Raw genomic sequence first — 72,089 nt, 5'->3', positions numbered from 1 at the left:
TCATTAGCAGAAGTTTCAGGCATCATTGTGTCATGGTCTTTCAACATCAGATGCAGCTATGTATCCACAGGTTGCTCTATCAATGACCTTAGCAATCAACTTGCAGCAAGGTGAGGCTAAGGATGTCTCTCAGAAGTGTGTCTCTTACATAATGAGCCCCTTTGACAGCTTTTCAGTAAGGCCCTATCCAAAGCATGGAGCCTTAAACTCCCTCATAATCAGTCTCTAGGAAATCTGATTTCAAGAAGAGGATGTTTCTGAACAGTAGCATCCAATCACAGGAGATAATTATACATCCAACCAGGAACTATTTTTTGTGAAGTTTTTTCCAACATTATGCTTCAAAATGGATGATTTACAATTTTTGGAGGGCAGGACTGAAATTTGAGACGACCTGGGAGAGGAAGACCCACAAGACTGTGAAAGCTCCCTAAGGTGTAGTGTTAATAGTGCAAACTTCCCTGCTTTTACAAGATATGTCTATATTTCTGTACAAAAAGTTTTGATGCCAAAGAGATGACAGCATAGTTAATGGCTATTTTCATGAAGGTTACTGCTTGCCAAATGGAACACTTAATTTAACTATGAGGAAAAGACAGCTAAGTACTTTCCCATGCGGCTTTTCCTCGCCTAACCCTGCTGATGCCTCTCTAATATACATACTTTCCTACCAGAAAGGGAAAAAATATTCAGCAACCAAGCCCTTCCTGCATTTTGGTACCTCTGCATTATAATACCACTGTTGCAATTTTACATTAATAAGCCTTGTGTAGATGAATGCAATAATTTTCTAAAACTGGTGGGAGACAGTGGATGCAGAAAACCTCAGACCATGATAAGTCTGTTTAATATTTCAGTTTTCATTTCTACAGTTATCAGGGATCACAGTCTTGTGTTGCATGGATAATGTCTGGGAAGATAGGATAAATAGAAGCAAGACAGAGTTGATAAGTGGCTTGAAATTCATAAATCACCATGGCTGAAATGCTCCCTGTGACACACGCTTATGAAATTCAGGTACTACAGTTTGCAGGTTTCACTCCTTGGGGGTTTTTTTCTCCCACAATTTTTTCTCCTTTTTTTTTTTTTTTCAGGTTAAAGTCCAATGACTTTTCAGCCCTAAACCCACTGCAGGCCATACAGACATTATTGCATAGTGCAAAGTGCAGGATTTAGACGCCCCTGGGGTTGCTGGGGAACCAGAAATTCCAGGCATTTGGGAAAGGGAGATATAAACAGAAAACAATAAGCTCATGTGCTCAAGCCCCTGCAGCACGGTACAAGGTGTGCTACACATTTTATCAGGGAGGAGAAGGGGGGTAAGAAAGGCTCTGCAGAAAAGCAACAAATTATTGCTATTATATAACTGCTATTAGGCAGGCTGCCTGCAAGCCTTTGTTGAACCTCAGTTTCATGAAATTAGGGTTAATTATTTCACTATGTCCTGCTGTACTTGTTTTATTTTGCTGGCTGCTTTTCCTCTATTTATTTAATATATTTTGTTTTCTTGCACATTTTAAAGCTTACAAGGAACTAAATATCAATACTTGAGCATAAAAGTTTTGTGGAAATTCAAGGAAACATCAGTGCCTTGGAATATAAACTTAAAATCTGTACAAAATCTGTAAGAGACTTCAATACAAGTTGATATTAGCAGAAGAAAACCCACAACAATATGCAGATACAAAAAGAAAGTATTTTCTCCATAAAATGCCAACAGCAGTGCAAAGAATGGAAAGACATACCTAGTCACAACAACAGCAGCTTCACTTTCTAGGCCTCCTACATAACTTGGAAACTAAGTAGCACATAGATAAAATAATGCATCAGATGACCTCTGTCAATACAAACATATATGTGTTCACATTCAGTCACTCACAGACCTCACCTTGACTTCAACAAGTATTAATTATCTTGGGTGCACTTTCAAAAACTGTTGGCGTACAGAGCAGATGAGGCCAGATAATCCAAGCATAACATAGCATACTTTCTATTTTGATAAGCAAAGAAAGGAGAAACAGTAACAATAAACTCACTGAGGCACAAAATCACGGATTTAAGGGAGGCAGGGAAGACTTTGTACGGGGTAAAAATCATGCAAGAAATCATGCTAAATAATTGTCATTAAATGCAACAATTCTAGAAAAAAGCTCCAACTCCGAGTTCTATGGGCCATGCCACAGTTTCGGAGGCATACCAGAGACAAGGCACACTGAGTTCACTCAGCAGCGTTCACTTTATTCACACCTTGTTCCCTTATACACCTCAGGAGCCCATGAGGTCAATGCTCATTGGCTGAGCCAGTTACTTCCTGCTCAGCCAGCCAATAGGAGCCTGAGTCTCCAAGGGCCTGGGCCTGCTCTTACTGGTCGAATTGATCACATATTTCCATTATAATTTTATATTTATTTATGCTTTCAGGCCTACAGGCCAGCTGTAGGCCACCACAGTTCCCCCTTTTTGTTTTTAAATTCAAAAGCAGTGTCTGTCATCCTCTGCAGGCGCCGTGCAGACAAGATGATGGACGCGGCTTTGTGTAAAACTTCGACCTAGGCCTTGAATGAGCCTTCAACTCAACTCAACAGGCTCGGGCCTCTTTTCAGTTGGTGATGTATCCTATATATTCTTGAATTTGTAACATTCACTCTAGAGAGCTGTCAGGTGGGACCACCTGTGATACAAATTATCAATAAGGCATGCTGCAGGCTTATCGCTTAACAGTTATGAACTTACAACTTAACTCTAACAACAGGAAACAGCCCAAGAGTTACAAGTTTACAACTTAGCTCTAAGAATAACAAACAACTCAATGGTTACAAATTTACAACTTAGCTCTAAAAATAAGAAACAACAGTTACAAGTTTGGAACTTAACTTTAAAATAAGAAACAGCTTAATCTGAAACCAGGAAACATTTAAATTCTCAGAACTGTGGGGAAAACAATCAACTAGAAAAAAAATCTTTGTTCAGGCCTGTTATACATAGTCTTAAATAAATAAAAACCTTAGTCTTTGTTTCTTTAAATATATAAAATCCTTTTAATACTGTCACCTGTTTTAGGGTATACACAGCACTAAGCGTTCCCCCTTTTCTGTTTAAAAAGTAAATTTTAAAGTGCTATGTAGGGGATACTAGTGTTGTAACATACCCTATAGCTGTAAGAATTGTATTTAGTGAGGTATAGTATACAACTGCTTCTGAAAGTACTATTTCCAAGACTAATTCAAAGGAAACATTTCATATCTTAGGTTTCACAGGCCACATCTTGGCACATGAGCAAAAATGACACATCTTTGTGTTTGTAATGTCTTTAAAATATTTGATTCTTGAAGTATTTGAGTAAAGTTACAGGTGAGTTGTCATTCTAAGGGTCTCATTGATGTCCCAAGATGTATTTTTCTTCAAAGGATAATGAATAATCATTAAACTGCAAATGACAAAGTTAAGTGTTATGTTGCCATTATTTAGAGCTATCATAAGGTATGTCCAGTTAGATATAAGGTGATAAAGTCTAGGTAAATATTATTATGAATGTTGTTTGAGAATAATGTATGTAAGGCTTTCTTTTACAAGCATATTGAGTAGGCTAACTTTTGGTGTTTTCTTAATAACCCTACAAGCTTTGGCTGGTTAGTTATAAATTTGTCTAACAGCTTTTATCCCTAAATAATATGTCTGCACAATTCTGGATAACTGAGAACACAACTTAATTTTAGGCTTGGCATGGGGAGACCCACCAGGGTCAAAAGGGAAAGTTCTGTGCTGTCATGGCTCAGCAGTGGCAGAGGTGTCTTCTCTGGTGCATATTGTATTCTTAGCTGGTGCATAATCTAGGGAAAACTCTCGGTCTGGCAGCATCAGAGTGATTGGGACAGTGGCACAGCTTCCATGTATGAACTATCTGGGAGCTCCTGGTGACACGTTTTTCAGGCCCACCCCCATGTTGTGGGAATGGGGAGGCTGGGCAGAAAACCCTTGGAGGCTGGGCAGAAAACACAGGCACACCCTGCAGAATGGGGCTTGAGGCTGTGGTCCTGGAGCTGGTCCAGTTGGTCTCAGGAGGAAGCAGTTCTGGTGCACTCAGGGTTTCTCTGCCCTCTGCATCAGCAGCAGTGCATCCTGTTGGCAATGCGCGCCGGTCTTGGGTTGTTACGGAGGTTTCTGCCAGCAGGGCAGAACAAGGGGCAGCAGAGCACAGACAGGCAAAGTGGCCAGTTGTTTCAGAGGCCTCGGCAGCCATGGCAGGGCATGGAGGGGCTGTAGAGTGCCCATGTAACACAGCACGGCTGCTTGGAGTGGTTTAGCTGATGGCCCCAGACACGGGGCAATCTGTCAACAGATCCTGGTCCTGGAGAGTGTCAGGGCACTCCCTGCGTAGGTCACCGTCCCCTGGGAAGGCCCCATGTCTCCACCCATAAGCCTCCTGACGTATTGTACTTTCTGTACCATCCTTTTCCTTCTCACACCTGGCACAGCATCTGCCTACCCTACCAACTCCCTCCGTGCCCTGCTTTTGCCATTTGCCTTGGCAGATGGTGCCAGTTGTGATCTCTTTGCTGTTCTTACCACTTGCTTGCTCTGCAACATTTTTATCATGTTCATTATGAGTCTCCATGGTTTGATAACATAAATGGCAGAGTCATCTCCTGTGGAGGCAGCTATTAGGATATGTTGGCTGGCCTGCTCCCAAGTTTTTAAATCTAGGGCGGCCCCTTCTGATATATCCAGTCCGTGGCTCTCATACCACATTATGAGGGCTAATAAAGCCTGTTCCTCATATTTTTCAAATATTTTCCTTAAAATGGGAGTCCATACCTTCAGGAGGGGGTCCTCTAGTGTTGAAGCCCACGCTCCCATGCTAGCAGTGTCTTCCACTTAGAAAAAGAAAAATTAAAAGGGAGGTCCGGACCAATCACTGCTCTATATACCATTCTTTGCAGCTTGAAGACTGCAGGCAACTCCTTCTGGTTGCCCCAACTGTCTCCCTGCACTGTTGGCAGCAGCTGTTGCAATCACATCAGGGTAAGCCAGTTGGAATGTTTTTTCTATGACTGTGCTGAGGTCCCATGAAGAAAATTTCTGTAATCACCTGCCACTGCTGCTGGGTCTTCCAGGGACCAATGGGACAGAAGCACTTTCTAGGCCCTAAGTATTACTAGGGCTCCTCCTCAGGTCAGATAAGTTTTAAACCAATCTTGTATTGTGGCAAAGGGATGTTGACTCTAAATTATTCCCAAAGTTAGAGAAAATATGACTTATTTAATAGAAATCGTTCTACTATTGTTTGAGGGTTCATCTTTATTCTCTTTTTGTTTCCTCAGATAAAAGGATTTAAATATGTGTGACAGATAAAACTGTCTCTCATTTACTCACTGATACATAGCAAAGAACATGCCATACCAGATCTGCTAGCCTGACCCTGCTGGACCTTAAGCAGGAGTTTCAGAACCACAAGTCCATGACTTTTTGGTTCTTCAACCCGTAGGAGAAAAACCTTTCAAGCTCTCCTGCTGATTCAGGCTTTGCATTTTAAACCCTGCCATCTAACACCAGCGAGTCTTTCTTCTGCCTCTGACAAGGCTTATAAGGTTTGTTTCTGTCTGCATCATGGAAATTTAACTACTTTAATACAGTGTGCCTAGCACAGGGCATACCAAGGAGGAGAGGGCATCTGAAGGGCTACAGGAAAATGATATAATAGGGCTGACCCAAGAAGACCTCAAAAACAATGGAGCTGAAAACCACAGCATATCCAGAAGGCACAATCTCAGCTGGATTTGCCTGTGTCTGCCTGCATTATTACTGCCGTTCACATATGCATATAAATGTGGTTTATATTCTGTCTCTATTGCGCTGGGTCTTGTGACTGCATGGAGCTGTATCAGTGATGACACCTCCGTAGTGATGAGAAGTTCCTCTGAAAGGCGAAGGCAAAGGTCTACCTTTGTGCTATTAAATCCACTGCGTATATGCGGGGGAGGAAAGCTTATACCACACACAAACACATTGCAAACGCCTGAACACGTCCCCTCCAATTCCTTCCGCAGGGAGTTCAAATCCGCATTAATCTGCTCCCTGCTTGCAGCTCCCAACCCGATTATATCTCCCCGTGCCCCACATCTCAGCCCACACGCTTGACGGTTCCATGGGGTATGCTCAGCCCAGTACAACTGGCTGCTTCCCAAATTCCAGGCTGCTCTCGAAATCCCAGATTTCTCCCCAAATCCCAAGCTGGGTCGGTGGGAGAGGGCAGAGCCTCGGCAGAGGCCCTAAGGGCTTACCCCTGCTTCAGTGCCACAGTTCGCACCGGGTAACCCGGGACACGTAGCGAGGACCGACAGAGCGGGACACGAGGTGACAGTGCCTCACCCTGCCCGTCCCCGCATTCGCTTCTCCTGTGATGAGCTACACTGTCACAGCCTGCGGCAGGTGCTGTTCACACAGCGCCGGGAGCGCTGCCCGGCGGGCTGGCACTGGAGCTCCCGGCAGCTCCTGCCTTCAGACTGCCCGTGAGCAGACAGGAATGTGGCGCCAGGAGAGGGGACAGCCGCAGCGGGCAGCCGGCCCGGCCCGGCCCATCCCAGCCCAGCCGGCCCCGGCCCGGCGCGAAGCTGCCGCAGCCCCGGGCCGCTGCTGCCGCTCGGCGGGCGAGCGCGGCGCTGCCCGGAGGGCCGCGGGCTCGTCCCGCCCGGGGTTCTGCCGGGGCGCTGGCACTGAGCATGGCAACATCGGCAGAAACAGGACTCCTTCCCCTTTTTTTATCTCTTTCTGTGGAATATTCGGGCTGCCCAGAGCCCATTCTTGCGTGACTGCGCTGTGAGTTCAGTCTATAGCAAGTTCTGCCTCTCACTGGTGCCCACATTAGGAGCTGCAAGGCCTGATCAGAAGCTGAAATTGTCAGCACATCAAACAAGTAGAAATTAACTGTCACAAACTACTTCACAAATCAAAGGACTTGCTCGAAGCTGTCCTGTCCATCCGTGTAAAGCAATAATTATCACGAAGAAAATTATTTTTCTGCAGGCAGTGCTGGTTTAAAACACAGCTGGATTTTCAAGTCCCACTCAAGTTGCTCTCTTCCCCCATTCTCTCCTGGTGAGAGGGACACTAAAAGCAGAGGTTCTGAGTTGAGATAAGAATGGTTGCATTGAAAGAGTTGCAGTCAATAACAAGTGATGGGGAGGAAAACTAACCCAGCAACTCAATTGCTGGCAAATGAAGTTAACTCTCCTTACTACCAAAAGCTCAGTATTTCACACACAGCAATTTAGGGAAATTTAGAAAAGCATTCCCTCTCTCCATAGATAGTGTTGTGATACTAAAACTTCTGACATTTTGATAAGTTCAACTTCTAGCAATTGTTTTTCTAGTCAGATATTTTTTGTGTATTAGTGCTACATAAACGCTCAAAATTTAAGTACTCTGTGTAGTATAGTCAGAAAGTAAACTTCCATTTCTTTAAGTTAGAAGTTATATGTGGTTTTGAATGATCACTTACAAAACTCCTTACGTTTCATGATAATTAATGGGTACTGTACAACTAAGTTAAGGTCAGTATTTTTGCTCACGTTAGTATGCCATACAAATACGCCTTTTTTTAAAATGGATTACCATTATTTCACTTGAGTGCAAATATGATGTGAACCAAAGTCTTAAGCTAAAGTTAACACAAGCTTCTGCACAGCTGTGTTTAAAAACTAGTATTGACCAGGTCATTTGAATGTAGAGCTGCCTGGAAGGCATTTCTCAATTTTTTCTTTGTGATACTAAAGTTATTTGATATCTTGAAACTTGTCCTTGCATGCTGGTGTGATCTCATCAGCTTCTGGCTGCAAAATACAGATCCTTATTTCTGACTCAGCTATCTATGTTGCATAGCATCAGCTACAGATTTATCTGTGCCTCAGATGAAAGCAGGATCATTACTGAGTCACTGTTCCCTCAGGGACAAAAATGCCAAGATCCAGTTATTTTGCCCACCTGGGTATATTCATTTTAGTATGAAATTAATTTAGAATATAAAAGATAAGTGCTGTCTCACTGGTCCCTTTTTTTTGCTGCATGTGTTTGATCTCAGCTGGGATTCAGGTTCTTTTTTCAGAATTATCATCACTAGCTTTGAAAGAGGAATGGATCATTCATCTGATAGCTGGACAGATCTGTGCATACTGTTCCGAAAAACACTTGGCCTGGTATACAGAGGAAAATTACAGATTTCATGGACATTTAATGAATCTGGAAGTGTCACATTGATTTGGGATTTCATTATTCCAGAGGTAATTATTTGCCACTCATAAACTCACCTAGCATATATGGTGGCTACATGTTCAATCATGAGATATTACCCAGCAATAGCAGGTACATGGGTACTGCAGACACTTGAAATAAATACATGGCCTTTGTCCTCAGAGGATCTACAACTTAATCACAGGGTCTGACTGATTTTTAGTAGCAGACATTCTAGTAAAATTTTAAGTACCCAGGACTTTGCCTTAGACAGTAAAACAATGCCCTCCCTTTTTTGTAGGGCAGGGACCCTTGGGCAGATTTTCAGGACCGTGCAACGGGTGCCCTGGGAATCTTGTCTTCACATCAACTGGTGAGTCAGTGCCACACAGTAACACAACCTTCAGGCTGGCTTTGCAATTCCACCTCTGAGTGTGGCATTTATGGCAACAGCAGCTGCACACACTCATGGATACAGACGTGTGGCTGCAAGTAGGTAAAACAGGCATGAACCACACTGAAAATCAGACTTGATACAAACACTGCAAGAATCTTAAAAGACAGATGCAAAATGATACCTGTGGCTTCCATTATACCAGGTAGAGAACTTTAAGCTGTCTCATAATAATGAAATAAACTGGTATCTCTCTTTATAACTGCTCAAAGGGTGGATCAAATAATCATTTTTTCTGTAATGTTGTAGTCAGCAATCATGGATATATGTGTTACCTTGTAGTATAAAAATTTTCTGTCTTTGCTCACCACTGAAGTTAAGGACTTGCTGGGTAACGACCTTCTCTCTTCTTTTGTGGGATCACTGGTTTTTCTCTTCTCCTATTTCCTTATATCTTGGGTTTGGGTAGGGAAACCATGTAGCTAAGACAGTTCTGTCAATTCTATCTTTGGTTTCAGAGATGTGAGTCCTAACTGAATCATTAGGGGATGTGTATTCCAAGGACGTTCTCTAACAGATTTGTGTTTTCTAGGACATCAGCAAGGCTGATCACACATTGTATTTTTATCCCAATTTCTGGGACCAATCATTATTCTATCATAAACCATGAATTTTCAGGCAGACGTGACTAGAGTCTCTGGGCCACTTTTAATCACAAAATTTCATCTTTTTGAAATGGGATTAATAAAGGGAATAAAGGACTTGAAGACTGTTGCTCCTGCTTTTTAATTATATGTTGGTTGAACTTAGGTAGACTATGCAAAGTAGTTTTGTAAATTGGCATCTGTTGTACAACAAATAGTACAACATGGGAGATCTTGAAACATTCTGTCCTGCATGTATTTTTAGGTATTCTCAGATTAATGGCTGCAATTCTATGTTGAAGTCCTCTGTCCAAATTAAAGTACAAGTGAGACCAAATGGTGGTTTAACAATACCAGCTTTATTTTGTAAAAATGTTTGTATAGGGAAACAAGAGAAATAGACAGAAAGGGAGTAGGAGACAGATACTGTAAGCAGAAGATAATCACCACTGTAGATCCAGTACCATCCCACTGGTCCTTCAATCTCCTGCTCTTCTTGCTGGTGGGGTCTTACCCAGTTCATTCCCTGAGTTTCTTTATACCGTCCCTCATTAGCATGAGAGGTGAGAGAATGTGTGTGTTTTACCTCTCTGCCTGCTCAGGTCTCAGTTTGGTGGTTGTGAGGGATCTACACTGAGGGTTTTGATGGAAGTTGTGATGAAAAACGCCAGTTTTGGTCCTGCCTTGGCAAGGCTAGATCTAAGACTTTGTTCCACTTGCAGCTTGTGCATAGGCACTCATGATATTTTCTGCAACAGATTTCCCCACCCAGTGCTTGTTTAAGGCATAAAATGCAAATGTCATTAACCCTTTACTTACAGTGATCCCCATCATACACTGCTGCAGAGGGTTGTTCCTCGCCAGGTGCACCACTTCATACTTCTCCTTGGTGAACTTCATGACATTCCTATTGGCCCATTTCTCCAACTTGCCAATGTCCCTCTGGATGGCAGCAGGACCCTTGGGTGTTTCAATCACTCCTCTCAGTCTTGAGTCATCAGCACAATTGCTGTTGGTACACTGCCCATCATCCAGATCATTAAAGATGTTAAATAGGACTGAACGCAGTTTCAACTCACAGCATGCACCAGCAGTTACTGGCTTCCAGCTAGGTGCCATGCTTCTCAAGACCACCCTCTGGACCCGGTCATTCACCCAGTTTTTGGTCCACCTCAATGTCTGCTCATCCAGCCTATATATCAACAGCTTTTATATGAGGATCTTATGGGAGACATTGTCAAAGGCCTCACTGAAGTCCAGGTAGACAATATCTGCTGCACTTTCCTCATCTGTCAGGTCACTCAAGTCATTGTAGAACTTTAGCAAGTTGGTCAAGCCCTTCCTTGGTCAAGCCTTCCCCTTGGTGAAGCCAAGCTGATTACTCCTGATTATTTTCTTGTCCCTAATGTGCCTAGAAATGGCTTTCAGAATTTATTGCTTCAGAAGTAGTCAGAAGCTGATGAGATCACACCAGCCATGCAAGGACAGTGCAAGTTGTTTTCTGAGAATCTGGAGGAAGCATTTGAGGTAGCAGAAAACAATGTTCCCAAAAGAAGGATTTATTAAGGTGAAACAACAAAGACAGGATTCCTTAGTGGCCTTCTATATTTAGTGTTCAGCAGCAGTAGAAGGATGTCAAGCAGACTTGAAAACCAGTGTCTGTCCTTATGAGATAGCATTAAAATTCCCAGCAGACACCAGTTCTGCAGGCTGGAGTTTTCAAACTCACAGTTTGAAATAAACATCCCAATTATTCAGTGTTTAAAATGTCGTCTTTGTGCTGTTCCATATGAAAAAGAATCTGTGGAGTTAAAAATTTTATTTGGTACAATTAAACTGTAGAAATGAATAAGCTTTGTCTCACCATAGTTCTGTTGTAATAATGACCACAGAGTAGGCACTTTGTCTCACAAAGTTATTACAAAAATTTGATAGTAAAGATAAAGTAACTAGAAAAGTCAGAGGAGTAAATGCGATTCTTCATGTTTCCTCTGGTTCAGTTTGGCCCTGGCTACACTGGGGTCATAAGTAACCAAAACAGGAACAAATGAGCATAATACACTGTTCCATTGAAATGAACACATGACCTTGTGTCCTGTGATAAAGGGGTATTTTTTTGCCACTGATCATATGCAAGCAAGACTAGCTAGATATAAATTTTACTGTTGATAAAAAGTGCAAAGAATAATACAAATTATTTATGTGGTTAATCATCTTGCATATGTGTTTACTTACTCCTCATAGGCCCTTATTTACTTTTTTTTCAGACAAAAGCAATATAGGTTTACTGAGGACTTTGTGACCTGTTTTTGAGATTATTGCTTTTCTTACCTGTAAACAACAAGAAATCCTTATTTCAAACTTGACTTTGGTGCAATGTTGTATAATTTTATAGCTTTATAGTGATTGTTTCACAGGTTATTACACTGTATACAGATTAAAAATAGTTCAAATGGATGTGCTCAAGAGACAGCACTGAAAATCGTTTGTGTCTCACCAAAACACTGGTGATACATCAAACCTGTCTTCATATCCCTAGATGTGCCCAATGTCTGACATATGAGGGGGGAAAAAGAAAAAATATAATATCTATTCAACAAGATCCAGATAGTCTGGTCTACTGGTTGTATCCACATGTTCTGGAGGGCTTTGGGTTTTGTTTTTTTCTGAAGAAAAAAAGTATGATTGCTCCTCCTTCAGCATAGAGTCATGAGGCTGAAGAGCTGCATCCTTCTACAGTGATTTCAACTGTAGCCCATGAGGAAGATACTGCAGCCATCAATGATGAAAATACCTCATTAATTAAACCTGCAATTAAAAGAAAAAAACCAACTCGTCCCCCCCCCAAAAATAGAACCCAAAAAAATCCCCAAACAACAACAACAAAAAAGAACCAAACAACAACAACAACAAAACCCAAAAAAGCCCAAAACCCAAACATCCAAATAAATTATTCTAGTTCCTAAAGGCATAATGTTGATTTTCTCCACTAAAATTCTTGATCTTAGTTATGTCTTTAGTACAAAGCTCAAAAGAAACCAGATAATCAAGAACAGGCATTAAAAGCTTCCTCATACTTCACCAAGTCTAAGGCTAAAAGGAGTGTCTCAAAAATATACAAGCATGCACAACAAGGCAAAGGCATCTACAAATATACAAATGCTGCTGATAGATTTTTTTCAAGCAAATGGAATTAGAGAAATTGTTTTTAATAGATGTTGATAAATTTAGCCAAGCTTAAGCCCAGGAAGAACAGAACCATTTAGGCTGGATGTGGTCTCTTCAGACCATCTAGTCCAGTCCCCCTGTTGAAGCAGGACAAGGCAGTGCAGGTTGTCCTGGACCACGTCGGCTCAGGTTTTCGAATGGCTTCAAGGATGGAGACGCCACAATCCTCCTGGGCCAGGGTTCACAGCAGTGCACCCTGGGCTCTGCTGGGACGCTTCCCGATGTTTCCGGCTCCTCGTCCCGGCGCAGAGCCCCGGGGAGTGTGTGGTTCAGCGGGCGAGGCGGGCACAGGAGCCGCCGGCCGGCACTAGAGGGCAGGACAGGCTGCGGGAAGCGGGGCAGCGAGCGAGGGCAGCCGGGCTGGGCGGGCACCGAGGCATTCACCGTCACAGAAACACTCAGGGCACGCCTGGGCTCCCTTCGCGCACTACACTTGACTGTTTTTAAGGTCTGGTCATATTTCTGAAGTGAGGCCCCTTCAGAAGAAGGGGATGGGTGTCTGTCGTTGCTAAGTCACAGAAAGTGAGGTAGAAAATGAGCATTTACAGTGGCAGAAGGAGGTGCTGAATGGCCCAAACTTGGGCCTTCAGAACACAAAGATAACAGAAGAGTATGGACTGGGAAGTCTGAGTGCCACGATAATAAAAACATGGGCCACATAGAGTCAGTCCTTTGCAGAGAGGGTGCTTTTCACTTGTGTTAAGGACTGCATTCTTGCTGACCAAAGAAAGCCATTGGTCTGCAGCTCTGCAGGCATCCAGAGTAAGGCTCCTGGAGGTTTGCCTCTGCCCTTTCCACAGTCCTGTTCACAGCTGTCCACTTCAGAAACATGGAGCTGAACTCCTACTTCAGCAGAGCTTCAGAAAGTCTGTTCTGGGACAGAGGGCTGTGCAAAATGACAATAATGCAAACTGGTTCAGGTGATCTGCTTGGTAGGAATTTGGCAAGCAGAATCATACTTCAGAGAGGTCTTTGCCACCAGCAAATTTCTATATTTTCCTTTTAAATACCTGTAGCTTTGCCTCAGGTCACTGCAGAAGGCATGGCAGACTCCCGCACATGTCTTGAACTGAATTACTTACCAGCAGAAAGAGGGTAAAATGAATAGCTTTGACTAAAATAAGAAGTAATTGAGATTTGCCATGGCTTTATGTATCTAACAATACTGTTGAAAGGCCTGCAGGATCTTTTCAGAAAGACAGAAACCACGGAAACAGAAAGATAAAACAGACATGTGAAGAGGGGACTGAATAGAAACCTGGGAAACAGAGAGGGGAAAAAAACCAAAATACCTTTCAGGGATCAGCAGTCAAAATTGAAAGGGCAAAAGGATCATGCATATTCCTGCCTTTATGGTTCCATTGCTGCTTTGTGACTCTTATCCTGTAAGTGCCAGTTTATTTTTTTGGTGGGATTTCCTGCTGGTTTCAAACCAAGACACCTGTGACCCCTGGGCTACCAGGGACATGATGTAGACCAGGCATCTCTTTTAGCAGAGGTGAGGAAAAGTGAGGTGTCCATGACCTGCTGCTCTTGCCAGCAGATTTCACTCATACAAGACTGAGATGGAATGATAAAGGGCACCCCTGGCCACAGCAGCTAGGAACTTCTGTCTCTCTGCAGCAGCCCAGGCTGGCCTCAGGTCCACCCATGTGCAAGAGTAAAAAAGTTCCTCACTCAGCACTTAATGAGTGAAGCACTGAAGCCTGTGCTGCTTGTCCTCTGCCTTGTACTGAGGTGCCAAGGTTGCAAAATGCCTCCCAGCCCTGGCAGGAGGCTTAGCTGGCTGAATCATAAGCTCCATGAGCAGATGAGAGATGGCTCAGTGACTGAACTGCAGCTTCCCAAAGTCCAGGTTAATAATGCCCTACCAAAGATAGTATGATTCCCTCACCTCACCATCTTTTTTTACGTAGAAATAAAAGAGAAAAAATACTAAGAAATAAAATTTATACTAAGAATACTAATGAAGAAAGCTTTTCATAAGGTAATAGGAATTTCTCCGGTCTCTATCAAGGCCTGAAAACAAATTTTTCATGTGCTAAACTATTTTCTCATTAATTTTATTTTAAGAAAAGTAATTAAGGATTTGTTTGTTGTTCTTGATGTACTTTTCTTAAACCAGGGAAAAAGGAAATCTGGTACTTCTTCTGTTTCTACAGTAACAGTAGTATTTAGTAAACCTTGTGAGCTATGTGGCAAACATAGAGGTTTTTTTCCCTCATCTCTTCCCAGATATGCACCAGAGGAAAAAATCCAAGTGTAGATACTTGGCCATTAAAAGGATCATAAAAATGCTGCAGTGTCAAGGAATTTATTAAAAAGCAGCTTTGATATTCTGACAAAAATGTCACTGATTATATTTTGCTGTTTTATCTGAAATCTCTTAAGTTTTTTATTATTTTAGATGCCAGGCACTAGGTAGGTTTCTTAAAGCCCCAGAATAAAATATTAAGTTGTCAGATTTCTTCTTCCTCTTGTGTTTGCAGAAGGATCTATTTCCCAGCTGATCTCCACTAGTTACTGGTTTCTTTGATTTGAGCTCCTTTACTTTGAATCCTGTGGAGTCTTTCTCTAGTTCTGTAGTATGGTAACAAATTATTTAGGGGCTTTGCTTTTTTTATTGATTTATTGAGGGAATACTACCCCTGCAACTGTAGGGTTTTTTTCCTGATGACCCAGCACACTGCTGACGTCCCAGACAGTCTCCATGTGTTTCCCACTCCTGGCATCTTGCCCCCGTGTGCCAGACACTCCTGCCTGCCAGGGGCAGGGAAAAAGCTGTCCCACTCTGCCACATGGTCATGGCACCTTCTCCCCACCACCAGCTTCCCCAGCTCACAGCAGCCTCGTGCCTGGCTCTGTGGGAATGTGTCTGAGTAGATGCGTGCAAGTGAGAAGAGCCAGAGAGACTGGGAGTGCAGAAAATGGAAAATACTGGACAAACTAATGAGCTGTTGCTACAAGTGAGTCACCAGGAGGTTATCACAGTGTGGGATCTGTATTCCATTGGGGAGCTCTTTGAAGTGCAATGTCTAAGCTTTTGCAGTGAGGTCCTTAGGACAGCCTTGCGTTGTCCTGTACCAGCGTGCTTGTCTCCTCCAGGCAGCTCTGTGAAAAACAGATCACCAGGGAAGTTGTGCACAGTGCTCAGGCTTGATCCAGATTTTCTGAAGTCAGTGAGAGTCACTCCATGAACCTGCCTGGCCAGATATCCCTGGGACAATAAAGGTCCCAATGGGCTGCTTGTGTGGGACTCGTGGCAGTACCAACTGCTTTTCCTCTACTGCTACTAAATTTTAGTGCAAAGGATTCTGAGAGGAAGTACCAGCCTGTCTGGATTTCTCTAGGCCTGCAACAGTACTTTTCAAATGGCAGTTCCCTCCCTGAATATGGACAAGAGTCATAGCATTGACATTACCTTAATGTGATTACCTTACCACTACCCATTCAGCAGATGGAATTTTCTGTTTTGAGATACAATTATTTGTGTCAGAGAAATGAAAGAAGGCATGAATCTAACCAAAATACTGGAGGCAAGCAGGCATGAAAGTTGCCTCTTGTATCCAAGTGTTGGAGACCTCTAGTAGGTCCACCTATTGCAGAAACAGATGTGATTAATTAATAACCAACTCAAGCCAGCTGCCTCATCCTAGATAAAATACCTGAAGATTAATCACAATCTGAATAACTTTTTTTTTTTTTTTACGTGACCTGTAGTGAGATTTCCGACACATGTGGCAGGAATATCAAGACTGTGATATGCAAAGAAACTGCATGGTGGGGATAGCTCAGTGACTGAAGGGGTTTGGTGCTGGGACTGGTAATGATGAGAGCTCAAAGTGGTGCAACAACAAAGCTGTGAACATAAAAAGGGAGCTGCCAAGCAACAGATTTCAGACTAGCAGCTAAATAACCTCATAAACCCAGTGGTTCCCTCTGTTTCCATGTATGAAGAAGAAACACTGGATCCCATCTGCACAATGGTCCTTCCAGCCATCTCAGACAGCTGAACCTTCTCTGTTTCTCTGCTGGATTTTCCTTATAAGTTTTGAATGTAACGGGGAGATGAAAACCATTTTTTTAACCCCATTTTCTAATCCAGCTACACCAGGTACTTGAAAATCATCCAAGAGAATTCAATCCTTCAGCTTACATGTTATAATTATCTGAACCTCCTTGCCTCCCTCCATCTCTTCTTCTCTCTCTGGATATGGGATCTATAAATTAGAAAGAAAGGCAGGTGTAACTGTTGCTCAACAGTGTGCTGTGACCTTAAACAAGTAAATAAAATTATTATAAAAGGTACTAGAGGTACTAGGTACTTTTAATCTTTTAAAAATAATGGATTTCAATGAGACTACCTATGTGCTTTAATATGCATGTTTGTGTTTATATATATGTTTGTATTAAATGTTTTAATTGCAATCTGAGATGATAAATGTTGCCATCCCAATGTGGCAATTCTGCTGGCAATAACATGATCTCTCATTGCTATGTTGATAAGTGTCTGAGAAAAAAATTTATGTCTGGGGTTTGTTATGGCATGCACTACATAAATCACTGTACATGTCAGTACCAGGTAACCCTCCCAAAGACCCAAATTATTGTTAAACATTTATTCAATCTCATTCTCTTCCATGGGGGTCCTTGACCCCCAACCTTTCTATTAAAAAGTTTTGCACTCCAGTTCTAATTGCTTCCTTTGAAACTAAAGCATGCAGGACTTGTGCATAGTGCATACTCTGTTTCCTTAGGTGATTACTGCCATGCTTTCATATGAACTCACTTGAATGATGTGCTTGCTGAAACTCAAGGCTCCAGTCAAGAATGAAAATCTGATCTCATCTGTCTGCACAAATGTACTCTGGCACAGCCTGCTTGGAGTGATCCAGGATTGAAAGTTTGACCTAAGCTTATTTATCAACTCCAGACTCACTGTGAAATTCCAGCAGATCGGTGAGTCTCCCAAGGCAAAGTTTAAGTTTGACAGATACTGACTTTGCCTTGAAGTCTGAAGAGAATGTGGAGTCACACTGGAACAGCTCAAAGAAAACAGGAAATGAAGGATGCAAAGCACTGGGATGAAACTTCAAGGCTAGTAGTGCGAGCAAGGCTATAATTTCTATATTTTCTTCACAATCTTTACAACCAAATATTTTGTCAGAACAGGTTTAATACTGTGCTGCTTACTGAGACTAATAGAAGGCATTATATACTTTTATACACTCAAGAAATGATCAGAAATTTTAACCTATTTCTATAATTTGCCAGTATCCATATTTTCTATCAGAAGGGGTGTAGCTGGTAATCTTTAGTGCAAGATCTGTCAGGAGACCAGGAGATACACAGAATGTATATGCAAACATAAAAGCTACATTTTCCAGAAAAGCACACCAATTCCTGATTTTTAAAAATTTATTTATTTTTTTAATGCAGAAGGCTATAATGTATCAGATCTCTCAGTTTTGCCTAGCTGGTAAGAAGAAAGTAAATTCACATTCCTTACTTGCTGTGGAAAACCACTCAATGTAGTGCACCCCTGAAGAAACTAGGAACAGAAAAGCTAAATCCCAGTGTTTCTAGAGGTGAAAATGTCTACGGTTTGTGTTATTGTTACTGAGAAATTATTTTCAACAGATGATCACAGGGTGGATATATCTGAAATTCATTGCACCTTCAGAGCTCACTATTGCAGAGTGGAGCAGAAGAACACTTCTTGAAATCCTGAAATAGCTTTTCTACTTACACTGTCAGTGGGACTTTGCTCAGGAGAAAGGAGTTGGACCCAAACAATGGGTACTAATATCTCAACTTTATTCATGAGGCAAACATTTTAAATGCACTCCTTGTCTAGACATTAACTAAATATATATAATATAAATATAGATTATTAACTAAATATAGATTCCCTCAACTTTATTCATGAGGCAAACATTTTAAATGCACTCCTTGTCTAGACATACAGAACATTAACTAAATATACATAATATTAATATAGAATATTGACTAAATATAGATCTATTAAGTAAAATTTGTAATACTTTGAAAAATACAATTCCAATTCTAGTACATGAGATTATTTGCTATCAGATCAAAGATAAAGTTTTTTTTCTCATATATTTGTTGTTTACAGTTAAAAATCCAATATATATTAGCAAAATATAGCTGCAGAAGTACAAAAATTAAATCAAAATAATTCTGCAAAGCAAACTGAGAAGCCTTCATATCTGGACTGACAGCTGCTCTGGCACTGAATGTTTCAACAGCATGCAAACTAATAAACATACCCTACACTCAAAATTTTGCTGTATTTCTTGATAGACCCAAGAAGCAGCCATTTAGTAAGCTTTTTTTTTTTCCAGCCAAACTAATAAAAGGTGCAGAACAAAACCTTCTCTAAAGCAGTTTTTGTCACTGCTCTTTAAAAGGTTTTGCTCGGACACTCTACATGTGTGAGCCTTGCAGCTCTCTGGCCAAAGAGTGTTCAGATCTAAGACTTTCGCAGGCAAGGTTCATAGGCTACTAATTAGATCCTGGAGATTCTTTGACCTCCAAGAGTTGAAGCTGATGAGTTCCTGAAGAAAAATATGAAATATTCAGGGGTCTAGAGTTAGAGGAGAAAAAAGGATGCTGAATTCTCTTGGCAGGACAGTTGTGATTTTCACATGGATATGAGACCCATCTCCCAGTCCCAGAGACACTGCATTCATAAGTGGTGCTTATCCTAAGTCATTGCTTGGGCCAAGCACTGGCAGAACTCTGCATGCCTCCTCCTAGGACTAGTTTCTGTATTCCAAAAGTGGTGCTTATCCTAAGTCATTGCTTGGGCCAAGCACCGGCAGAACTCTGCATGCCTCCTCTAGAACTAGTTTCTGTATTCCAGTGTAAAGATGGAAAGAAGAACCTGCCAAAGGCCATGAAGTACCTTAGTGGCTTGAGCCACTGGATTCCACTCATTGGCTGAGTACTTTTGCAAGGCAAGACTAGTAACCAGTGTTAGCGTCAGGGCTATGTTACACTCCATAATGACACTGTGGGAAACTCATCCTGCCCTGGCTGGACAGAGCAAGGCACTGGGGAGACACTGAAGTATTTGAGGTGAAACCCATCAGCATCTCTTCCTAGGTCTGCCAGAATAAACAAAGGGATAGATGTCAGTTATGTGACTTGTATGTAGGGCAAATATACACTTAATCTTCTAGTAAATCACCTTTTTTCACACAAAGATCATCAGTGATCCCTAGAAGAACAGCTGCTCAGACACATTGGGCCCTGGCCTCAGAAACCTCCCACACCAATGTCATGAGTAAAAAGCTATAAAAGAGTTGGTCTGCCAGATTGCAGGGTCAAATAGCAGCCTGGAAATGCATGTAATAGGAAAGAGTGTATCTACTGATACTCATTCCTCTTTCTTAATGGCCTTGTACAGATGTAAATAGTTAGATTTTTTTTTAAATTAAAAAGTAAAAATGGGTGACCCTCACAAAAAATTAATAATTTCAATCACACTTTCATATTGTTGAAGTATGTGCTTCAGCTAAGAATTTGCACTGATTTTATTATTTTTATTAGTAAAAAAATATCTATATTGGAAAGTACCATCTTCTGAAACACTGCTTTAGAAAGATCTGCTTACTATCAATCTCTTCTAAAGAACATAATTATTTTTATTTCCTTACAAGAGAAACAGGCAGAGGGGAGATGAGAGTGATTTAAAATCTCAGTAAAAAAGAACACAAATTTACTAGTTTCAGATAACAACCACTAAGCAAACCAAGCTCACTCTTTATTATATGTCATCAATTAAATCATTATCTCATGCTTTGTGTTCAGCTCATATCTACAGAAATTGTATTATTAGTCTTTATTCATAGATTTTAGCAAAACAGTAAGCCCACAGAAATAGTGTCTTTATCATCTTATAATAGATAGAAAAATATTTGCAATCATGAAGTTTCAGGTGGACAGGCTCTTATTTTTCTATTCTTTATAAAGGCCATTTTGATTTTTACTATCTGACCATTTTGCTTAGCAAAACAAAATGTTCTTTTGCATATCCATATGTGAATGTGTCTTGCAGTTGGCCCCTCCATGTTTGAATCTATTGGCCAAATTTGATAAAGTAAAAAATCGTCTTAAAGTTTTCTCTCCTGCAGGTTGCATGGAGCAACCAAGATGGGAGGAGACCCATCCATGTCCCCTCTGGGGAAGGGCTGTGACTTTCCCTGGGTTTGCTGCACAGTAATTTCAAAGAGGACAGAGCAATCATTCCCACTGACAATTCACACAGGTCACAGAGGCTTCTGAAATTTGTGTGTGATGGATTTTACCCTGACTCACTGCAAAATGAATTACTTATGGATGGCATAACAGTGTTAGCTTTCATTGAAGATGTCCAAAAAGCCAACCAATACCTAAGCAGTGAGGAAGTTTATAAAGGCTGGTTGGTCACCATGGGCAAGCACTGACAATATTTACCAGTTTGTCTGTCTCTGGTTTTGCCTTTATCATTAAAAGGGCAAAATAAAGACATGACACTTTAAATTGTATACACAGGTGGCTACAGTTTTTCTCCTAGTGTATCTGTGCAAATATCTCTTCAGCTACTCTTTCTGAAGCTTATAAATTACTTTGGAACTACAACCTACTTTACCCAGTTTTAATAAAGACACTTAGGAATACTGTTCTGCATGTAATTTTACTGCAGGATTATCATTAGCAGAGTGAACCAAAATAGTTAATTTAAGTAGAAAATAGATATGTCAAGAGTTCACATCTATTCAAAGCACTTTGCTTGTTTCAATAAATCCATCAAGGATTTAAAGCAGGAACTTATCTCATAAGGCACCTTGCAGAAGAAACATGATCGCAAAGGTCAGAGCATTTCAAGTAGGAACAGGACCACTGTTGAAAGGTTCATGGACTTTCAATTTATTAACTGACTTACCTCCTAGTATTCCTGGTCCAGATACAGTCATTAAAGCAAGAAGCTCCTTCTCAACCGACAGTATTTCTATGCCTTTCTCAGCATTTGAATGGGAATGAAAAAGTAATTTAGAGGTATTTTAAAAACTGGCTAAATGAACTCATGATTTTGAATACCCCTCCTACATGTCATTTGTGTGGGAATGCAGAAGAAAGCAGTGGAACAGTAAATAAAGGAATACCAAGGATTTCTTCATTGAACAGAAGATGATGCCTAAGAACATGATTCTGCACAGTAATGCCAAGTAGTGACATCCTAAGAAGTGTGGTTTGAAGGTGTGGTAAAATTTAGTTCTAGGGAATAATAAAATCTAATTGAAGGATAGGTTGGAACTGCTACAACAGAAACTCAAACTGAAAAAAAACAAACAAACAAAGAACAACCAAGTCAGAAGGGCAGTTCTGAAATTAAATGGAGCAAAGAACCAAATACTATTTAGCAACAGCACTGGTGTTTAGAAAACATTGGGTATAAAATCTGTTATTGCAACCATCTTAAAATCATCTGAGGATCTCAGTGTCTCATACCCTCCTGTTGCCATGTCCTTTCTTCCAGCACCAGCAAACATAACCTTTCCACTGTTTGCTAACATAATTTTCTTGTTCTGTCCTTTGGATTGTGTCACCACCTCTATGAATCCCGGCTGTCTTTTTTTGTCACATTAAACACACATAATTCACTTTGACTTTCAAGGTCATTCACAGACTTCTGTCTCTTGACCTGTTATCTGAAACTGGGAATCCAAGTGCCAGCTCTAGTCTCGGACCAGCAAATGTGCTCTTAGGCTTCTAAGCAAGCATTTTCAAGCAAGACAAAGTGATTAATGGCCCCAGTGATCTGAGAAAGAAGCATACCTGCTCCAGACTGAGGAGTTCTTTTATTCTTGGAAAAGGAGGGAAAGGGAGCTGTTTCCTCTGCTACTTTATTCTGGAAGACAGCTAGGTGTGGCAGGCAGCCAAACAAAGACAGGTTTGTTAAAAGCACACTAACTTCTCTAGAAGGATGCTTTTTCTCCTGAGTCTGAAATTAGCCGTAGTTTCAGTCAAAATACTATCACACATTAACCAAAATCAGCAGCAGAATGTGTATTTATACAGCACATGTTTTGTGTCTATATTGATACACACATATACACAGACAGACAGTAAGCTGTAAAAACACTGAGGCACAGGTCTGTTCAGTGGCAAAAAGGCTTTGAGGCGAGGGAATGAAACATTTTCCAAACCAAGCCAAACTTCATGCATCCTAATGACCATGACAAGGGATTTGCTGTGTGTCCTTCCAGATGGGTGGTTTTCCCCAGCTGACAGACTGGAGTTCAGCTCCAGTGAGCTGCCACTGCTGCCACACAGCCGGGCAACAGGACAGAGCATCTGCCCCAATAATTGTTTGTGATCCCAGATCTGAAACTTGAGCAAAACGATTCCGAATTCTTCCCATGGTATTAACAGCTCTGCACATAGGTTGCAAAATACTGTCTTATTTATTATTTTAAAAAAGGGTCTTAAGATCTGTTCATTTTCCTATAATTACCCAAACGAAATAGACAATAGGCATAAATTTGGAAATAAGTCAGATTTAATCAAGTTTCATCCTGTTCTAAAGATTTGATGAGTAAATTCTTCAGAAATATCCAACACCTGAATTTTGACTCTTCTTCAGCACTAAAACCTGTGTATATTTTATATAAAATTTTAATTATTTATATCTGCCTCCTCTTGCCCACCTCAGAGAGCTCCACAAAGTAAGACTGCAGTTGATGGTCTCCTGCCCATCTGCAGACAGGTAACCCACAGATAACTTCTTGATCAACACGTCTGGGCTAGAAAAAAGGCTCCCAATGAGAAACATAACAAAGTGGACCTCCCACACATTTACCATGGATATCTTTTAGTTTGATGAAGTTTAGAAAGGGAGATCCTATCTAAAGTTGATTGTGGAAGAGCATAATCATACCTTTGGTGGTACTGCAGCTGCCAATTCATTCCACGGTGCTTTCTTACTCATGCTCAAGACTGTCAGTGACACGGATGCAGGTACAGCCATTACCACTACAATGTTTCAAGTTTTGGGAAGACTTGCAGCACCACAGAGCATGGCTATGTAATTTCTAACCACTGCAGTAGATGGAAAAATGACTTGGAGATGGGGCTGCAAATGAGCTGCGCAGTGTGGCTGCATGTCTCATTTTTGTTTCAGTGGGGCTGTTTCTAATTAGCACTGATGTCACCAAGTGTAGTGTAGGCATACATTGTATGGAAGCCAAATACAGTAGTAATTCATTGTGTTCTACCCCACCAAGATGAAAACTGTGTGTCTTTCCTTTTTACCAGGTAGTTCTGAAGACAGTGCTCCCTATTCCTGCAGTGCAGAGTTAGACCACGTAGTGGGAATGTGAGGGTAAGAAGTGAGGTATGACGGATGTTACTGCTACGTGATCTGAATTCAGTTATATCAGTGATTAATTTTTCTTGTACTTGGGGAAAGCTGCAAAGCAAGGGGTAGCCACATAGTGGGAATGTGAGGGTAAGAAGTGAGGTATGACGGATGTTACTGCTACGTGATCTGAATTCAGTCATATCAGTGATTAATTTTTCTTGTAACTTGGGGAAAACTGCAAAGCAAGGGGTAGTCTCTGCAGAATAACAATGAACACAGCCAGAGAGAGCAGGAAATTGCATGATACATGAGCACATTCTAAATGCTGACTCACAGCACCCCACATTTCTCCCTGCTGCCTTCAAAGCTCTCCCTAAACTCCTCATATATTCAGCTTTCAATGTGATTCACATGGTCCCTGAAGCACCCCCACCACCATTCTTAAGCTTTTTATTTTCCTTCTACTCCTACTCTTTCCATTTTTCCCCTGATGCCTGCTGTACCATTGTTTTCTAGATCTGTCATCATTACTTCCAGCAGTCCCTGAACAGAGGGACAGGGTCTGTAAAACAACTGCCAAAACCCTTTTTCCCACACTTCCTCCTATCTGCAGCTCTCCTGGGCCGTATTTAGTCTACTTTTTACTAATTTTGAATGCAGATAAAATGAAAACAACTGCATGGAAGAGTCAAATGACACTTTTGAGAGATTACTTCAACTTTTAAGTTTCCAACTTAATAAACATGGCTCTGGAGGATGAGGCTTACCTCACCTGCATTTATAGCACTCCTTTGCAAAGCATGACTGGGAAACCACCATATCATTAAACCCCACTAAGATTACACGTTCCAGATTTGCAGGGGAAAAAAACCCGCCTGCTCTAGGATATGCAACTCAGTTTAATACAGCATTCTGTAAAACAACTTACCTTGTAACTCACAACAAACGAAGCATTTTGGAAAATCAATTTTTGCTTCAATTTTCCTTTTTGTGATGAAGGAACATTACCCCTCTCCCATCAGCAAGCTCAGCAATGTCCTCCTGCCCCTTAACATGGCAGCCAAGAACCCAGGCACTGCTAGAGCAGCACCTGCTTTGTATTTCCTGAAATTACCTTTCGGTTTAGTGAGTTTGGATACAGACTGAACTTTTCCACTCTGCAGTCAACTTGTGAAGTTGATTCATATGATGTTTCAAGAAAGCCTTTGTCAGAACAGAGATGATCTCACTAAAAGAATGGATGTGACCATCTCAAGGATGTGGCTATTTAGGTGTCATGTTAAATTAGTACTCTTATAGTTCAAATAGTTCTGAAAAAGATCCTACACATCATCAGTTTCTATAAAGATATAATACAGAGGACATTGACAGGTCTTTCTCTAAAATTCTGCTACTTTTACATGTTTCTAAATAGTAAAAAACTACAGAACAAAAAATATTAAGTAAATGTGTTTATTATTATTGGATTTTTTAATGCAGAAATAGTGTTATTTCAATTAGAGGCTTACAACCCCGTTTCATTGTTCTTTGTGCCAAAACAAGAGACAAGAACACGTTGGTCAATTGCATTTTGATTAAGAGTCCAGCTGTGGTTTCAGATGTTTATGCACAAACTTCATTGACAGCAGGATTGATTACATTTGTACATTAAATGAGAATTTGTCTCAAAAATAATTAAAAAGACTAAGGACTCTTCTTATTTTAACACCCTTTTTACACAGAAAAGCCATTTGCATACATGAATAAAATATATACGAAGGATACAAAGACCAACTTCACAAAATTTATGTCACCTTGACTGCTACAATATTAAAATGGAAATTAGTCTTTTAATAAAGAGAACCAGTTGTGACACAAGAAGAAATAGCTCTTCCCCCTTCCCATAGTTTTAACTACATATAACTCGGTGAATACAATTTTCAGAACAGATCTCTGTATCACCTGTCCATTGTTTTAAGAAAGCAAAAGTTTAGCTCTTTATCAGTGATTGTAACACAACTTCCTATCCTTTCACATTTTATGTACCAAAGACCAAAAGAGTTTATAATTTCCAAGAATGCCTGTGGATTAACTGGTGCAGTTCAGAGCTGGATATGGGTAATTCTGAAAACATCTACTGAAAAATATGTCTTTAATGGTGAAAACAATTACTTCTCTTAACTGAAACCTCTTTAGCATGCAATCAGACAAGCTTCAAGGGACATGTGCACAATAGGAAATTGTCTTGTAATTATTAGTAGCATCTTCCTTCTTCCTTTGAACTATTAACCAAAGCTAATGCTAAAGCAGTTATGAAGAACCAAATAGATTCTCTACTTCCATTTTAACAGTAGGATTTGCCTAAATAAATGTAATCCTCTGAAAGTGAAATTCTCATTCCACAACTCAAGTTTCAGACCTACAGCTGGAGATCTGTGTAAATGCAGCAAAGGACACAAAACAAAAACACCTCTTATTTCTAGAGGTTGCCTCTCTCAGAGCCACCCAACAGCAGCCAGGTCCTAGAGGAACGACGCGCTCACCATCCTGAAATACCGCGGCTGAGTCGGGCGCCAGTTATCAACCAAGGGGTGATTGGGTTCGTTCTCGGCGTTCTTGGAGAGGCTGCGGAGCTTTGCCATCTGCAGAAGAGCAAAAAAAAGTGTCTTGATAAATCCTTTGGGATCAAATCCAAAGCTAAGGAGGCTGGTCCAGCTGGGGAAACAAGTCTCCTTCAATGTTGTGAAGATGTCCTTCACCCCACCACCACAAGAACTGTACTCTGTTCTTTTCCTGGCAGTGATATTCTTATGAATAATCAAAACAGAAAAATGGGTCCTAGTTGAACAGAATTGTGAAAAATAGTGTCATTTAGATCCTGTCTACAGAACTGTGTACAGATACAGAAACTGTGGGAAGCACTCAGAAAATGTGAATACAGCAGCACCTGCTGTAATCAACCTCTCCTACTCTAACCTCACCTTAGTGCCTGATTCTTAAGAATCCTTTAGAATTACAAGGTTTTAAAGCTGAATTATAAATTAATCGTTCATTTCCATGGGACGTCTGCAGCAGAGGATATATTTTGCTGCAGTGACACAAGGAGTTCATTATTGGTAACAGGAATTAGAATTTAAATCGGGATGAAGACTTGGTCAAGGTTTCAAATGGTTTGTAAAAAAGGTCTACAGCTTGACTCTCCTTGGTCATACCAAGGTATGTTTCCTTTTTGGAGAGATGTCCTACGAAGAGTTCTGCCCATACTCATCAAAACTGTAATACTCTTTCTCTACTGCTTTCTAGTTTTCCAAGGATGCAACATGTATACAGATACCCTATATTCATTTCTTATCACTACCATGCACTGCACTAGACCCAAAGCACATCAGCTGTGATTCAGACACTTGACCCTGTCCCTGTTTGAATGACTTACCATGAAAAGCACACACACATTTCCCATGTGTAACTCGAAAACGTAGTCCCATGCAGGACATGCATCACCTTTGTTCAACAGGAGCTCCAATGCACTGACATATCTACTTTTCAGTACAGATTTCAAGGCCAATACAAGCAGAACTTTTGCCTAGGTTGTCAAACCTGGATTCACTGTGATTAAACTTCTTCTAGTTTATGGACTGAGCTAGCTTGGGCATCTCAACATTACTGTTCACTGAACAGTTCAGAAAAGCCAGCCATCCTAGTCAGCCTGAACAACAATGAGATCACATTTATAACCAGCATAACATGCATCCGATGGATTAATATTCTGAAATTAAATTTCAGAGTTGAGATGAAGAATAATTTGTACAGGAAGATATGAAAATATTCATCAGTTTTGCTAAAACTGATAAATTATGATTGGAGAAGAGTGCTGGAGTTTATTATTTGTGGAAGATCTGCTCTACTCAGTAAGAAACCAACATGTGTTCCGGCTACGATTACATAAAGATGAAAAAATTAGTCTGCAATTAGACAGAGTTATTCCACAGCTAAATTCCCGTTCTTTCATTAAAAGTAATCTGAGCAGCTAGGCCACCCACACTCTATCTCCCTGGGATTTCTAGTGAATTGATTTTCCTGCATTGCACTGATTTGCAGCGACTGCACTTCCCCTTGTGGCTAATATATGGTTACCATCTGGCTGCAAAAGCATCCAAGAAATCCACTGCAAATGCACACACACTTAAAATAATCACTATTAATGAGGCTGCCTGGTACTACACTGTCTAGGATTAGAAATAATTGGCAACACAATCCTCTTATGAATACATTATTTAGAGTGCGGGCACTCTGGAGTGAGGGAAGTATTTCTATTGTATTTCTAGACAATAACTCACACACGCTGCCAATTCTGCCTGAAAAGCAGCTACCTCAGGGTAAGAGCCAATGTCTCGTCTCTATGTAGTAATTTCATCTTTAACTTAAATGTTCCATTTTTTCTGCAGGAGGAATGGTTAAAGAACAGTCTGTATGTTTCCCAAAACTCACTAATTTTAGAACAACTGAAAAAAAGATCATGACCCAAACACAACTGTAGTCAAAAAGTCTTTTCATGAAGCTGGATTAATAATGTGATTAATTCTTTCTTTAAAAATGCATTTTAAATCAGAGATGCTCAATAATGACTACACTTTTCCTAATATAATCTGTAGCTGACCTTCTGTAATATAAACATCTAAGATGATTCATTTTGTGGAAAGCAGTCAGACCATATTTGTATTTTTCACAGAAGTACCCACTTTAAAATAGCCTCCATATTTTAATTTTTGGATGGACAAGGAAACAGAAGGCAGAGCAATTCAATGAGCTCTGAAAATTAAGCTGTAAGTTATATGAACACATGACCATTTTTCATCTATTGCCAGCTAAGTTTCTCATCGTACCCAAGTTCTATTGCTTAAAAGATAAAGAGCCACTTAAATACAAAGTACTAGAAAATAAAAATATTTCCCTTTTGTGGTAACATATGCATCAATGAATACAGTAAACACAGTATAATCTTGAAAACTTAAAACGAGAAGTTATGTGTCTAATCGTAATACCTACATGATATATCCATCCCTTAATTAATATTCATGTGCTTTGTATCCTGGAGCCTTGAAATTTGTGGTACTGCATCATTATAGTCTGCTGACTAGAGGAATAACCTCGGGTGGGAAAACTGACTTATATGTGGTAAGATTAGAATTATAGGCTGAAATGTGCTAAAAGCAGGCTTTCAAATTCCTGTAAGTGGATTGGGGATAAATTAGGAGAGGAATTAACAAGAAATACTTCTTTACAGTAAGTAACCAAAAACGTTTTTGATATTAACAATACATTATAGTTAACTGATGTTGCTCCAGTTTGTGAAAATTTAGCTGGTATGCCTTCCAGAAACAGATATCAAGCATGTAATTCAACACTTCCAACTTACACTCCCATCTGCAGTACAGGGCAGGCAGAATCACCAGTCCCATTACATTCCTGCTCTGATAAATTATGTTTTTGAAAGAAAACTCTGACTATCTACACTGCTGTATGTTTTTACTGATTTAAAAAGCTCTCTGATATCTGTGGACTTGAACTAACATGGTGTTGGATGTGGGGTAGTTCTTCACTCCTCTTTTAATCCAATAATTTCTCACAAATCCAATGACTGTTGTCCTTGTCAAAAGAATAAATTCAGGTCATTGCATGTAAATAAAATGAAGGGCAGAGTTTACCTGGTCTGAACTGACTATGATGGGCTCTCTAAGAATAATCCAGGTAACACACTCTTCGCAAGGTGGAGTAGTGACAGATCCGTGGTATGTCCAGTAGTCATGGGATTTAGGGAAAAGAATTGAAGGATCGAAGTTTGGAAAAGGAGCATTTTTCCCCTTTAAAATAAAAACAAAAACACAACAAAACAAAACAGAAAACTCTTCAACAAATCTAGTCAAGATTTGTTTGCAGCTCTGCTATTTAAAGAAACAGGGAGTGACTCAGATACTGCACATGAGGAAAGTAAGCACAGATCTGCATGAGATATAATGGTGCAGTGAGACAGGGGAACTGAACGACCCTCACACATGGGCCCAGAGAAGCATGACAAAACAGAAAACTCCATGATGCTGCTCCTTGTACCTCAGCTAACTCATGTGAAGCAACGTCCAGTACCAGTGTGTTTCACTCATTTCTGTGCAGAATACTCCTCCTTCTGGCCTCCTTTCTTACAGAAATTCTTTCTACCTATTGAATATTTCATTAGGTCACCATATAACAAAGTGAGACAGGTACTACTTTTATAATATTTGTACTAATAACAAGCAAGACAGCCTATGAAATGTGAGATTTATCACAATGTTATCTAAGACACAAATGTCTAGTCAGTGGTATTTCCAGAGATCCATTAGGCAGCATATTAGGACCAAATGGGCCAATTTATAAATATGCCTTTTATTTGGCACTGCCCAATGAGGCAATAAGGTCCCATGCCTATTTTTTAAGCAATCAAAGACTGGGTAAATTGCCCATTTTTGCCAAACTCATATCCCTGCTAAAGTCAAAGAAGGCTCATAAGTAAGTGGAAGAAAGGACTTTTCATGTTAAGGAAAAGCTGTCCATGGTTTTATTCCCAAATATATTCTAGAAATGTTGCAGAGAAGAATCTGAAAACTAGGAAGTCAGACGTTATTCTTTATTATTTTGTCCTGAGACTTTGAGCAATCTTCCTGTACAGAAAAGCTTAACATCGTTACCTTTGTTTTGATAGCATTTATTTCTTCAAGAATTCTCTTCATCTCTGGTTTGGGAGTTTCCCCAACCTGTAAAGAACAAAGTGTAAGCTAAGCAAGGAGTTCTGTTTGACCAGGTTTCTTTTTTTTCCTATTTTTCTCTATGAGCATCTATCAACTGTAAAACTACAAGCATCTATCTAAACATGTATCAACTATAAAATTATAATGCATTAACCCAATCTATCATCCCCACCAGCTTGGTAAGCTATGTCTTCTGTCTGTTACCTCTGCCTGTACCCTAACAGATATTATGATACAAAGGGGGACATTTAATCAGTACAGAAATTTTAGCATAACAGGTAATTTCACAACACAGATTTCATGGTAGATATATTGTTTGCAATTTCTGATCTCAAAAAATACATCCAGCTTTCTATCTCTAGTTCTGTATCTAGTGAATATTAATTAAACAAGAGAGAGCAACAGTTAATATTTCAGGCTAAGGCTGCATGCCCCTAAAAGGATTTTTAGAACAGGACGAGTAATATGTACTGCCTGTAAGATAGTTTTATTTGAGAGAAAGTTCATGAAAAACCTAGAAGAGATGCATGTCCTTGAAATCTGTCCCCAGTTAGCAAAAAAGACAGCTGACTGCTGTTGGTCAGAGGTCCACTTCTGACACATGTCCCCATTCCATGAACCACATAGTGACACAATAGCTGCAGGGACAAGTGTGTGTAGTTTTGGATACCACTTGAGATAATATGACTCATGCTCTGTAACTTGAAAGGGATACATTACTGAAAGTCAACCCCTTCAATGTGGCAGGATCCCTAGAAAATATACCCACCAGAGAGTTCTGCTTTGTTTAACTTTCCAAGAATAGAAACTTCATAGTATCAAGGCAAAGAAGGGTTGCATGCTTCTACTTACTTGCAAAAATATGGCCAAAACAGCAATCCCATCAGTTCTTCTCTTAGCATCAAGGTAATTACTGTATTTGGGATTCCAGTGTAACAAATGTAGCTTGAAACAAAGAAAAAGATTTAAAAACCCCCGTTATTGAACAGCAAGCCATCAGAAGGCTGAATTTAAAGTTCTTCACATAATTGTGTGAGTTTGAGGCAATAAGGAATGATACTGAGGCCTTCCAAAAAAGGGAGAAGAAAAAGGGACAGCAAAGTAATCTATTACTTATATCTAATAGCATAATTATACTATTTAATAACATATTTATGCTATTAGCATATTTATACTAATAGCATATTTATACTATTTTTAAAATAAACTATAAATATATGAATAAGAAATTGAAAAAAAATAACTGTAATCTCATGTTAAAGCTGAAGAAAAGTTGCTGATGTAATCAGGTAGACCATGCAGTTCAGACATCATCTACTGATATGTGACTCATTTCCATCTGGCATTCGAATTACAGCAATTCTGCCAAAGAACCTATATGAATGTCATTCATGTATATTATTAGTCTATATTTCTCATTTTCTTTACAATCCTAAGGTGCTAAAGAACCAAGGTAATTCATTCTTCCCCCCCCTTTCTATCACTGCAATTTTATACTACTACTATAATTCTCTATTTTCAGAATACTGTTTTAGTAAGTTTGGATTGCATATGAGTAACTCGGTCTTGCTGTGCTGTTTCACACCACACTGGTTTGAGAAAATGGAAACCTTTGTTTCACACAGAACTTTTCTTTTCTCCTGCTGTGAGAATGACTTCAACTTGATTTATGTTTATAAGAATCAATGGGACTAAGAATAAAAAGGCACAGATAAACAAACAGAAAGAATTCCCAGAAAAACAGAGAAATGACAAATTTTGTCCCACCAGAACAATAGTGTAAAATTTTATTTAACACCCTGTTTTAAAGCAAGAAGTGGTGAATCTTACCTCTCCTGCATACCTCACTCCATTCACAACATGCTCCGAGCCGTGGTCGTCAGACGAGCCCCAGTGGAAGTGCAGCTGCCGCAGCCTGTAGACTCCTGGAAGTGGCCCACCTCTCAGCACTGCAATTGATAATCTGCAACAGCATCAGACTCAAGGATCTCCCAACTCTTTTAAATGAAATACATATGTATCTGCAATATTTACTCATGTATTTACATATTTGCTGTACAGATGCCCTATGTCCTGATTTTAGCCACACGTCAGGCAACCACCTTCAGCCATACACACCTACAGGCAGAGGAGAACTTTTGTGTCTAGGCTTCCATTACAGTCACTAGAGATCACTGATTTAATTCAGCTGCATGAATGTGCACCTAGTACTTTCTGGAATAGTCCAGAGACATCTGGACAGGACTGAGAGATCTGGTCCAGGATCTGTGGAAGAATTGTACATTCTAAACCAATATCTGGAGGCAAGGGGAAATAGATTAGGTTATCAAACATGTCACAGGATGCCTGTGTTTGGGTAACCTAAGTAACCCCTAATCAGAACAGTCAGGCCTCTAGAGTAATTCTGCTTGCCTTAAAGTAGACACTCAACAGACAGTGACCTGAATTGCTCTCTGGACTTCTTGAACTCCAACTCTGTTTCCTCAAATGGCAGTTTAGCTATAACCTACCAACTTTTAAAATCACACAATAAGACACCTAAATATAGAGAGGTCTTAATCTCCCCCTGAATTAAATCTAGGATTTGCTGATGTGAAAGTACACAAATATAACCACAATTAAGATCAACTACTGAAGTGCTAGATGATAAAGAAATTCCCAGAAAACACTACAAAATGTTGCATCTTACTGCAGGCTATGACTTATTTTTTAAAGAGTTATGAAATCACTGATGCTGCTTCTGCTCTAATAGCTGCTCCCTCCAGTTGTGGAAAAGAAGAAAGAATGCAGAAAATAAACTAGAAAAGCAAACACTGAGAATGCAAGCTATTTTTGTGAAGAAAAGTCCAGCCAGTGATGAATGATAGCTAATTTTCTAAATAATGTTACCATTCATAAATAATATTGTAAATGAAGGTGGTCTATTTGAAAGAATCAATGAAATAGAAAAACGTATTTACATTCACCAAGTACTAGAAGATACTCAATTGTCATTCACTTTTTTTGACAACAAAAGTTATAGCATTCCTATAACTTTCAGCAGTTTCAAGAACTGGTCTTTATATGCCAGAGAAAAATATCCTTCAATATGAAAATTATTAAATCCATTATCATCTCAAGAAATACAGCACTAAGAGCTGAGCAAGCTGTTTTTCTCAACAAATTCCTTTTACTTCTTCCCACAGACACTCATAACGGTGGTGAACACAGTCAGGGTAAGAGTAGTAGCTGACAAGGCCATCAATTCTCCATTAAAATAGATCTGTAAGGCCAAGTAATCCTCTTTAAGGTAAAAGTATGTAATTATTTCCACTGATGGGCCATCAGCAGACATTTTTGATTGGGCATTAGGTGAAGCTCTGCATCATCTCATGCCAACACATTCCAGTTTTACTCATCTATAAATAGGCAGTAACTTTACCTAACACACTTTAAGCAGAAAGAATGATGCAAACAACAGCTCCTGAAGGTAAAAAGGTATTTCTTTCTCTTTTAATTACAAGTGTATAGTATTAAACATATAAATACAGGAAATAACAATGTAAGTAAATTAAACCTTCCTGCATTTTAAAAATGGAAAAATAAACAAAACCATTACAATAATTAAGTTCTCCAATATTTAAAACATTAAAAATCCCAAAAACTCTGTCTGCATAGCTCAAAGTTAGTAAGGTTTTTTTTTTTATTTTTAAGCACGTGCTTTGCAACTTAAATTCTAAACATATCTTTACCCTCTTAGGCTTCAATACTATGCAAATAAAAATTCACAACCACATAACAGAAAAAGAATATTAAATAAAAGGTTATAATAGAAGAGATGGTATCTTGATCTAATTTTTCTGCAATGTTAGTATAAATTATTTACATGTAACAGGGAATTTCTCTGACTATTATTACAAAGGAAATGTTCACCTTAAATATCTGAGAGTCATGTTAGAATTACCAACATGTAACTCCCTTAAACTTGCTGCCATTAAAGTAACACGGCCCAGGTGCAGGAATACACAAACCAGCTCAGGAAGACAGGGGAGAGGCACCTTTTTGGTGCCTTATTGTTGCAAACTCTCATCCCATTGCTCAGTGACTGACTCTAAATGGGTTTGCACATCACCCTCAGTGACCCATCAGTGCCTGATGCCAAACATAAAAATGTCAGTCTGTCTTGCCCAAATTCTGTGCCCCCCACACATCCACAGTGAAGAATGATCTATCACGGAACAATCCTACATGGACACACACATGGACATCTGCTCTGGAAAAAAGCTCACCTTTTATTTGATCTGTCATCAGCTGAGCAGCATGAGACAAAATGGGCTAATAAAAGAACGGGCTTTTTTCACTTTCAGTGTAATCACTAGGGCAAGTGTTGCACAGTAAGATGCAATTAAGGCAAGAAAACCCTGTCTCTCACTCTGTGACACAGCAAAATGAAGGTGTCATGCAGTTGAGTGGAGATGGCTGCTCCAGTCACTTTGCCTTAGTTAGCTGGGTGCCCTTGACAACAGGAAAGTGACAAGAAGCTTTTCAAATATGTGCACTTGCTGAGCAGCTTCTGTAGGGGTCTGGTTGTTAATCCCTGCTAGTGTCAATTGTCATTTGCCCTCACTAAAAGTAAAACTGGCAAAGTTATGCCTACACAAATGTCTTCCCTGTTTGCTGTAAAGGAAGGTGAAAAAACCCACAGAGAACAAAGCAGACTCATGAGACCACTTGTGTTTATAAACATGACAAGGAATGACTGTTCTAGGAAGATTTATGATCTTGCATCCTGCCAAATCCATAAAATGAACTGGTAAACCCCAATGAAATTAAATTAGTAATGTACTACTGTATGACAATTGAAAAGACATATTACCTTTGTTATGCTGCTTTATAATAGAAACTAACAGTGCAGTACAGAAACCACAGCTGTTTCACATCACTGTCACATTTTGAAAGTCATAAAAAAGCCTCTGCTCAGGACAGCATCTCTGTACTGAAACCATCCAGCTAACTGCAGGGATAAAATGTGTTTCCTAAAAGCTTTTGGAACTCAAATTTCAGTTCTCACTGAAATATTCTTTAAGCAAGCACTGAACAGATATGCAGCAGGATTACGCTTATTTCTGTTTGAACTTTGTACTCTTTTGGGGACAGACTGGGAAAGAGAAGTGTCAGACAGAAGTCTGTCAGCTTGCCACCCACCCTCACCTACACTATGACACATATTTGCCAGCCTGCTCATCAGTCAGCTCCCAAATCATCCTCGTTTGTGATCTGTGTGGCTGCCCCACCTCCAGGGGCAGAAAAATGACAGTCCTCTGTGTAGCTGTAGCCTCAGCAGGCCCTTGACTAGAATAAAAAGTCAAGCACTTTTAATTCTAACAATGGAAATTCCAAGTTAACAGAAGCTCAAATCCTAAATTCCCTGTACCCAAGTACAGGAGTTCTCAATACCTTAATGCAGACATGACAAATGACAGATGTGTTGCTATACTGAAGGAAGAATTTTAATGTTGCTGCCTTTTGCCTAATGCAGTACAGCCATTGAGTGGTACTATGACTACAGAAGTAGTGGTGCTATTTTTGTAACAGCTACTGATTTTTTCCAGTGGAAATTCCAAGTTAACAGAAGCTCAAATCCTAAATTCCCTGTACCCAAGTACAGGAGTTCTCAATACCTTAATGCAGACATGACAAATGACAGATGTGTTGCTATACCGAAGGAAGAATTTTAACGTTGCTGCCTTTTGCCTAATGCAGTACAGTGGTACTATGACTACAAAAGTAGTGGTAACAGCTACTGATTTTTTCCACTGTAAATTCACCAGACAAAATGTTAAGTAACATTTTGCAGGAATCAACTAAAACTGAAGTGTCTATGGACAGACTTCCCCCTGGTTTAAAGTTACTGGGGTTTGTCCTCAGCCTATAATAACCAGTGGAAAAAAAAAAGTTTTATTTACCACAAGTTGATAATCAAAGTGTCATTTTCAAAAATAAATGAGATTTTCCACAAACGGTATTTGAGGAAATGCTGGCCACAAGCCCTAATCATGCTAAAAGAGCTTATTAGCAACAAGCTCCGACTTCTGACAGTAACTGTCTCTATTTTTTTTTTCCTGCAGACATGACAAATGACAGATGTGTTGCTATACCGAAGGAAGAATTTTAACGTTGCTGCCTTTTGCCTAATGCAGTACAGTGGTACTATGACTACAAAAGTAGTGGTAACAGCTACTGATTTTTTCCACTGTAAATTCACCAGACAAAATGTTAAGTAACATTTTGCAGGAATCAACTAAAACTGGAGTGTCTATGGACAGACTTCCCCCTGGTTTAAAGTTACTGGGGTTTGTCCTCAGCCTATAATAACCAGTGAAAAAAAATGTTTTATTTACCAGAAGTGGATAATCAAAATTTCATTTGCAAAAATAAATGAGATTTCCCACAAATGGTATTTGAGGAAATGCTGGCCACAAGCTCTAATCATGCTAAAAGAGCTGATTAGCAACAAGCTCCAACTTCTTACAGTAACTGTCTCTATTTTTTTTTTTCATCATCCACTTTCAAAGCCACACATTTCTTTGACAGGAAAGATTCTGAAAACAGCATCAAGGTAAGCCTGTAAGAATGTGTGCCTGCACTGAGGTACTCCAAACCCTTCAATGTCACTCATCTGAAAGCCAGTAAAAGAAGAAGTAGGAATTTGTTTGCTTGATGAACAAATTCAAATTTTGCCAACAAAAACAACAAAGAGGGAAGATGAAGGCAGGTATCCATGTGATCTTAGTGTATCTCTATCCAGCTGCTCTGTCTGGGTTCCATCACCAGACTTCTGTATTTTACTGTTTCTCAAACAATCAAAGACTCTGGTGTAAACATCTAACCAAGGTATTACAACAATAGCCAAAGAGTCATTAACTGTAAGGAAGTCATATATCCCAAAGAACATTGTGACAATAGTCCCACCAGCTAGAAACTCTCAGGACACTTCTCTGATATGAATATTTTATGAATTTTAGAAATAAATGGATTCTGATAGTGGAAATAAGATGTCAGCCCTAATTCAAACCAAAAATTGGGTCACTGCTGGATCTAAAAGAGTATCTGAACTGCCAATCAGGCCAAAAAAACCATAGCAGTGTTAGACTGCCAAAGTACCCAAGTTCTGGTGTGTTTTACTGAGCCCAGCTACCTAGAAGGTTTGATTTCAGCTCCCAGTTCTTTTCTTAATTTTCAGACTCCAGCCCCCACCTGCAATCATTTTACAGTGCATAAGGTCCATCTACATGGATACAGTAAGACAGGAAAATGAATCCACAAGAAGCCATTAACTTGTATGGATAGGCAGCAGAGGCACAATACTGGTCCTACAGCAACCTCATCTGTCAGCAAAGCTTTCCAATTTGTAGCAGATTCTCAAAGTCAATCAGACTTTATAAACAGCTGGAAATAAATTCTCCAATTCCTTCCACTAGGCTAACCCTAAAGATAAAAGTAATAAGGTGTTTTTCAACATAATACCTGAATTATATTGGATGACACTCTAATTGTCTGAATTTAAGAAACTGTCCTCAGTTGTGAATTCTCCAAATGTTCTTGGCAGGATACACAGTGGATGTAAAACTTGGAGACATCCAAAGTAACTGATTTTATTATTCACCTTGGTAATTTATTCAGCAATCTATTTTATCCAAACTAATGAAAATGTAGACAGAAGTACAGATATGGGTATGACCACTATAACTGAAAAAAGTCAGGAAAAGAAATGCTTAGTTTTCTGTTTAACTCAGAAATAATTCAGATAGAGAGAGTGATAGACACATACACAGAGAGAATGAGTATCTTTGTCCAGAGGAATAAAAGCTTAATTCCTATATGATTGCTATTGCATATGTATGTTTTGTGCAGCTGGTGGTTCTTTTACATAAAAAATAAGCCATTGTACATATCCTAAAAAACTTAAAATGTGTTCAAGTCAGTAGGAGTATGCACAGTGGAATTCGTCCTGCAATTAGCATTATATTAGAGAAAGAACACCACCCACAGACTCTGCAGGCAATGGTATAACAAAGGAGACATAACAACAAACACTGAATGTTTCTTGACTTCAAAGAGTTGAGATATACACCTACTTTCTTTGCAGTGAGTCACTTTTTATTTCTGAGATCAAAACACAACAGTTACTGAGCAGTTCATCTGAAAAAAATTCAGAACATTCTGAAACTTTTTGCTCTTTGCGGTGATTGTTGCATCCATGCTGTAGATTGCTGTGTCTGGATACTCCCTCCCATTCAAAATCTGAGTTATTTTCACAATACTTACACTTTTATTTTTATGCAGAAGATGCAACCATTGGTATATCTGATGCTGTTCTAACAAATAACAACAGATGGTAAAAAATGGTAATAGTCATGGAGACCTCATATACCACAGCTACATTTCTTTACTTGTGCATCATTTTATCTGACATCAATAATATTTTTCTTCAAATAGCATTGAAAATTCCTACTTTTCTAGAAAAGTTATAAAACTCTTGACTGCAGAGTAATTTGTGAGTTTTGATAGTATATTAACTAGTCCAGCGTACATAAATTTTGATCCTCAGTTTCATGAAACATAAGCAATTAGTCAAAAATCCATTAAATTAAATCAAATCTATGTCTATATATACTTAATATGAAACAATCTCTTAGTAAGATTTCTCATAGTAATTAGAGCTGTCAGTCCTAGTCATATAAAAAGTGTAAGTTTTAATGCAGATAAGAAATAAGTCTGTACACTGTATGCTGTCATAACTGCAAGGGAATAAAAGGTGACACAAATTTATCAGCCCTATAATCAATGTTCATTAAGACAAAACCTCATGAATGTCAAAAAGTTTCAACCGATTAAATACTGTGATGTTGTGGCAACATCTGGCTTGTTACTTCATTTATCACAATTACATGGACGGAGTTTTTAAATATTGTAATTTAAGATGTTCTTCAGGGCATCTCAAATAGGTAAAACAGAATTCAGTTCTCACAGACAAAGCCTAGGCCTCCTTCATCCTGAACAGCAACACAACTGCAATGACTTTTTGCAGCCCCAGAAATTTATCTTACACCTTAATTCACGCTGTACAAAGTTCCTTTGCGGCTCTCTCCATTCCCTGTGATTTTACCGATGAACTTTAAAAGGAGTCCCACACTTTAGCAGCAGCAGCACAGGGTCAGTCAGAGAAACCTGTACATCACACACAGGCAGGACACAGCACCCTTCCAAGAGCCTGAACATTCAGAGCAGGCTCTTCCATGCAAATTGAGAAACAGTCACTTACGTATAATGACAATTAGAGATGAAAACAAAACCGACCTGATCTATCGAATGAATCATCAAATACAACTCTGCAGGTTTTTCCATTATTGAGGATGGTCTTAGCTGCACCAGGATCATAACTAGCAAACCATGGTAGTAGAGAACTATCATAATGCACCTCTTTGTTATTGATTTCAATCGGTGACTGATGGCGTCCTTTTGCAAAAGGGTAATTTTTGTGCCACTGATCCGGTCCTACAAAAAAGTACAGAGAAGTATCAGGAAAATCTTTTCCAGAGAGATAGGAATTATACTTGTTACAATTAACACAAGCTTGGCTTGGCTTAAGTATAGAGCATCATTTAAGTGCATTAATTGCCCAGTTGTAATTCATGCTCTGTCAAGAGTTTCACTGTATAAAAACAAACAGACTGATTTCTAGCTGGAATACTGGATATTTCAAGTCCTTCAACTGAACCTAAACTCTTACAGCAACCTCAAGACTGACTACAAGGACAGTGATAATAGGCCAAGGAAGAAAACCAGAGGTGAATACTCAAGTCCAGCAGCGGCTAGAAGTACGACGGGATATACCCAAATGATTGAAATATGGCACCATATAATCATATGGAAAAAGAAAAGGCCACTGATCCCTGGACATGCCAAGAATTTGAAACGTGGATTTAATTACCATCATGGTTTCACCAAGAAGTTCATGTGGAAAAAGCCGGACCAATGCTGAACTGTTCTTCCTGCAGCAGAGAACAGGAACACTACACCACCAACACCCCAACCTCTCCAGGCAGGCGGGGTCTGCAGCCCAGCACTGCTCTTCCTGCATTAGGCCTGGCCTGAATTTGACATATTGCCATGTCCAATTTTAATTTACAGTAACAGTAGGAAAACTGACTTTATTCAACTCAAAGACCCCCTGCCATGGACCTCTCCTTCTGCCACCTTTGCCTCTTCCGTGCCTGCGAGCGACAACCGAGCGGCCTCGGCCCCGCCACCTGCAGAGCCCCGGGCCCGTGTCCCCGCCATGCTCCCTCGGGAAGCGGGGCCCCGTTTCGCCCGGGTTTCGCTGCCGGGAGGAGCGGGCCGGGCGCGGCCCCTGCTCACCGTTGTCGCTGTCGTAGCCCCAAGGGTAGTAGTTGGGGTTGATCATGGTGCGGTGCCGGCGCCGCGCCCCAGCCTCTGCCGGCGGCTCTGGCAGGACGGCGGCCTCGCCTCACGGCGGCTTTTTATAGACTCCCGCCAAATCCATGCCCGTCCCCGCCGCCCGAGGGCCGGGAGGGCCCCGGAGCCGGGGGCGGGGAGAGCGGCGCTGCCTCGGACCGCCCGCCCCGCGGGCGCTGTGCCCCGGGAGAGCGGGGGAAGGAGCCGGCGGGACAGTGCCGGGAATGCCCAGCGAGGGAAAGGGGCTGCCTCCGCCTGCCCCGGCGCCGAGGAGATGGCAATATGGAAAAGCACGAATGTCCAGCACTAGGCACAGGCAGTGCAGGAATAGTTTTCAAATTCAAGAGACATAGGTGCGCATCCATGGGCGGACGCGCAGCCAGAACAGCCAGGGAGCTTTAGCCGGGCTGGCTGCTGAATGAAATGTGCAGGTTCAGGCAGGCCGGCGGGGCTTTTTATGGCTGTTTGTAGAAAGCCGCTTTTGGCGTGAGGCCTGTCCGGTTCGGAGGGGCTGGGTGTCTCCCCAGAGCTCGCTGGAGCCGTGTTTCCCTCCTGGATGTGTGGCACAGCCCTGATCCAGGGGCCAGCAGGGGGTGAGAGGATGAGTCCAACAGCTTTTGTGCAAATGGCTATCACAGGTTCACACCCTTCCCTAGGAAATTCCCCTGTATTCGCCTGGGTTCCAGCGCTGCTCCCTGCTGTGCGGTCTCCCGTTGCCTTCATAAACAGCTTCCCTGCAAAAATTCGGTGGCATTAATTGCTCCAGCCTTTAAAAAGGTGCTGCTTCCTCTACTGCAATGTTTCTTGGTAATTGGAAATCATTATGCTAGCTGAAGATCCAGTTCCTGCCAGCTCCAGATAAAATCGTTATTATCAAATTAAGCATAGGATTTGTTTGTTTTGCTTCAGCTTTAATTCTCCTTTCATTTAGCAGGGTGTTATGCATCAGATTGCACTTAAAATTGTAAGCATGCTTGCTAGCAGGCATTTGTTCCTTATGTGACACACAGAAATCAAATGACTTCTAAAAATATTTGTTATTCTGACACACAGAGAATTGCCAGATGAGATAAAGACAGAGGTTAGCATCAATGGTGTGAAATGGATGAAGGGCTGACTAAGTAGAAGACAAAACACTAGATTAAAAGATGAATTACTGTGATTTAAATTTTAGAAGACTTTGTGTATAAGAAGGATTGAGCTTATTTTACTTGCTAGTAATGAAGTGAGGTAAAAAAGTACAAGTTGGTTGAAGAAAAATGCAAATGGCATTGGATGGGAGTGTGGAGTCATGGTGCAGAAAAATTCAGCATCCCTGAATGTTGTGGAAAACTACAGTGGATAATATTTAGTAGGTGAAGGTGCTACATGGTGAATCATAGCCCTGGCTGATAGGGTTTTTTCTGATATGAAGAGAAAGTGAAAGAGAAGAAAGAAGAGTGGGTCTGTTGGTGATAACATGTCAATAAGCGTTACCAGGCAGGCACTGCTCACAGAAAAACCCAGGAGTGAACCAAGGACATGTCACTGGAGCTGAAGAGACCCTGCTATGACCTCTGAGACAGGTCTGTTGGCCTCATGAAGCTGAATTACGATGAATTGCAACAGGTGCAGGGGAGACAAGGCCATTAAAGAGCCTCTTTTATAAGATGAGACTATAAAAGCTTAGTGTGCTTTGCATGGCAAACAAATGGTAAGAGGGTAAGTGACAGCTGTCTTTCTATGCACTTCATCAGAGAGGTAAACACCAACAAACTGAAGAGTTATTGAAGCTAAAGAGAAGTATTAGCCAATGAACAATACATCTAACTTTGCCATGAATAATTTGAGGCAAGATAACAAATCAAGGTTTGGAATCACCCAAGATATTTCAGTGACTTTGCAGTATAAAAGTGGAGAGATGAACAAGGTACACAGGAGCTTTGTATTTATGTCTGACAGAGCACATACTATTTCCCACGTCTTCCTCAGTTTGCACTTCCATTTCTGGGCATCTTCTCACTGCCATGACCCACAGACAAATCTGCAGATGGAGACCATGTGACATGAAAGTACAGTGTCTTTTAAATTGACTTTAACAGACAGATTTGAGGTTGTACTTTATGTCCTGGATAGGAAGACCCAGGAATTTTTAGATACTGTAATTTCTACCCTGGGCTCTCAGGCAGAGCAATTTTTCAGAGTCAGTGTGTGTTCTGAACTCCTTGACATTTAGATGTGGAAATAAAGAAGGAGCAATCTAAGAAAATGTTTTAACATCAGACACTTTAATTCAGACCTTTAAATCAAATAAATAAGTTATTTCTGATGAAAAACAAATGATCTTTTGTGTATATGCTTTCACTGAGCTCTTTTTCCGTAGGACTTGAGAGTCATCAAGAGGACCAAGTAAGACAGGAGGCTTTCTTCTGGCTTCTTCTACTTTGATCTTCTTCCTTATTCAAAATAGTGTTCTTACCCCTTTCCTCTGGATTTACTCCTTTCCCCAAGCCTGAATTTCCTGTGTCCATCAATACCTCTCTCGAGATGAAATACTCACTTAATTCTCAAAAAACACCTGTGTAGAATCCCTTGAAAACACTGTTCTCTGCCAGTAAAAAGAAAGCCTTCAAAAGTCTTTGTTGGGCTCTTGATTATTTAATGTGGTCTGTGCAAGAGAACTGTTTTAAGAAAATGCACAGATGGCATAGAAGACAAGGTTAAGATTGAATTTGGTCTCAAGCAGAGGTGGTCTAAAAGGAGAAGGAAAGCAGCAAGGTAATCAGGAACACTGGGAGTAGTTCATGGTTACAAAGCAGACTAATGAGGGAGTTAGAAAAAGGATTCCAGGATTCTTGATAATTCACCCCATGCAAAAAAATCTCTAGAACCTTGAATTCCAACAAATTTTGTAGTTCTTATATCTTGATGAGACACAGAAAGCTATTTCAGGGCAGACCACAGGTCACAATTTGGCAGATCCCCTCTCTGTGTTGTAACTAAAAAAATCTACTGGTGCTTTAGATAATGTTAAAGTCAGAAGTCAGATTTATCAAAAAAAAAAGTAAGGCTTGGGCTTTAAATTTAAAGTGATTTAAAGGACAGTCATTGAGTTCAGAAATGAAGATCATTCAGGAAGTGAGAATAAAATTCACCAGATAGCATCTGTCCATGGAAAAATAAACACACAAATTCAATACATAGATTCCTATAAAGTTTCTACTTAGTTAGCCATTATGGTGTTGCTGCAAGCATTACCCAGATGGCGTATATGCTGAAATGTAAGTCTCCATATTAGTGTGGATCAATATGCTCATGTGTGCTCTGGCACCGAGTAAGAATGATGTCATCACTTCATAAAAGCAAAGTGTGCATGTATGCTGTGAAAAATCCCACAACTTGGTTGCTCCTGTTCACTTAGGTATATTTTATATTTATTTGCATTGAATTTAAAGTGTAAGTCAGAAATGAAAAGGACTAGTCCAGTGTTAAACAGGTGATTAAGTTTACCAGGATAGTTATCTAAAGCTTGTATAAACCATTTATTCTCAATCTTCGGTAGTAAGTGATGTGATAAAAGTGTTAGTCGTAAGATCCAAACACACATAAGGAAGGTCTGGAAGAGAAACCCACAATCTTTATAAACTTAAACAGCAGTCCCACTTCCCAGTCTAAAATGCTCCAGCTCTTCTTGCTGTTCCTCTGACCATGTTCACTGTAGCGTGCCTTTATGAGAAGGTGTTTAAATATTCCATGAAATGGTTTTGATGTAAGGTGAACCTCAGCACTTTAGGATTATGGTCCAGATTCTGCTCCTTACCTACCTTTGTAGAACGGCTGAAATATATCAGAACTTAAATAGTTCTGCAGTATAACTAATGAGAGGCAAAGTCCTGGGACAGAAAGTGCAGCATGAATCCCCTTTCCTTATGTGTCATGGAGAAGTGCTCACAAAAGCTTCTTCTGTGTCAGCAAACAAAAAACTCCAAGGAACATGATCGGAGGGAAGATCTGCAATTGTGAGGATACATCAGCAAAGCCTTGATACTACTGATGGTGCTGAGGACAAAGATACGAAAATTACTTCCAGAAATAGATGAAGAGGTTGTGTTTGCTCATGTTTCATAACTCACTTCCAGAGGGTGGAGGAGGTTGCTATTTCTAGCAGTCCTGACATAGCGATTCCTCCCAAATGACTTTATTTAGGCTTTGCTCAAGGGACCAGGAATTAGTACAAGATCCTTGACTGATTAGCAGACTATCACCTCTATATATTGTTACCATCCTTCATGATTATTCACTTCTGCTTTTGGATGGATAAAACAAAAGATCATTAACACAAGAGCCTGTAGTCTCATTTTGACCAAGTACAAGGGTAATTCCTGTTCAAAGAGGCAGAGGCACATAGTTGGCCAGGAGATTTAGGCTGGGCAGTTATATTTACTTCTCAGACATATGCTTGGACTTTACACTTGAGATAGATATTTTTCCACATAATACTAATCACCTTTAAAACTAGGGATTTGACAGTGCGGATGGAGAAATGTTTGAAGCTTATTCTGAGTTTAGGTAGAGGGCATAGACAAATATGATTTAATGAAAGGCTGTTCCTTCAATCAGATTGATACATTTATCAATCTAAGAATGACTGTATTTCTCTGTAGAGTAATTGTGTCATCAGTCCTGGATTTAGACGTGTAATTCCAAAACCCATCAGATGAGAATGTCTAAATTTTGCTTTGATTATAAATATAAAGGTAAATTTATTCTTTCAGGTTATCTCTGTATCGCCCACAGATCTCAGAAACTATGACACTTTCATCTCTATCTGCAAAAAATTCCACATACTGTCATTTTGCTGAGAAAATGATAAAATAGAGACAAAGCTCTAACACAAGCTGGCCACACAGAAGGTCAAGCTATAGAGTCAGTGAAAAGACTTAATGTGTAACCATAGAAGTTAATGAATAGCAGCCACCTTCTTGCATCACGGAAGAGTAAAGTTTAGGAAAGTTCTTCGGTACTTCTGTAATTTCTGGTACTTCTGTTATGAGGTCTTGGAAGAATCAGGGTCTGCTGCATTAGGTTATTACAGGATTCTCATCCAAAGAATCATGTTCCTTGTATGTTTTTTATTTAGAACTAAGTGAAGAAAGAAATACGGTGATTGAGAAAGTCTATTATTAAAACAGAAAAGTTCCTTTTTCCATTACCAGTCAGATCAATAGAAATTACAAGATCAGACCTATTTTTCATCATATGCTGCCACTTATATAGCACACCCCAACTCCAGTTTTGGATCTTTCATAAAACACTGATACAAACTGTGTCATCAATTCAAGCACTCTGTCCCAGATTTTTTTTAAATTTTTTTCTTTGCCTCTTCCTCCTTATCCTACATTGTTTGTACAAGGGAGAACAAGGCAATGGAAAAGCATTGATCTCAGGAGATGAGCTTTTGCCCAAAGGCTATACTTATTAAGGCCATCCTTGCTTCTCTAGAGTTATTTCTTCAAGAAATGGAGAATGCCAGCTCACCCTTCTACAGCTGTTTAACCCTCCAAATAAACTTTTAATATAGTATTTACAAAATGCAACACAGACTAGAAGGAACAAAGAGATCTGTGGGAAAATGATCCAACCTATCTAGGGTTCCCAATCTGCAAGTAATGCGGGTGCAGCAGGTATTTCACATTATGTTCAGAGCATCAAGAGCCCTTAAATGTTTTGTGATGAATATACGTAACAGCTTAAGTTTTTGAAAGTCCTCTGAATATTTTGTGGATCACCACGAGAGAGCAATAAAGTCATACTTAATATACCACTGGGAGAAAGGAATGAAGTCCCATTTCACAAGAATGAGTATCAGCTGCTTTTAAAGGAAGTAGGCAAAATTATCTATAGTTTTACTTAAAGAAAGGAAGATGCAGAAATAGTTTAATTGTTTGACCTTTATTGAATATAAACACACAAAAACCTTGAAAATCAGCTGATCACAGCCAGAAGAGCAATTGGCTTAAAAGATACTAAGCAGACATTTGTCATTCCATTATTATGAGTCAACACAGTGAAATATTGCTGCTAGCAATGACATGATCTTTTAGAAAAGTGAATGAAACACCTTTTCAAAAGGATGTACTCAGAAAGTGACATTTTAGTCTTGCATCATGAAAAGCAACTAATTGGAATAAAATTCCAGTGTTGTTAGGTCTTACTGAACTGGTGGTCAGTTGCAGAGCTACAGTAGTCATGCTATTCAACCTGAAAAAAATGCATATGCAATAGATTAAAATACAAGGGAAATGTGCTGACAAATGGGAGGTATTTTAGTACCTGTGATATATGTCAACTAGCCTAAAACTAACCTAGAAAGATCCAACCTCAGAACTCTGGCATATTTCAAAAAAAGTGTTTGGATCAGCATCACATAAACCAGTTGGCTGAATGTTATGACATCATGTTGATGACATTTCTCTTTGCTTGGAAGTAATGTGATAACAATGGAATGGGCAGCACCATAGCACTCCAGTAGCCTAAATAACTCTGCAGTTTTCTGCAGATCAAATAAACAGCCAGCTGGTCACACCAGTTAATACTGTTCTGCCCAGCTATAAACTGAATGTCTTCCTTATTCATCTTTCCAATTAGGCATATTTACTGATAAATCACTGAGTGATTTATTGGCCAAGTGGCAAGACAGAAGAAAATAAAGAGAAGAAGAAGGTTATGAAGTGTCTCATGTCATAAAGAGAACAGCCTGGACAAAGGACATGTGGTGCTCTTGTTGTAAGGAGAATGGGAACTAAGCATGGTAAATGGGTACTGAGATTGGTATGAGTCCTTGGGGCAGGCAGAAAAGAGAAAGGGGCCAAGTGGTAAGGAACAACTGAAGAAAAAAGTGAAAAATATATTTGTGGTACAATAATTATTTGCTGGTTGGCAGGAGTCCATGAAACAGAGAGGAGAAAATGAAGGCAGACTACAATGTCTGTGAGTGGAGAAGTGACAAGACTAGATGGCAAGGTCAGTAAATGCATCCTGTAAAAGTACTGATGCATTGGTAAAATGCTTCAGTACACACAGAGTCCACATCCTTGGAATTTTGTACACCTATGATCAAAAAGGGACAAGTCAAACAGATAATGACAATTTAGATTAACTTTATTCAGATATGATGAACAAGATTTGCTCCACCAGAGTATCCATTATTTTTCTGGAAGGAAATTTCATTTTTCTTATTACTGGCAGAATTTTAATGACCTGAACAATGGCACAAAATATACCCTCAGCAAATTTAAGAATGAAGTCATGAGCTGCTATCCAGAGGAGCCCAGACAGGCTGAAGAAATGGGCTGACAGGAGCCTGAAGCAGTTCATCAAAGGCGCCTGGGGAGGATGGGCTAGGGCTGACTGGCCACCAGGCACCTTTGTACAAAAAGATGTGGAAATCCTGGTGGACAACAAAATGAGTTGAGCCAGCAATATGCCCTTGTTATGGTGCACACTGAGCTGCACTAACAAAAGCATAGCTAGAAGGTTGGCAGGAGTGATAATTTCCATCTTCAACACTTGAGCAAGTAGATCTAGAATCAAATTTTGAGCCTGCTATTGCAAGAAAGATGTTGAATAAGCCTTGCAAGTGCAATGCAGGGCCAGCAAGGCAGTGGGCTGGAGCACCACAGGCAAGGAGAAGCAGAGCTCACTAGATTTGCTCAGTCAGTAGAGCAGGCTAAGCTGCATTGACTGTGTTTCAGTGCAGTGCCAGACTGCAGAGCAATTACACCAAATTACAGAATTGTTTGGGATTATTGTTTTGTGCCTTGTGCAAATATTTATATTGTCTACCTTCTATTTTTATAAGGAATATGTGAAAAATAAAAAAATCAAAAAAAGAAGCTGCAGAAAACACCGTATTGTTTTGCAGATGGTTGTGCATAGCATGCCTGGCACTGTGCAAAGGACATTCACACAGTGCTTTTCATTGGGCATGCCATAGTTGGTGTGGCATGTTACAGCCAAGAAGCCAGTTTGTCATATGCCTTCCACTTCACTGAAATTTGTGCCAGGCAATGGAAAACATGGTAGGCATGAATGGAAACCTATCAACAGCAAGATCTTTGCCAAAATAAGAAAAACTGCATACTGAGTTGAATTATTTTGCTATTATGTCACAATCCCCATTTTCCTCCTACAGTTTCTATTGTCAAGGAACTGATATTTACAGACTAGGAGTAGATAGCTCTATAAAATCTCTTTCTGCCAGGATTTATTATGGTTTTATTGATACTCATCTACAAAATCAAAGAGTTGCTATGGCATAGTCTGCTCTGCCACTTACATTATTTTAGAATCCACGTAGAAAAAAATCTATACTGAAACAAGAAAAAAAATTGTATTTTTTTAGTATTGGTATTTTTGTCACATTTGTAGGTAAAAATTTTTATACATGGATAAACTAGAAATAAAAGCCCAAGTAAACCTATCTAGGTGAATGTTAAAAATGTGTTGGCTCTCTTGGCTGGAATGTGGGTAAAACACTTGGCCTATTTCAGCATGTGTTCCCATCTACCCACTTTGCAATGCAGTGCAGCTACAACACATAATTGTGAGCTCATTTGGATACTTTCTGAATGCCATCCAGACATTTCTGTCAACTGCATTGTTTTGCCTGCTACCTTTCAATTCCTTTCAAAACCCTGGAAAACACTTGCATCAGCAAGGACACACACACATATCACCCAAGTTTAATTGTGGAGCCAAGAGGTTCACTGTAGTGACTGTACAGCAGTTTATGTGGAACAACTGCAGTGTGCCCAAGAAGTGTTATTACTTGATGGGTGGGGAACCATCTTAGGGATAACAGCTTGTGCCATTGGTACAGTTGAGATGGCAGTTCAGGATAATCCAGAAACATGCATTTCTGTAGAAAGGTTGCACCTGCAAAAATCTATATGGTGACAAAATGGGTCAACCAGACAGCTGCTTAGTGCAGGGAACTTCTAAAGAATGCTGGGGAATTTTGCAACTCTGTCTGCCTGCTAGGAAAAAAAATCCAAGTCCACATTGGCTCTGCCAGTTCAGTTTGCAGCTTGCAGTGACCATCTCCCATGCAAAGAGAAGCAGCCTGTTCTGGACCAGATATGGATAAGCAAGAATGCATCACCAGGAGAAAGGTGGAAGGCATCCCTCAAAATCCTGCATCCATGGGGCAAACTCTAGAACTGACCCCTCTGCTAGAGACAGCCCTGGCACAAAGTCAAGCAGTAAGACTGCCTTTGAGACAGGCTGGGATAATCTCTGTAGATCTTATCAAGTACATACAAAAGAAGCACAAGGAGAAAGCATGTCCACAGCAAGATCTGATGCTTGCTGTATAACACTGATTTGTAGATTATTTTGGAAACATAAGCAAGAGGGATTTCTGGGCTGTGGCCAGTATAATCATGTATATAGGGATGGGTTTAGACTGATGGTGAAGACTCTGCCATTTCCTTCCCCAGCTGCAACCAGGGGTGTTTTCCAAGTGAAGTAAGTGTAAATAAGTAATTTGCATGATTTAATGAAGTGTCCATGCAGTAATGGAAAAACTACAACCAGATAATAAATTCCAGCTACTGTTAACAGGATAGATAGATTATACAGAGATTCCCTGTGACAAGGCACAGACGGGAAAGTTTCTGCAGGTAATACTGCCTTGTGCCTCTCCATTTGGGCTGTTTGGCAAAACTCCACAGCCTAGTTTAAGATTATTTGAATGTTCTCACACATTCCCTTCACCAGTTCCATCTAGGGAAGCTTGACATTTTTGTGCATCAGATAGACCACACAGTGAATCAGAAGCTGGAGCAAGGAGATGTTCAACAGCTTGTCTTCTTCTGTCTGGTTACAACCAGGCACTACTATGGTGCTTATTTACTGGTCATAAAAATTTCTGCATGCTTGCATAAATGGAATTCATCTACTCCTTGAGTCCTCTTGCTGACATGGAAATATGTTCAACCACATTCATGAAGTCTATCCAGGCTACAAATTTTAGTGCATGTCTTTTATTCAACACCTCAGTCACAGTAAATATTGCCAAGTGAAGAGATGGCTCACTTGAACAAGTGCATCAGGAGCTCGACCCTACATCCTGTGATGTGAAGATACAAATGCAAGTAATGGATTGACTAACTTGAAGTTTTATTGTTCTATGCATATTGTGAAGTTGTTCCAGGAAGGTCTTCTCCAAATCATGGGGCTTAATTTCCTGATTAAAGACATTTCAATACAGTAAGGAAAGAAAAAAAGAGAGTTCTAATCTAGTGTTGCTTTTTTTTCAGCATTAAAAAAAAAAAACAACAAAAACCAGCAAACACCAAAAACTTATGTAAAAATGGCAAACCCTTCAGTCAGATTCTGTAAAAAGAATCTGTGCTTCCAGAAAGGGTGACAGAGACTAACTAGGACAGCCAAGCTCAGCAGAGTAGCAAAAGCAGCAGATTTTGTCAGGATTCTAAAAATTACTATTCAATGGCAATGCATACTTTTGTTAACTTTAACTAATACAATTTTTATTGCTGTATGCTATTAAATACTAACCATTAAAAGATCAAATTCATTGAAACATAAACCAGAAAATAAATCGCACTATAAACCAGATCATATCCAGAGTACAAGGTCACAATTAGAGTCCAGCAAGGATTTGCTTTTATAGAGAACTACCAATCAAGATTGTCTGCCGTGGACTTTTACACCCCCATCACCTTTAGGACAAGGAGAAGTCATTTGTATACACAGGGTATACAGGGTTTCCGAAGATATGGAAAGAACACATAAGAAATCTGGCTGGAAATGTTCGAAATATTTTATAGGACTTCTTACAGTGGCTTTTAAATAGTCTGATGATGGACAGCAGTATAAGAACATAACTATTTTCACTGTTAATTAATACTGTACAATATTTATGGTGTGTAATTTAATGTAAGTCCTGGCACAATTATTACCTTAAAGGCAAAAGAAATGTTCCAAAGCCTCAGCTTCATTTAGACTACATGGACTCTATTCCTTTTGCAGATTTTTTCATTTCAGCAAAATGCTCCAAGACGTTAGGCATGGAAAGGATTGTTTCTAAACTTGCATTCCCTACCTTTCCCAACAGAGACAATGAAATCAGTGTTTCAATTATAGCTCTTACACACTATTGGGCAACAAATCAACTTTCATCTGTTTATTCAAGGGTCAGTAGCATTTGCTTAGCTGTAAATTTAGATAGGCTGCTGACACTGTTGCCATTTGTTGCTCAATGATGTCTAACAAGAAAAAATATTTGATGATTATACTCTTTCTCCAGCAGAGATTTATTACACAGACAATTCACAACATTGTGGGAGCTCTTAAATTAGTGCTTAATGGCTGATAGCCTGCAGTGTTTAGAAAAAAAAAGTCACTGTTCTCTGAAAGGAGTGAACCTTAATGGAAATGTCTTTGTTTTTTAATTCAGTGTAGAAATTATCATAACCATGAAGGATGACTGAGACCTGCAGAGAGAAAAGGGCTGTGTAGACTGAAATTGCTATTCGGCCAGGGTATTGCTAGTATGGAGGGTAATGTATCCTGGTATCCTGCAGTCTTAGTCTCATAATTACTCAAATCAGGAACCAGTTCAGTGGGTGATTTTCACCTGTAACTTCTCTTAGCCTGTGACAGGATTCGTTGGGACTTTAGGAAGCAAACACACTTAACTTACATAGACTTTGCATGAATAAACATGCAAACAAAATACAGAAGATTTTTAGATAGAAATTCATACCAGTCCGTTACTATCAGTCTTTATTTAAACACCAGATCCTGTAGCCCAAGACGAACTTGGAAAAAACTGCATTTGTTTCAATGCTCAGTTACTTGTGCAGGACTAGAAGAATTTGCACTGCCCAGGCCTCCTGTTAGCTAAAGTGGTATCAGGAAGGTGACTGTTGAAGAGCTGGCTCCACCGTGTGGGCTCTGGAAAATGACCATTTCAAGCCAAGCAAGAAGCAGTATCCTTCACTTTAGTTTTCAGCAGGAATGTTTGTGTTGTCTATGGGGTGAAGGTAGGATAAAACATGGGAATGCCAGTTTAAAAAAAAAAAAAAGAGTGAGAGAGAAAAATTTAACAGGAATTGGAATCTTAGTCTAGTAAAGATGTATTATCTCCACCATAGAGGTCTGAGACAACTGGGCCGTGGGCTTCCTGGTCTAGTGCAGTGTGGAAACTGGTCTAACTGCAGGAAGGAGTTTCACGTTCTTCTACAGTTTTCTGACAGATCTTCTGCAAGACATTAGTGACAGTAAAAGAGTGACAGTGTGCTACTCAAATTTACCAAAGGCATATTTTTTTCCCAACACCTACTGCATATTCTGCTTACTGATGGCATGACAGGGCTGCAAAAGCATGAGTTAATGTCAACCTCTGACTTAAACAATTGGTGGCAGAATCAGTGAGACTTTGAGAATTCCCATGCAGATAACGTTCTGTCAATGCTCCTGCTTGTGCTAACTACAGGTGTCGTTCATTAGTGACTGAAACCCTTCTTTTGCATACCTGATGGCATCATTCCTTCCAACCTTCCTGTTGGATTTTCCTGTAGACAGGCAGGATGCTGTCTCCAGGGAGATCTTGTGAAATAGAGTGCTCAACAGAAGGGTTGCAATTTATTATGCCAACCTTTTTGTTTTCTGAAGCAGAGACAACTCCATCTGTATGAAGTTTGCTCTGCTGTCCTACTTGATTTACCATCTCACTTAATGGTAATATTAATTCTCAGATACATTAATATATTCCTATTAACCCTTCATTAGTTTGCACTGCCAATTGCATTTCTTTCTTCTCCATGCTCCTGTTTTACAGAAAATTTTCCATCTACTATGTATTTTTTCCCAAGGAATGATCTAGTGGAAGGTGTCCCTGCCCATGGCATGGGGGTTGGAATTAGATGGTCTTTAAGGTCCAGCTCAGGCCTATGATTCTACAAGTTTTGCTCATTTAAGCTCATGGACATTCTTGCAAGTATTGTGCTATTCAGTCCAAATATAGTCAAAATTTTCTATAATAGCAATAATGTGTTGGTGTTTATTTTCCCAGTAATATCACAAGTTCTCCATCTGTATTCAAATCTGTTTGTGTGTCTCAATGAACATAAAACTCTACAGTTTTTGTGTCTTTCCCTTACAAATAACCCTGAATATGTTAATTTAATGTTATTGCACTTTTTTTGCAAATCAATGTGTACAGCAGTTGCAAACTGAAAAGAAGATGCTTTAAAAAATACGTTTTTTAAAAAAACCTGAGTCTGATTTGATCTGTAATTCATCATTGGTTGTACATTACCTTTTGGGGGAGTGAGGAATTTTACAAAAAGTTCTATTAAATTCTTGGGAGTGAAGAATCATATAAAATATTTTATTAAATTCTTGGGCTTGGAAATAAAATAATTCCTGAATACATGTTTTGTGCTCCAGTATTGACAAAGATAAATGCCAGAATTCATTGAGATGAAAGGCAGATAGACAAGGTGGAGCACACACCATACAACTGCTCCATTTACTGAGGCATGGGACAAAATGCCTCAAAAAGAAATAGATGCTGTTCTATTTTGTCCAACTCCCTGACAATATGAATGTTCTTCAATGCTGATTACTCAGCAGAAAAAACATCAGCAAGGACATCCAGGAGCATCTTTCTTTGAGATACAGAAAAAAAACCAAAACGTATTCTTTTCATTTTGTAGTCTACTACAAAAATGAAAATATATTATGAATATGAACACGAAAATTATTTTTTAAAAAGCAGTATCATAGCTGGTTGTACACAAGGGCCATACCAAGAATTCACAGTTCAGTTACGAATTTACACATGACTGAAAGATGGTGACACCTGTTTCAGTTAATAAAGAAAAGCTTTGAAACTACAGGAAGAAGCTTTTAATTTTTCTAGTAATTTCTCTTGTGAACTGTGTGAAACTGGGAAAGTTTAAGTATTTGTCAGAACCTCCTGGGTGGTAATTAATTTGAATCATTTGGCTGTTCTTCTGCAATTAATATATACATTATAGGCAGTAAATTCAAAAGGATTTTTACTGGTTTTTTTTCCTCTAAGATACATGGGGCAGCAGGATTAAAATCCACATATTCTGATTTTGTCACCAGGGTAATCAATGCTGAGCTACACTGTGCATCCAAGGAAGAAAGGCAATGGAACAAAACTATGTGCACTTTATTCTTCAAGGAAAAAAACCACTTTAAATCATATTTCCAGTGAGGCTGATGCTTTTGTGTAATAATAATTTGAAGACAGAATGGAATCAGAGGAAATGCATGAGGAAGCAACATAAATTTCAGACTGTATTTTCATTTTGCCAACATACAACCAAATGTAGGTTGATGGAGCCCAAACAACTATTTCAGTAGTTCATAAACTTCTTCTTATTCTACCTTTCAAAAGCAGCAGAGGAAATGTGCAAACCAAGCAAAGTGCACTCATTGTCTGATTTGCATGCAATTATTCTTTAATAAGTTTGTGTGCTTCAAAAGTATAAACTAATCAGGAATTTTCAGATTTATGTAACATTACAGCTAACTGATTGATGTGATTCTTGTACTAAACTCCAACAGCTAAAAGGTACTAAAATGTCCATTCCCTTTGTGTTACATGCATATGTATCAAAGAAAGGAGCAGTAAATTTTTCTAAGTGTTTGCTACTTTCAGTCATCACTTAGCATAAAAACAGCAATCAATTTATTTTTTATGTAAGTCAATTTATTGATTCTCTCAAGACATAAAAGCAGTTATTTCAAGTGCAGACAACTAAACTTGTTTTATTGCCTGAATAACAAGAAATTAAAACATCACAGTCAATGGCTTTTGGTTGAAAGACTCAAATCCTTGTCTCAGTTACTTGTGTTAAAATTTTCTCATCACCAAGATCAACTGCATATGGATATGAGAAGACATTTTACATGTAAGACGCTAAGAACAGTAGAAAAAAATTGTTGCTTGTGAGCTTTCTGTAGTAACATTTTTATGTGTTGAGAAGATTTACAATTTCAAGAGTTTAAAGAAGGTCTAAGGGATTCCTAAAATCAATACCCTTGCAAGTGCTGCACTCATAATATCAAAAGCTGATCTTCTGATAAAATTAAGCCAATGCCAAAACATTTGTAAACAGGATTCAATCAATACTTTAGCTTCTACTCCCTTGAACTTAGTTTTTAAAAAGAAGAAACTGCTTTATACTAAGCAAAATACAATCCTAATAAACTAAAATACTAACTTGCAGTGGGAATCCAGTAATCCTTAGAACAATTCTAAATGAATAAAAAGGATCAAAATCGGCCCTCAGTTTAATTTCTGCATTCTCACTGAACTGTGCAGGTAATAACAGCAGAATTTGTCTGGTGTTGCCCATTCATTACTTCCCTGTTGGAGCACCATTTTTCTAATAAAGTGAAAGTGAAATAGTCAAGGAGAACTGGGAAATACCTATTCCAGCCATTTGTAGTCTGTTTTTTCTCAGACTTTGACATATCCCTTATAAATGCTGCTGTGAACATTTTTGTGGCAACATCTCCAGAAGAACACCCACTGCTACCTGCAGTAGCAGTTCCTATGAGTTACAGGAACACAGAGAACCCAGAAGCTGCCTGTGCAGTGGGATTTATGCACCACCTTTGACCACCCAATCTCCTGTATGTCCAACACTGAATAATCACCTGGGTGTTGAATATAATGTAGATCTTTATTCACATGATCTGTGTGTGGGTTCAACCTAGATGGTACTTGTACACTGAAATGATAAAGTTTACATGATGAAGGACAGGGGAAGTTGATACAGATGTTTCTGTCTGCCAGTGATTCCTTGCCTGGATCATATTTGAAAGCTGATGTGTCTCCCCACAAAGGAACTGAGCCAAACAGAATCCATTTATTTTCTTCAGCTACAGAATCAAACAAACAAACACCTAGTTGAATTAATCTGGATTTTCCTCAAATGACACAAATGAATAATCCAGAAAGATCCTTTCCATATGCAACAAAATCCCTAACAGGTGAAAACTATTAAGATGTCAAATATAGAAAGCAGGCAGAGCATCAAAAAACCATCATTCTGGGAGATAACATAGAGCAGCACAAGAAAGGTACTTCTCCCTCAGCAATACTAAAGCTGGTATACTAAATAGAAGGCAATGTGATACCAGCAGGACTTTACACTGGGTGGGTGAAGTAACAGCCACAGTGAAAGAAGAAAATATCAACAACGGCAGCACCAGGATATGCTGAAGACAGCAAATGCTGAAATGACAACAAGGTCTCTTTTCTTCTTCACACAGAAACTGAGTATGCCTGATTTTACCTTCAGACCACTAATGTAATCTTGGATAAAAAAAATATGAACAAGACAGGGAAGGAAAACCTGGTATGTTAAAAGGGTACTTATTCTTTGGATGTCTCCTCTGAGGGTGGGGTGCCTGAGCAAGATCACAGTGTGGAGACAGACATTTCCCTCCTGTTCATCTACCATTACTTCTACTTTCCTGAACTACTGGTTCATTTGTTTGCCTTACTATACTATATTTCCTTTGAATTTAATTTTAAATATTGAAACTGAGCCTATTTTTCTTACAAGACTACAAGGCAGAGAAGTGACCATAAATGCTGAGACATTTGAGATCAAGAATCATTACTTCTCACATTTGCTTCTTATGCTCACTATTTCCATACAGTATTCTTCTGCTTTTAAAAACAGATTTACTTTTACCACTCAGAATTTCAAACTGAGAAACGTAGACCTGGATCCAGAGGAAAAGCAGTAAACAGCCAAAAACTAACAACACTTTCATGATGTAGGGATTTTCTCACTCAGGTTCAGCAGAGTGAGACTTGAGATTTTACTTGAATGAGGCTCTCACTATCCTGCCCTTCAGAGGCTGGGGTGGACGCCAGTTGTCAACAAGAGGGCTCACGGGCTCATTCTCAGTGTTCTTGGAAAGGCTACGCAGCTTCGCCATCTGCAAGGAAGAAAAATTCAAGTGTCCATGTGAAAGCACTGTGGACCTTACTGCCTAGAATAAACTCTGAGATGAAAAAGGAGTTTTCTTGTATAGTGACAAGCACACAATGACAATGACAGTTGTTAACAATACTGAGATTACTGATAAAGATTGCTGCAGCCCAGAAGCTTGCACTGTTTCTGTGGATCTTCACACTCTTCATCCACAAAACAATTCATCATCTGATCCTTGCCTGGTTTCTTTTGGTTTTATCTCTGATTCACAACCACAGTGTGGAAAAAGAACAGGGCCTGCTCCCAGCTGGAGCTGGACAGCAGGCAAATACCTTGTGAAAATACAGCTATCTGTGAAGGAAGATCCAGACCTATGTCGGTGCAAGGCAGTGATAGAAGAAGCTGGTGCAGTAGTTTGTATTTTGATCTGTCAGGCAGAGATACGCCAACTGGATTATTAAGTTGAATCATGAATTCAGCACTCAGCTGCTGTTATTCAAATTAACCTAATTTCAGTGTTGATAATTGTTGTTAATTGTTACCCATTCCTCCAAATGCAAAATAAATCTATTTTGCAAACAGCCATTTCAGTAGAAAGGATATACCCTGACTTGTGTTGCTGAAGCAGAAAGTGGTGTAAATAGCCAAAATTTTTGACGCAGGAACGAAAAATGTCACCTTATCCAGACAGGCCTCTTGTTTTTTCTTCTGTAAAGGCACATATGAATGTGTGATGCAATGGTACATTAATTTGCATGAATGTTCTGGTTTGTAGGTTATAGGTTGTTTGATCTTTCTCACTGACAGCTTTTAAGAAGTCAAGGTCTGGACCAGCAATTTCTTAAACCAGGAAACCAGCAAAACATTAGTTTCACTTTCCATTTAATTGTAAAGCATGTAGAAAGAGGCTTCCATGATGGCTGAATTTTGTGGCTCGGGGCACTTCTGCCTTAGCAGGTTTTCTGGATCCCAAGAATACCACTGCTGCAGCTCTTCCATGAAGTGTCCTGCAACAGCACCTGATTCTCAGGGTCAGCTTCACAGCCCATTCTTCAGGCAGTTTCTCACTGTCCACAGCTAAAGCTTTCCCTACCAAAAAGTGCAAGGTAACACAGGGCTTGCAAATCATCCACCTGACATACTGAGACACTGCTGAGAACTGGAAAAGGAGCAGCAGAACTGGCTGGAGTTTACCTGGTCTGAGCTGACTTCAATTGGCTCCCGCAGGAGAATCCAAGTGATGCACTCCTCACAGGGGGGTGTGGTGAACGAACCGTGGTAGGTCCAGTAGTCACGAGATTTGGGGAAAAGAATTGACGGATCAAAGTGCAGAAAAGGAGCCTCCTTGCCCTTAGGGAAACAAAAAAATTCTCTGCAGTAACTCTAGAGATGTGCATCTTAAAAATCATCAGTATCTATGTTATTATAAAGGAAGCAATTAAATACCAAGATTCATGCAAGAAACCAATCTCCTTTTCTTCCTATCAAGCACTTTCCCAGCAACTAATAATAACTGACATTTTGATTACATTCATAAATTAAAAGAAGTTACAAACTGAATTGTGTGGGATTAAAGCAAACTTGTTTTTACATTTTTCTATTCTGGAATTATCAAAATTGTGTTTTATTTTGGGCCATTGGGATAAAAGTTAAAGCCTGTGGTAATGTTGGTATTGTTACCCTTTTTATCCAACAGGATAGTGGACAGACATTTATCCAAGATTCATTACAGTCTTCTCTTCTATCTGGAGGAATTTAAATCTGCACCTCTCTCCTCACGAGATTTTGCTCTAATTATATATTCATTATATATTCACTCTCAGTCTTTTTGTTGATGCTATGACACTTAGTAAAAAATTAAAATATTTCCTGTAAGAGTACGGATCCTAAATATCTTACAATTTGAGGTGATTACCACCAGACAAGGGAGAAAGCAGACATCAGACAACATCTCCTGCTAAGTCTGTCACCAAATAGGATAGTAACTCCATAGGACTGTGATGATTATTCCTTGTTCCCTCTGGGCAACAAAAACTAACTGAGGAAATGCAGTTCACTTCTCTATTGATATTTTGGATACAGTTCTGGGAAGGAAGATATATTATTTCTATTTCCTTCTTCTATCATAGAGAATCTTCTCTAGATAAGAACACAGTGAGTGGCAGAAGCTGAAATTGTTTCCATGCATCATTGCACAAATTAAGAGTAGAAAGTGTGATTCCAGTTGTATCTTTCTGAAAAGATTATGCTGTAAGTTCAATATGAATTTGCAAATAAATTCACAAAATTGTGCCTTTTCAGTAAATACTGTACAGTGACCAATGCCTCTGCCTGTAATGCATCAGACTAATTGAAACTTAACCAATGATTCCACCCATTAATCTTTCTGAAAAATAAGTAGTCTTGGGAAAATGTCTGTGATGACAGAAAAGAAAAAAGAGATAAAATACAACATGTGGTTCTTTGCATATGCACTTAACTTCAACTGTTGCTTTTTCCAGAACTGCTACATGTAAATGGCTAAAAACATGATATAGACATTATGAGAGAAAGCCATAAAAAGAAATACCATGGACACATCGAGGCAAGGGCATGAATAGGGTGAAAAAAAATAACCATCAGCTGCCTCAGGAGAAACAACTTAATTGCATTTGAAAACTGAGCTGAAAAAATAATATTAATATGACTCTTAAAAAGTAGAGAAGAGCTGTCAGGCTCAGACCTGCACATCAATGGCAGTACACACATATTTTAAATGCAAGGAATTTTGGCAAATTTTTAAGAAAATGCCTACAAATTTGGCGATCTGGTGGCATGTTCAAGGTGAAATAATAATAATAATAATAATAATAATAATAATAATAATAATAATAATAATAATAGTAAACAGAACCAGCAATTTTAGCATTATTAGAATCAAAAAGTTTATCGTGAAGTAGAATTGCTAAAGTATACCTAGAGATTAGGTTTATTGTAAATGATAACGCTAAATTACAATAGATGCAATATTGCAGTTCTTTGTAAATAACTCCCTTCAGCAGCTGTTTCTATGCAATAGGTATGGATTGGTGCCTTAGATCATTAATTTAACTGAAAACCAGTTTAGAATATATTTGCAATGCTATTTGTGCTAGTATAATAGGAAGAGAGGACTTATGCAGAAACTGCACCATGTAGTTCCTTTTATAAATACAGTTCCTTCTTAAAACTAATAACATTTTTAATCTCCCTTACACTGACTGGGAGCCTGCTCTATAATTGCTACTGGTTTCTTGTCATTTTAGGCTAACTAAATTTCTCACTCTGCTATATGCATTTTTTGGCCACTGTCGTCGTCAAATTCAAAAAGCTTTTAATTTCTTCTTGGTATTGGCCCACTGGCATATTTTTTACAGAGCAGGACCAACTACACTATCAATTGCGTATGCAAGGATTGATAAAAAAATGGTCTTCAACAAGAATACTTGCAGAAGTGAGGAGTTAAATATTTAATTAAGCAAAAGAAAATATCCTGCTCCACAGTCCAAAGTATCATCTCTGGTGCTACGTTTTGGCATCAAAATTATGCCAAAATATAAACCTGAACTACTGATTCCTGCTTCTGTGGCTTTCCAGCTGCATTATATCACAAAAAATTGTGTTGATACCTTGGTCTTAATGTTTTCAATTTCTTCAAGAATTCTCTTCATCTCTGGTTTGGGAGTTTGCCCAACCTGTAATGCAAAGCACAAATCCTGTATGCTTTTCATACTGTATCTTTTTCATCATGTTCCACAGTATTTGAAATAAATTCAGCACATCCCCTCTGTCACATTAGGCAACAGCAGTCTCAGAGAATCCAGTAGGGATTGACAGAAAATTATGTGTGTTCGGAGAACATCCAAAATAGCAGACTCCAGTAGCTGGCTTTGCAATTTGAACATGTGTTGAAGGACCCTAGAAGGCATCACGCCTGTCTGAGGAATGGATTGCACACTCAGTGTCACTACCCAGGGCTTAGCCCTTGGCTCCTGCTTCAAAAGCAACCCACAGCCACTGTGGGACGTCTGAGCACTTGGCAAAGTCTTGAGGGCCTGAAGGGCTGTAGTTCCTGCAGATACTTCATTCTGCAGCACACACACACAGTCAGATCAGACTTGATGCAAGACATGTGATGGATTCATGTCTAGATGACCTCAGGCTATGGGGTAATTTTATTGCTTTGTTCATGATGTTTAGCACTTCCAAAAGCTTTGACATGCCAGAAGAGTAAAGGCAATACGAGTAAGCTGTTCTTGCCATGTCTTGTTCCAAAATAGATTAACTTCAATTGCTCAGAAAATAATTCAATCCTGTTTTAGTAGTATTCCAAACCCCAGTAATGGAACATGATAAATTCAGAGAAAAACAACAGCTCCTTCATCAAAGAGCATGAAGGAAACAGGGAAAGAGGACCAGAGAAGACAATAATACTACTTACTTTTCTAGACCTTTTAGCTGACCTTAACATGGTTAATGGGAATATAGTGGTGTGCTTTGTAAGTTGTGTTTGACAGCACAAAACTTTAGCCTAAAATAGACCAAAAGGAATGACAAAAGAAGAATAATTGAAGGACATAGTCATAGGGGAGATTCTGGACAGGTGCTGACCTTAGTTTCGATTAACCACAAGAGAAAAGGTCAGGTTGGCTCTCAGTGTAATAGAATTAAAATGACACTGCATCTAGTCTGTCCAGGAACACTGCAGCAAAATTAATTACATCCACTTGCTCGTGCTTGTACAAATGCCACTTACTAGTGATAAAACAATAAAAGGACACCTATTCCCTGATGGTATGTTCAAGCTGAAATGCCCACCTGCAGCTAAAAGGACTGAAGTTTCTGTACTTCACTATTAGGCTGTGTGCACATTAGCATTTCTCAATGTCCTAGACCACATGCAGATCTGATACAAGGATTACTTTATTCCTGTTGAGTTTATAAAAAATCAATCTGCAAATACTGGTATAGTATTATTTTGTTTAAAATTTTCTATATTTCAAGGTTAAAATATTGAGTGATCTTATTTTACTATCAATTCTTTCTTTTTGGAGTAGGTTCCTTGAACTCATTTTGATTCCCAGCTTGTGTGGGAATCAATGAGAGATCAGAGAAGGGAATCAGTCAACATAACCTTGCTGACAGGCAGATACAACACCTGCTAGCAGACAAAAGAAATAAAAGATGAGAGGAAACACTCAGCCTGTGAAGACCGTCCTCCTCACCCAGTGCACACCACAGGAAAGGGCTGCAGTGCAGGAAAAAAACAATGGTAACTTTTTCCTTGGCACTAGAGAAAGAGGAAAAATACAAAATAATTACAAAGACTGAAAAATTGCCACTTACTTTCAGGAAAATGCCCACAACAGCTACACCATCAGGTTGTTTTAAAGCTCCAGCAAAATTACCGTGTTTCGGATTCCAGTGCACCATGTGTAACTAAAATAATAATTAAAATCAATTAACTAAAAATCAACTAAACCTCAGTTATAAATACAAGAAATTGTCAACAGCACAATCTTCGCTTTAAATTAAATTAAGAAAAGATTCCACTGCAGAGTAAGTAAAGGAATAGACATGAAAAAGAAAACTCTATGTAAGTATTTCTTACTGCTGTTCCCATGCTTTTATATGTTCATGCTTTCCATAAAGCATTGCTTTGCATCTAATTGAAGCATAGAACAAAGAAAATTGAGATTACGACATGATATCAGACAATGCAACTACCAGACAATGCAACTATAAATAGTTCAATCCAAGCACCTGACATGCACACATGCAGTGCATAAAACACCTACTGACATGCACTCCATCTCAAGTACATTTTTATATCTTCAGGTTATGCAGATGTCAGCTCAGGGGTTTACACTGGGTTGTGTGTAATGCACAGGTTATTGGTTTGTATCTTTTACTACTCTCAGCACATTGTACTGGAAGGGATTGGGGATATGATCTGACATTTTTTTCTCATATCTACTGTGGGATATAGTCTGACATTTTTTCTCATCTACTTTTAACAATGCTGTATTTTCAGGATATATTTCAAAATTTTTCAAAAATTTTGAAAAATTTTGAAAAATATTTAAAAAAAAATTCAAAAAATCCCTGTCCAGAAAATCTCTAGCTCATGCATATAGCTACAAATGCTGCAACCAGCAGTGTGCAATCTCAGATTAAGGAGCATTGAAACACAGTTATAGCGGGGAGAAAAAGTATTTTTAAAAAGTTTATTTAAAATAACAGAAAAAAATTGTCTTGAATATGAATTAATCTATTGTTCTCTGTTTCTTTTCTCTTGAGGATAAGGATTTTAATGCTAAGGATGAAGCTGGAGCAACCATATATCTTTGGTTGCAATATAGCTAAAGTACATACATTCCAGGCTTTCTTCTCCTATCAATGAGTACTGCTAACAAAAGAAACATAAAAACTCTGTGCTTGAACTAGCCAAGAAATAGTTTGAGGAAGCAGATTTTTTTTCTCTTTAGTTGACCACAGAAAACAGTATACTAGCAAAGATTAGCTGTGGTTAAGGAACAGGGAAAAAAAATCCTAAGCCATCGCCCACAGTCCTCTCTGCAATGTCTGTGCACATTGACCCTGAAAATATCTGCCTCATTGTGTCCTGCGAGAGGTGGGCAAAGCTTCTCCAAGCTCTGGGCCTTGAGAGTGTAGGTGGAAGGCAGGAAAACACTACTGCAGGGTTTTTGTGGGCACAAGTGTGTATTTTGAGTCTATTCTCAAATAAGGCGGAGGAAGGAGGCAGCCTTTGCTAGAAATTCTCTACCATCAATAGTTAATTCACTTACATTTAGGACCTGAGAAAGTCTTCGAGGTCTAAGGCATTCATGAATTTTAACAAACTAGGACAACAGCCCTGCAGTGGTTTATATGTAAAAAAACTCAAACAAACAAAAAAGAAAAAAAAAACCCTCCAAAAAATAAAACAAACCCCAAGAAACACACAAACAAACAAAAACCCAAACATTATATTTTCTGTGGTTCCTGAAAATAAACCCAGCTATTTTAAAGCAGAGATGTTCAGAAACTAAAACATACTCTGAATCAGTTTTTAGATAGATCTAATTTTGAACATGAGCTTATCAAATGTACTTTTAGTGAGTTTCTCTATTCTTTTTGAAACTAACTTGGTAACTCAAGCTATACCAGAAATTACTCAAAGCCAAAAAAACTTCAGCAGCTTTTCCTATTTGGAAATAAGAGACTGCTTTGTCGCAAATATTTCTGAAACATTCTAAGAGGCCAGCAAAATAACTCTGGCGTGAAGAAAAGAAATCGGTGTTACTAGATACTCTCGGGGATACATTTGCTGCGATTTATCCCACTGCATGTTAGGCAGTATCCACGAGTTTCGCAGGCGCAGAAAAATCAGTAGCTAAACACTTCCAAGAGGGAGAATGGTTAATGCGTTCAGATTAAAAAAAAAAAAAAAAAATTAAATTCCAGCGCTGAAGGCTGCTGCTGAAAGGCCGTCCTACCTCAGCCGCGTACTTGACGCCGTCGATGACGTGCTCGGAGCCGTGCTGGTCGCAGGAGCCCCAGTGCAGGTGCAGCTGGCGCAGGCGGTAGGCACCGCTCAGCGGGCCGCCCCTCAGCACTGCGGGGACACGGCGTCAGCCCCGCCACCGCCACCGCCACCGCCACCAGCACCGCCACCGCCCGCAGCCAGCCAGCCCACCGCCACCGCCCGCAGCGCTCGCCAGTTTGCGTGGCTGCGGCTAAATTCTGTTTCGGGAGTTCTGTTTGATGGGAAAACTGGAGGCTGCTGTGGGTCAAACCCCAGCTGCCCAACCTTCCCTTTTTTCCTGGCAAGTGGACACACTACAGGTCCTTCTATGGAGGGAGAAGGCGGGTGTTCACAGGTGATTCTTTTTAAAAAAGAGACTGGGGTTAGGGCTGTTAAATTAACCACAAGGTGCTTCAAAAAGTACCTCCAGTCCATGACTGGCATACCCTTTACAGGTCACCTTGTGCTGCCCAAGGTATATCCATTAAAGCCTTCTAATAAATACCTACTTTATTCTTTAGCTCCGTCTAAACTCTGTTCTAAGTCAGCCTTCACAAGGCATCAAGACAACTAAACAATGGTTACGGATAGTTAGCTGCTTCTGAAAAACATATTTAAAATTTTAAAATTATCTATTTCTTGGAAGTGAGGGAAGACAATGAAGTTTAGGTCAAGTGAGTTAAAAAATTGTTCTTGAGCCACCAAGGGAAACTAAGAACCTGTTACTTCTGCTGTGCTTAGCCAAATAATGCTGACCATGCATCAGTCTGACAGTTGACATCAACTCTGACTTTCAAAACATCACACCTGCTCTTTCAGCCTGGAGATTCTTTTAAGCAGGGACTGCTTAGAGGATAAGCTCTCAAATGTATTTTTCATTCATTACCTAAGGTTGGAATGAGTCGTGTTTCCTTACACAGAAAGCTGATAATGTAGTTCATGACTGCAGTGCCAGGCCTTGTTTAAATAGCATTCTAGCATTCAAGTCTGAGCTTCTACCAATAGCTTTGAAGTTCAAAGTTAACATTGAAATCCTCTTTTGCCCAATGGTCTCAAATGAATTCTTGATATCCTACAAGTTGGAATACGTACGGAGAGCAAGAGGTTTATCTTTGCAGTTTCTCTTTTTAGTTGGTAGGTGTCACAACCATCAAGGGGAGGGCCAGGAAAAAAAGCACTGTTGAGACTTAAGCATGTAGTTCCTCTTACTTCTTTACTTTGTTCATACATAAAAAATCATAAATCAGTATGGTATTGAGTAATATTGAGTAAACCTTCTTTACAAGCCTTTAATGGATTTTTTTCTTCTTCTTCTTCACCTTCAAACATAGGACAAAAAAGGCCCAACTGCTCATAAGTATTTGGTTGCCATTTCACATTGGAATCAGTGGAAGGCAGGAGTGGAATTTATGTGATCTGCCTACGTTTACAAGCTGAATCAGTGTCAGATTTGGAAATTATTTACCACTAATTTCTTACAGGTTGCCCTTTCCAGAGCTAAAATCCTGTGAAGCACTTGAAAACAGCACTTCATAACAGCATACAAATCTCTCTAGCATAAAACCAAATCTTTTTAGCATTCAAAATTTTCCATGTGTTTGGAAAAAAATTATCTTCAACTATATTTATTTTTCCAATTAAAATGGAATCTGTGACTATTACTTATCCTCATCTCTTAGCACTGCAGAAGCCAACATACGAAGGTAAGAAAATGTCTACAAAATTCTTCCTCATGGTCTTTCAGAACTGTCAAGCATTGTGTTTGATTCTGATCAGACATGTACCTATGAAACACTTGAGTCCTAAATTACTGTCCAGCAACCTGCAGAAAGTAAGGGCAGCCAGGAGTGACTGCACACTCTGAAACAACAGAGGTGATTCGGAGGGGAGAGACAGGGAGGAATGGCGGGAAGATGATTTAGAGGAAGCTCTGCACCAAGGGCTGCATTTGGTTTGGCCAAATTGGAGAGAGACAACTTCTTGAGCAGCCTAAAATGTTTCAGCCTTTAGGAAGCTGTAAAGAAGACAGAACAGAACCACTATGTGAAAATGTTTGTTGCCAATTTCCTTCCCATGCTTTCAGTCATGGCATTCATTTTATGCAGAGCTTTTGAAAGAGCATTCTGGCTTTTAAACAGAACTAGTTCCAAGTGTAGGTTGTGATAGGGCAAGGGAGAGTGTCTTCAAACTGAAAGGGAGTATGGTTACATTGGATATTAGGAAGAAATTTTTTACTGTGAGGTTGATGAGGTACTGGAACAGGTTGCATGAAGAAGATGTGAATGTTCCATCCCTGGAAATGTTCAAGGCCAGGCTGGATGCATCTTTAGGAACCTGGTCTAGTGGAAGGTGTTGATGAGGGTATGGTTGGAACTAGATGGTCGTTAAGGTCGCTTCCAATCCTGACCATTCTGTGTTTCTATGGTAATAAAAGTGCAATTTATGAGACCACTTTGTAGAAACCGTGGTAATGAATACTAAATTCATAACTTAGGGACAGTCCTCATCCTAAATAGTTGAGATTCCATCTGAGGGACGTGGAACAATAACAAGTAACTGTAATGATAAATAAAAAAATCCAGGAAACAAGGGCTCATCAAGATAAGCAGAAAAGTAATCTTTCCAGGTACTGCGAATATATTTCATTAGTGATATAGCTGACTATGTACAAAATCTCAATACAAGTGCCATCAAAACAGATGCACAGGAATACAAAGAAAAGTAACTGTTTTCCATTAATTAGATTGCTTTCCTTCTGGATGACGGACCAATCAACACTGCGTGCTTTTGAGATGTCTTTGCATTATATGATATTGTGAATTTATTATTAATTTTGACAGTTGTTGCCTATCTGCATCCAGAGCTGTACAGATGGAGCTCTGCAGTCAAGTTGTGAACAATTTAATTTAGAGCTATGAGATTGCTCACTCTCAATTAAATAACAAAGCCATTTCATAGTTTTCCAGAAACTATAAAATGCTATTTACATAAATGCTATTTTCATAACTTTTTCAGGCTCTGAAGTACCTGAAGAATTACCATGCAGAAGAAATCAAGATCACAGTCAGCAGAAATGTATATACAAGTTTGTGGTTTACAAAGTGCCTCAGAGCGTTCTAAATTCCTCTGGGCACTACTCTTGTCCCTTACACAAACCCTGAAGATGTGGTGTCTGTGTTGAAGGAGGTGACATAGGGGGAAGTCCACCATCCAGCTGAGTCTGTATTTCAGGGGTTCCCCTGCAGCTAACAGTTGCCTTTCTGTCCCACTTCTCATCCACCAGAATAAACTCCCAGACCACCTTTTTCACGTTCCCAAGTGACTTTTCTCTGCTGGCCTGCACAGGCTGGATACTAAAGGATGCTTTTTGATACCCGGCGCTTTGCAAACTTTGATTCCTAACAACCCTCAAAACATACAAACCGACCTGATCGATCAAAAGTGTCGTCGAACACGACGCGGCAGGTGCGCCCGTTGTTCAGGATGGTTTTCGCTGCCCCGGGGTCATAGCTGGCGTGCCAGGCGGAGAGAGAGGAATCGTGCTGCACGTCCTTGCTGTTGATCTCAATGGGCGACTGCTTGTCGCCCTTGGCCAGGGGGTAGTTTTCGTGCCAGCGCTCGGGTCCTGAGGGACAAAGACAAAGAGACGTCGCCCGTGCTCAGCCGGGCTCCGGCCGGCCCCGCGCTGCCCCGAGCCCGCTCACCGTTGTCGCTGTCGTAGCCCCACACGGACTGGGCCATGGTGCCGCTGCCGCGCCCCGTCCCGCTGCCTGCTCCCTCCCTCCCTCCCGGCCCGGGGGCTTTATAGAGCGCCGCGGCTTCGCGTCCTCCCCCTGGGCTGGCCTGGGCAGGGCAGGGCTGGGGGCGGCCCGCAGGAGGCAGGGGAATGCCGGCGGGACCCCGCGGCTCCCTCCATCCCGTCCCGCTCAGCCCGGGAGCGCAGCGGGCGGGAGAGCCCCGCAGCCCCGGGGCCTGGGTCCCGCTCGGGTGAGGAGAGGCTGCCTGGAGCGCCCAGCGGCTGCTCCAGCGCCGGGAGCGGACGGAGGGAGCTCGAGTGTCCCCTCCGCGGGCGTGAAGCAGCCCCGGTGGTTCTGGACGGGCTCCCACTGCCGCTTCCCTGCTTTCACGAATGCTCCCATGCAGCAGCTCGGAAAGGCTCTATGTCTGCCTGGAAGGATATCGCACAGCCTGCAAAGCCACTGAGCAAAGGGAGACTCTACCAGCCCAAAAGGAGGCCGTTGCTGACCATTGGCTCAAGCTTGGGTCTGATGTTGTCATGTCAGTTCTTCGTTCAGGGAGCTTTACACCAAATATATTTCTCGTGTTAAGCAACTTAGCAGTGGATATTTTAGTCAGGAAAGAATTTGTTTTTCAGATGATGGGGAGTTAGCGACAGTATGGTTGTGTTAGTTGGCTTTGTCCGCACATCTGTTTTGGATACTCAGAGGTTTTCTCTCAAATGCCAGCTTTGCTGTGATCTCCCATAGCTTTGTCAGTCCCTGCTAACACTGCTGCAACTCTGTCTACCTTGAGCTAAAAACTCAAGCTACATAACTCAAACTAAATACTATTCCAAGATAAATATTTGGGAGTCAGTCAAGAAGCATGACAAATCATGGAGATTTCCAACACAGGTGCAGTGAACTCGTTCAAATGCTCCTTGTACCTATCAGCACAGTAATGCAGCATGAAAATAAACCTGCAGCTTTGAGAGGTTCTACCCTTTGTGTTGGTGAGGTACAGGAAGAAGGTTGAGAAGCTGCAATATACAGAGCTTAGGACTAACTTGGTCCTATCTGATGTTCCAAAACCAGATGGAAGATAAAGATTCCCCTGCTAGTTGTGCTTTGTAGCTAAGCTGATAAATTTCTAAATGTAGACTTTGTTTAGCATAACTAAAATTGCTTTATTAAACTTGTTTAGTAAATACTTCTTGCTCTGACTATACTCATAAGTAGACATCCTTAGTCCCTTGAGACAAAGGTAGGACAAGATGTCTCACTTAGGAATCTGAATTTGAGGAAATTTCTGTAGTGATGTAAAGAGTATTTTTACACAGAGAAGATGTATCAAATTGAAACTCAATGAACCTTAGCAACTTACACAATATTGTAAGAGGTATCATTTTACTATCCTTAAAGGAACTGAGAGGTGTTCATCACCAAAGTGTCCTTCAAAATTTCCTCATATCTTCTTCTTCAGGCAGAATTCAGTTAAGAAAATACAAGGAGGTGACTTGGGCACAATGGTATGGAAGAATACATGCTTTTGATTTCAAAAGAGAACTTTGGGACAAAAGAAAAAAACTTTTTTTTTTACTCTGTAATCAATCAAATGGATAATGTCACATTTGTTGGAAGGACAGGCATGTAAAATTGACACCTGTTACAATTTTAATTCAGAAAGCTTAGACATTAATCCTTTTGAATTGGTTTTTACCTTATCTGTCTAGAGAGAAACACTTGTGAGCTCATGAAAATCTAATTGGAGCAGCTCATTTTCTATCTGTATAAGCAGACAGCTTTAGTGGACTTGTTCATGGAAGTCTCAGAGAGACTTCTAATCAATTTCATACACACAAAGAATGGTTATTGAAGCCCTCTGTGGAGGTGAGGAACACAATTTCTATTACACAGAAGAAGATGCAAGTCAGTTCTTCCCCTAGTATTTAAATTCATTGCTCCATGTGAGAATGTGTCCCTTTTTTTTATTAAAAGAGTCCCATCCAAGAGTGAAAGTCTTCATATTTTAGCTTTCCAGTGAGCTGGTCCTGTTGCACCCAGAGGAGCATCTTTCTGTCAGCTTCTGCACATTGTGCCCTCCAGGCAGCAATTTACACACAAGTGACAAGTGTAGGTACTTGGAGTCAGCCCCAGGCGCTGAGTCATCCCACGGTGGGTGTCTCATTGACTGCTTTCTTTTCCTGTTGCTTTCCTCACCAAAGGTAGAGCAAAAAGCAAATGTAGTAACACTACCTGCCTTAAGAGATAATCAGAATAACATTATTTTTGAATTCCTTAGGATCTACCTTTATTCTTTCCTTTTGGTATTGTCTCAGACATTCATTATCATCTAACTTGTAAAAAATTGCTTTTTCCAGGAAATAAACACTTCTGTCATAGAAATGCCCTTTTAATTAAGAAAAGGTCACAGCTTCAAACATTTAAGAGAAGTGATAGTACCTAGTGCAGTCACAACTTTATTGCAGTGATTTCTTTCTATTTTGTAAACTTTGGACATGTAAAAGCCATCAGCCATCTGAAATAGAAAAGGCAAGAGCATAACAAGGTCAATCTATACCATTCATGAAGAAGTTCAGGATTTCAGTAATTGCAGACATGGTCTTGCCCAAAAATGGTATCCAGGGAATGACAGTCGGGCACCTGATGATAACAGTTTATTCAAAAGATTATCAAAATAAGTAAAGCACGGTGGTCCTGTTGGATACCTAACACATAAGATGC

The 72,089-nt window shown here is 39.8% G+C and overlaps 2 protein-coding genes across 2 annotated transcripts; both read right to left on the bottom strand.

The window, feature by feature from the left end:
* Nucleotides 1-25,330: 25,330 nt before the first annotated feature.
* Nucleotides 25,331-41,145, bottom strand: LOC120495777 (carbonic anhydrase 3-like). Its single transcript, XM_039695632.1, has 7 exons — nucleotides 41,023-41,145; nucleotides 39,961-40,158; nucleotides 32,452-32,570; nucleotides 31,474-31,566; nucleotides 30,562-30,627; nucleotides 29,545-29,700; nucleotides 25,331-26,481 (listed from the first exon to the last, which is right to left on the bottom strand). The coding sequence occupies exons 1-7, from the start codon at nucleotides 41,066-41,068 to the stop codon at nucleotides 26,362-26,364; spliced, it is 798 nt and encodes a 265-aa protein (XP_039551566.1). The 5' UTR covers nucleotides 41,069-41,145; the 3' UTR covers nucleotides 25,331-26,361.
* Nucleotides 41,146-55,859: 14,714 nt separating this feature from the next.
* On the bottom strand, nucleotides 55,860-69,385 carry LOC120495778 (carbonic anhydrase 3-like). Its single transcript, XM_039695633.1, has 7 exons — nucleotides 69,330-69,385; nucleotides 69,053-69,250; nucleotides 65,597-65,715; nucleotides 63,444-63,536; nucleotides 61,727-61,792; nucleotides 59,274-59,429; nucleotides 55,860-58,083 (listed from the first exon to the last, which is right to left on the bottom strand). Exons 1-7 carry the CDS (start codon nucleotides 69,364-69,366, stop codon nucleotides 57,964-57,966), a joined length of 789 nt encoding a protein of 262 aa, XP_039551567.1. The 5' UTR covers nucleotides 69,367-69,385; the 3' UTR covers nucleotides 55,860-57,963.
* Nucleotides 69,386-72,089: the final 2,704 nt, after the last annotated feature.

Source organism: Passer montanus, unplaced genomic scaffold (assembly GCF_014805655.1).
Source record: "Passer montanus isolate IOZ18808 unplaced genomic scaffold, ASM1480565v1 scaffold90, whole genome shotgun sequence".
In the NCBI taxonomy this organism is placed as follows: Eukaryota; Metazoa; Chordata; class Aves; order Passeriformes; family Passeridae; genus Passer; species Passer montanus.
Note: the sequence above shows the minus strand (reverse complement) of the source record. Positions and strands in the feature narration are given on the sequence as shown.

Coding starts and splice junctions, on each gene's coding strand:
- LOC120495778 (XM_039695633.1), bottom strand. CDS start 69,366: ATGGCCCAGTCCGTGTGGGGCTACGACAGCGACAACG. Junction 65,716..69,052: donor CGACACTTTTGATCGATCAG/GTCGGTTTGTAT, acceptor GTGTCCCCGCAG/TGCTGAGGGGCGGCCCGCTG. Junction 58,084..59,273: donor TTGAAGTCAGCTCAGACCAG/GTAAACTCCAGC, acceptor TCTTCCTTGCAG/ATGGCGAAGCTGCGTAGCCT.
- LOC120495777 (XM_039695632.1), bottom strand. CDS start 41,068: ATGATCAACCCCAACTACTACCCTTGGGGCTACGACAGCGACAACG. Junction 31,567..32,451: donor GAGTGAGGTATGCAGGAGAG/GTAAGATTCACC, acceptor CTTTGTTTCAAG/CTACATTTGTTACACTGGAA. Junction 29,701..30,561: donor TAAATGCTATCAAAACAAAG/GTAACGATGTTA, acceptor TTTATTTTAAAG/GGGAAAAATGCTCCTTTTCC.